Genomic DNA, 61,676 nt, shown 5'->3' on the forward strand with positions numbered 1-61,676 from the left:
AGGGCCAGCCAACGAGAGCGTACAGGTCGCAATGGTGGGTAGTGTATGGGGCTTTGGTGACAAAACGGATTGCACTGTGATAGACTGCATCCAGTTTGTTGAGTAGGGTATTGGAGGCTATTTTGTAAATTACATCGCCAAAGTCGAGGATTGGTAGGATGGTCAGTTTTACAAGGGTATGTTTGGCAGCATGAGTGAAGGATGCTTTGTTGCGAAATAGGAAGCCAATTCTAGATTTAACTTTGGATTGGAGATGTTTGATATGGGTCTGGAAGGAGAGTTTACAGTCTACCCAGACACCTAAGTATTTGTAGTTGTCCACGTATTCTAAGTCAGAGCCGTCCAGAGTAGTGATGTTGGACAGGCGGGTAGGTGCAGGTAGTGATCGGTTGAAGAGCATGCATTTAGTTTTACTTGTATTTAAGAGCAGTTGGAGGCCACGGAAGGAGAGTTGTATGGCATTGAAGCTTGCCTGGAGGGTTGTTAACACAGTGTCCAAAGAAGGGCCGGAAGTATACAGAATGGTGTCGTCTGCGTAGAGGTGGATCAGGATCAGGCAACTGGAGGCTGTATGGGGGAGGAACAGTCAACTGGAGGCTGTATGGGGGAGGAACAGGCAACTGGAGGCTGTATTGGGGGAGGAACAGGCAACTGGAGGCTGTATGGGGGAAGAACAGGCAACTGGAGGCTGTATGGGGGAGGAACAGGCAACTGGAGGCTGTATGGGGGAGGAACAGGCAACTGGAGGCTGTATGGGGAGGAACAGGCAACTGGAGGCCGTATGGGGGAGGAACAGACAACTGGAGGCCGTATGGGGGAGGAACAGGCAACTGGAGGCCGTATGGGGGAGGAACAGGCAACTGGAGGCCGTATGGGGGAGGAACAGACAACTGGAGGCCGTATGGGGGAGGAACAGTCAACTGGAGGCCGTATGGGGGAGGAACAAACAACTGGAGGCCGTATGGGGGAGGAACAGACAACTGGAGGCCGTATGGGGGAGGAACAGGCAACTGGAGGCCGTATGGGGGAGGAACAGACAACTGGAGGCCGTATGGGGGAGGAACAGTCAACTGGAGGCCGTATGGGGGAGGAACAAACAACTGGAGGCCGTATGAGGGAGGAACAGACAACTGGAGGCCGTATGGGGGAGGAACAGTCAACTGGAGGCTGTATGGGGGAGGAACAGACAACTGGAGGCTGTATGGGGGAGAAACAGACAACTGGAGGCTGTATGGGGGAGGAACATACAACTGGAGGCTGTATGGGGGAGGAACAGACAACTGGAGGCTGTATGGGGGAGGAACAGACAGCTGGAGGCTGTATGGGGGAGGAACAGACAACTGGAGGCTGTATGGGGGAGGAACAGACAACTGGAGGCTGTATGGGGGAGGAACAGACAACTGGAGGCTGTATGGGGGAGGAACAGTCAACTGGAGGCTGTATGGGGAGGAACAGGCAACTGGAGGCTGTATGGGGGAGGAACAGGCAACTGGAGGCTGTATGGGGGAGGAACAGTCAACTGGAGGCTGTATGGGGGAGGAACAGGCAACTGGAGGCTGTATTGGGGGAGGAACAGGCAACTGGAGGATGTATGGGGGAAGAACAGGCAACTGGAGGCTGTATGGGGGAGGAACAGGCAACTGGAGGCTGTATGGGGGAGGAACAGGCAACTGGAGGCTGTATGGGGAGGAACAGGCAACTGGAGGCTGTATGGGGAGGAACAGGCAACTGGAGGCTGTATGGGGGAGGAACAAACAACTAGAGGCCGTATGGGGGAGGAACAGGCAACTGGAGGCCGTATGGGGGAGGAACAGACAACTGGAGGCCGTATGGGGGAGGAATAGGCAACTGGAGGCCGTATGGGGGAGGAACAGACAACTGGAGGCCGTATGGGGGAGGAACAGGCAACTGGAGGCCGTATGGGGGAGGAACAGAAAACTGGAGGCCGTATGGGGGAGGAAGAGACAACTGGAGGCCGTATGGGGGAGGAAGAGACAACTGGAGGCCGTATGGGGGAGGAAGAGACAACTGGAGGCCGTATGGGGGAGGAACAGGCAACTGGAGGCCGTATAGGGGGGGAACAGACAACTGGAGGCCGTATGGGGGAGGAACAGACAACTGGAGGCCTGATGGGGGAGGAACAAACAACTGGAGGCTGTATGGGGGAAGAACTGTCAACTGGAGGCTGTATGGGGGAGGATCAGTCAACTGGAGGCTGTATGAGGGAGGAACAGACAACTGGAGGCTGTATGGGGGAGGAACATGCAACTGGAGGCTGTATGGGGGAGGAACAGTCAGCTGGAGGCTGTATGGGGGAGGAACAAGCAACTGGAGGCTGTATGGGGGAGGAACAGGCAACTGGAGGCTGTATGGGGGAGGAACATGCAACTGGAGGCCGTATGGGGGAGGAACAGGCAACTGGAGGCCGTATGGGGGAGGAACAGGCAACTGGAGGCCGTATGGGGGAGGAACAGACAACTGGAGGCCGTATGGGGGAGGAACAGACAACTGGAGGCCGTATGGGGGAGGAACAGGCAACTGGAGGCCGTATGGGGGAGGAACAGGCAACTGGAGGCCGTATAGGGGAGGAACAGACAACTGGAGGCCGTATGGGGGAGGAACAGTCAACTGGAGGCCGTATGGGGGAGGAACAAACAACTGGAGGCCGTATGGGGGAGGAACAGACAACTGGAGGCCGTATGGGGGAGGAACAGGCAACTGGAGGCCATATGGGGGAGGAACAGACAACTGGAGGCCGTATGGGGGAGGAACAGTCAACTGGAGGCCGTATGGGGGAGGAACAAACAACTGGAGGCCGTATGAGGGAGGAACAGACAACTGGAGGCTGTATGGGGGAGGAACAGTCAACTGGAGGCTGTATGGGGGAGGAACAGACAACTGGAGGCTGTATGGGGGAGAAACAGACAACTGGAGGCTGTATGGGGGAGGAACATACAACTGGAGGCTGTATGGGGGAGGAACAGACAACTGGAGGCTGTATGGGGGAGGAACAGACAGCTGGAGGCTGTATGGGGGAGGAACAGACAACTGGAGGCTGTATGGGGGAGGAACAGACAACTGGAGGCTGTATGGGGGAGGAACAGACAACTGGAGGCTGTATGGGGAGGAACAGTCAACTGGAGGCTGTATGGGGAGGAACAGGCAACTGGAGGCTGTATGGGGGAGGAACAGGCAACTGGAGGCTGTATGGGGGAGGAACAGTCAACTGGAGGCTGTATGGGGGAGGAACAGGCAACTGGAGGCTGTATTGGGGGAGGAACAGGCAACTGGAGGCTGTATGGGGGAAGAACAGGCAACTGGAGGCTGTATGGGGGAGGAACAGGCAACTGGAGGCTGTATGGGGGAGGAACAGGCAACTGGAGGCTGTATGGGGAGGAACAGGCAACTGGAGGCTGTATGGGGAGGAACAGGCAACTGGAGGCTGTATGGGGAGGAACAGGCAACTGGAGGCCGTATGGGGGAGGAACAGACAACTGGAGGCCGTATGGGGGAGGAACAGGCAACTGGAGGCCGTATGGGGGAGGAACAGACAACTGGAGGCCGTATGGGGGAGGAACAGGCAACTGGAGGCCGTATGGGGGAGGAACAGAAAACTGGAGGCCGTATGGGGAGGAACAGGCAACTGGAGGCCGTATGGGGAGGAACAGGCAACTGGAGGCGTATGGGGAGGAACAGGCAACTGGAGGCCGTATGGGGGAGGAACAAACAACTGGAGGCCGTATGGGGGAGGAACAGGCAACTGGAGGCCGTATGGGGGAGGAACAGACAACTGGAGGCCGTATGGGAGAGGAACAGACAACTGGAGGCCGTATGGGGGAGGAACAAACAACTGGAGGCCGTATGGGGGAGGAACAGGCAACTGGAGGCCGTATGGGGGAGGAACATGCAACTGGAGGCCGTATGGGGGAGGAACAGGCAACTGGAGGCCGTATGGGGGAGGAACAGGCAACTGGAGGCCGTATGGGGGAGGAACAGACAACTGGAGGCCGTATGGGGGAGGAACAGACAACTGGAGGCCGTATGGGGGAGGAACAGGCAACTCGAGGCCGTATGGGGGAGGAACAGGCAACTGGAGGCCGTATGGGGGAGGAACAGACAACTGGAGGCCGTATGGGGGAGGAACAGTCAACTGGAGGCCGTATGGGGGAGGAACAAACAACTGGAGGCCGTATGGGGGAGGAACAGGCAACTGGAGGCCATATGGGGGAGGAACAGACAACTGGAGGCCGTATGGGGGAGGAACAGTCAACTGGAGGCCGTATGGGGGAGGAACAAACAACTGGAGGCCGTATGAGGGAGGAACAGACAACTGGAGGCTGTATGGGGGAGGAACAGTCAACTGGAGGCTGTATGGGGGAGGAACAGGCAACTGGAGGCCGTATGGGGGAGGAACAGACAACTGGAGGCCGTATGGGGGAGGAACAGTCAACTGGAGGCCGTATGGGGGAGGAACAAACAACTGGAGGCCGTATGGGGGAGGAACAGGCAACTGGAGGCCATATGGGGGAGGAACAGACAACTGGAGGCCGTATGGGGGAGGAACAGTCAACTGGAGGCCGTATGGGGGAGGAACAAACAACTGGAGGCCGTATGAGGGAGGAACAGACAACTGGAGGCTGTATGGGGGAGGAACAGTCAACTGGAGGCTGTATGGGGGAGGAACAGACAACTGGAGGCTGTATGGGGGAGGAACAGACAACTGGAGGCTGTATGGGGGAGGAACAGACAACTGGAGGCTGTATGGGGGAGGAACAGTCAACTGGAGGCTGTATGGGGAGGAACAGGCAACTGGAGGCTGTATGGGGGAGGAACAGGCAACTGGAGGCTGTATGGGGGAGGAACAGTCAACTGGAGGCTGTATGGGGGAGGAACAGGCAACTGGAGGCTGTATTGGGGAGGAACAGGCAACTGGAGGCTGTATGGGGGAGGAACAGACAACTGGAGGCTGTATGGGGGAGGAACAGACAGCTGGAGGCTGTATGGGGGAGGAACAGACAACTGGAGGCTGTATGGGGGAGGAACAGACAACTGGAGGCTGTATGGGGGAGGAACAGACAACTGGAGGCTGTATGGGGGAGGAACAGTCAACTGGAGGCTGTATGGGGAGGAACAGGCAACTGGAGGCTGTATGGGGGAGGAACAGGCAACTGGAGGCTGTATGGGGGAGGAACAGTCAACTGGAGGCTGTATGGGGGAGGAACAGGCAACTGGAGGCTGTATTGGGGGAGGAACAGGCAACTGGAGGCTGTATGGGGGAAGAACAGGCAACTGGAGGCTGTATGGGGGAGGAACAGGCAACTGGAGGCTGTATGGGGGAGGAACAGGCAACTGGAGGCTGTATGGGGTGGAACAGGCAACTGGAGGCTGTATGGGGAGGAACAGGCAACTGGAGGCTGTATGGGGAGGAACAGGCAACTGGAGGCCGTATGGGGGAGGAACAGACAACTGGAGGCCGTATGGGGGAGGAACAGGCAACTGGAGGCCGTATGGGGGAGGAACAGACAACTGGAGGCCGTATGGGGGAGGAACAGGCAACTGGAGGCCGTATGGGGGAGGAACAGAAAACTGGAGGCCGTATGGGAGAGGAAGAGACAACTGGAGGCCGTATGGGGGAGGAAGAGACAACTGGAGGCCGTATGGGGGAGGAACAGGCAACTGGAGGCCGTATGGGGGAGGAACAGACAACTGGAGGCCGTATGGGGGAGGAACAGACAACTGGAGGCCTGATGGGGGAGGAACAAACAACTGGAGGCTGTATGGGGGAGGAACAGACAACTGGAGGCTGTATGGGGGAGGAACAGTCAGCTGGAGGCTGTATGGGGGAAGAACAGTCAGCTGGAGGCTGTATGGGGGAAGAACAGACAGCTGGAGGCTGTATGGGGGAGGTACAGTCAGCTGGAGGCTGTATGGGGGAGGTACAGTCAGCTGGAGGCTGTATGGGGGAAGAACAGACAACTGGAGGCTGTATGGGGGAAGAACAGACAACTTGAGGCTGTATGGGGGAAGAACAGACAACTGGAGGCTGTATGGGGGAGGAACAGACAACTGGAGGCTGTATGGGGGAAGAACTGTCAACTGGAGGCTGTATGGGGGAGGATCAGTCAACTGGAGGCTGTATGGGGGAGGAACAGACAACTGGAGGCTGTATGGGGGAGGAACATGCAACTGGAGGCTGTATGGGGGAGGAACAGTCAGCTGGAGGCTGTATGGGGGAAGAACAGACAACTGGAGGCTGTATGGGGGAGGAACAGTCAGCTGGAGGCTGTATGGGGGAAGAACAGACAACTGGAGGCTGTATGGGGGAAGAACAGACAACTGGAGGCTGTATGGGGGAAGAACAGACAACTGGAGGCTGTATGGGGGAAGAACAGACAACTGGAGGCTGTATGGGGGAAGAACTGTCAACTGGAGGCTGTATGGGGGAGGATCAGTCAACTGGAGGCTGTATGAGGGAGGAACAGACAACTGGAGGCCGTATGGGGGAGGAACATGCAACTGGAGGCCGTATGGGGGAGGAACAGACAACTGGAGGCCGTATGGGGGAGGAACAGGCAACTGGAGGCCGTATGGGGGAGGAACAGACAACTGGAGGCCGTATGGGGGAGGAAAAGTCAACTGGAGGCCGTATGGGGGAGGAACAAACAACTGGAGGCCGTATGGGGGAGGAACAGACAACTGGAGGCCGTATGGGGGAGGAACAGGCAACTGGAGGCCGTATGGGGGAGGAACAGACAACTGGAGGCCGTATGGGGGAGGAACAGTCAACTGGAGGCCGTATGAGGGAGGAGCAGACAACTGGAGGCTGTATGGGGGAGGAACAGTCAACTGGAGGCTGTATGGGGGAGGAACAGACAACTGGAGGCTGTATGGGGGAGAAACAGACAACTGGAGGCTGTATGGGGGAGGAACATACAACTGGAGGCTGTATGGGGGAGGAACAGACAACTGGAGGCTGTATGGGGAGGAACAGTCAGCTGGAGGCTGTATGGGGGAAGAACAGACAGCTGGAGGCTGTATGGGGGAGAAACAGACAACTGGAGGCTGTATGGGGGAGGAACATACAACTGGAGGCTGTATGGGGGAGGAACAGACAGCTGGAGGCTGTATGGGGAGGGAACAGACAACTGGAGGCTGTATGGAGGAGGAACAGACAACTGGAGGCTGTATGGGGGAGGAACAGACAACTGGAGGCTGTATGGGGGAGGAACAGTCAACTGGAAGCTGTATGGGGGAGGAACAGGCAACTGGAGGCTGTATGGGGGAGGAACAGTCAACTGGAGGCTGTATGGGGGAGGAACAGGCAACTGGAGGCTGTATGGGGGAGGAACAGACAACTGGAGGCTGTAAGGGGGAGGAACAGTCAACTGGAGGCTGTATGGGGGAGGAACAGACAACTGGAGGCTGTATGGGGGAGGAACAGTCAGCTGGAAGCTGTATGGGGGAAGAACAGACAGCTGGAGGCTGTATGGGGGAGGTACAGTCAGCTGGAGGCTGTATGGGGGAAGAACAGACAACTGGAGGCTGTATGGGGGAAGAACAGACAACTGGAGGCTGTATGGGGGAGGAACAGTCAACTGGAGGCTGTATGAGGGAGGAACAGACAACTGGAGGCTGTATGGGGGAGGAACAGTCAACTGGAGGCTGTATGGGGGAGGAACAGACAACTGGAGGCTGTATGGGGGAGGAACAGACAACTGGAGGCTGAATGGGGGAGGAACATACAACTGGAGGCTGTATGGGGGAGGAACAGACAACTGGAGGCTGTATGGGGAGGAACAGTCAGCTGGAGGCTGTATGGGGGAAGAACAGTCAACTGGAGGCTGTATGGGGGAGGAACAAACAACTGGAGGCTGTATGGGGGAGGAACAGTCAACTGGAAGCTGTATGGGGGAGGAACAGACAACTGGAGGCTGTATGGGGGAGGAACAAACAACTGGAGGCTGTATGGGGGAGGAACAGTCAACTGGAAGCTGTATGGGGGAGGAACAGACAACTGGAGGCTGTATGGGGGAGGAACAGTCAGCTGGAGGCTGTATGGGGGAGGAACATGCAACTGGAGGCCGTATGGGGGAGGAACAGGCAACTGGAGGCCGTATGGGGGAGGAACAGGCAACTGGAGGCTGTATGGGGGAGGAACAGTCAACTGGAAGCTGTATGGGGGAGGAACAGACAACTGGAGGCTGTATGGGGGAGAAACAGACAACTGGAGGCTGTATGGGGGAGGAACATACAACTGGAGGCTGTATGGGGGAGGAACAGACAACTGGAGGCTGTATGGGGGAGGAACAGACAGCTGGAGGCTGTATGGGGGAGGAACAGACAACTGGAGGCTGTATGGGGGAGGAACAGACAACTGGAGGCTGTATGGGGGAGGAACAGACAACTGGAGGCTGTATGGGGGAGGAACAGTCAACTGGAGGCTGTATGGGGAGGAACAGGCAACTGGAGGCTGTATGGGGGAGGAACAGGCAACTGGAGGCTGTATGGGGGAGGAACAGTCAACTGGAGGCTGTATGGGGGAGGAACAGGCAACTGGAGGCTGTATTGGGGGAGGAACAGGCAACTGGAGGCTGTATGGGGGAAGAACAGGCAACTGGAGGCTGTATGGGGGAGGAACAGGCAACTGGAGGCTGTATGGGGGAGGAACAGGCAACTGGAGGCTGTATGGGGGAGGAACAGGCAACTGGAGGCTGTATGGGGAGGAACAGGCAACTGGAGGCTGTATGGGGAGGAACAGGCAACTGGAGGCTGTATGGGGAGGAACAGGCAACTGGAGGCCGTATGGGGGAGGAACAGACAACTGGAGGCCGTATGGGGGAGGAACAGACAACTGGAGGCCGTATGGGGGAGGAACAGGCAACTGGAGGCCGTATGGGGGAGGAACAGACAACTGGAGGCCGTATGGGGTAGGAACAGGCAACTGGAGGCCGTATGGGGGAGGAACAGAAAACTGGAGGCCGTATGGGGAGGAACAGGCAACTGGAGGCCGTATGGGGAGGAACAGGCAACTGGAGGCCGTATGGGGAGGAACAGGCAACTGGAGGCCGTATGGGGGAGGAACAAACAACTGGAGGCCGTATGGGGGAGGAACAGGCAACTGGAGGCCGTATGGGGGAGGAAGAGACAACTGGAGGCCGTATGGGAGAGGAACAGACAACTGGAGGCCGTATGGGGGAGGAACAAACAACTGGAGGCCGTATGGGGGAGGAACAGGCAACTGGAGGCCGTATGGGGGAGGAACATGCAACTGGAGGCCGTATGGGGGAGGAACAGGCAACTGGAGGCCGTATGGGGGAGGAACAGGCAACTGGAGGCCGTATGGGGGAGGAACAGACAACTGGAGGCCGTATGGGGGAGGAACAGACAACTGGAGGCCGTATGGGGGAGGAACAGGCACCTGGAGGCCGTATGGGGGAGGAACAGGCAACTGGAGGCCGTATGGGGGAGGAACAGACAACTGGAGGCCGTATGGGGGAGGAACAGTCAACTGGAGGCCGTATGGGGGAGGAACAAACAACTGGAGGCCGTATGGGGGAGGAACAGACAACTGGAGGCCGTATGGGGGAGGAACAGACAACTGGAGGCCGTATGGGGGAGGAACAGTCAACTGGAGGCCGTATGGGGGAGGAACAAACAACTGGAGGCCGTATGAGGGAGGAACAGACAACTGGAGGCCGTATGGGGGAGGAACAGTCAACTGGAGGCTGTATGGGGGAGGAACAGACAACTGGAGGCTGTATGGGGGAGAAACAGACAACTGGAGGCTGTATGGGGGAGGAACATACAACTGGAGTCTGTATGGGGGAGGAACAGACAACTGGAGGCTGTATGGGGGAGGAACAGACAGCTGGAGGCTGTATGGGGGAGGAACAGACAACTGGAGGCTGTATGGGGGAGGAACAGACAACTGGAGGCTGTATGGGGGAGGAACAGACAACTGGAGGCTGTATGGGGGAGGAACAGTCAACTGGAGGCTGTATGGGTAGGAACAGGCAACTGGAGGCTGTATGGGGGAGGCACAGGCAACTGGAGGCTGTATGGGGGAGGAACAGTCAACTGGAGGCTGTATGGGGGAGGAACAGGCAACTGGAGGCTGTATTGGGGGAGGAACAGGCAACTGGAGGCTGTATGGGGGAAGAACAGGCAACTGGAGGCTGTATGGGGGAGGAACAGGCAACTGGAGGCTGTATGGGGGAGGAACAGGCAACTGGAGGCTGTATGGGGAGGAACAGGCAACTGGAGGCTGTATGGGGAGGAACAGGCAACTGGAGGCTGTATGGGGAGGAACAGGCAACTGGAGGCCGTATGGGGGAGGAACAGACAACTGGAGGCCGTATGGGGGAGGAACAGGCAACTGGAGGCCGTATGGGGGAGGAACAGACAACTGGAGGCCGTATGGGGGAGGAACAGGCAACTGGAGGCCGTATGGGGGAGGAACAGAAAACTGGAGGCCGTATGGGGGAGGAAGAGACAACTGGAGGCCGTATGGGGGAGGAAGAGACAACTGGAGGCCGTATGGGGGAGGAACAGGCAACTGGAGGCCGTATGGGGGAGGAACAGACAACTGGAGGCCGTATGGGGGAGGAACAGACAACTGGAGGCCGTATGGGGGAGGAACAGACAACTGGAGGCCTGATGGGGGAGGAACAAACAACTGGAGGCTGTATGGGGGAGGAACAGACAACTGGAGGCTGTATGGGGGAGGAACAGTCAGCTGGAGGCTGTATGGGGAAGAACAGTCAGCTGGAGGCTGTATGGGGGAAGAACAGACAGCTGGAGGCTGTATGGGGGAGGTAGAGTCAGCTGGAGGCTGTATGGGGGAGGTACAGTCAGCTGGAGGCTGTATGGGGGAAGAACAGACAACTGGAGGCTGTATGGGGGAAGAACAGACAACTTGAGGCTGTATGGGGGAAGAACAGACAACTGGAGGCTGTATGGGGGAGGAACAGACAACTGGAGGCTGTATGGGGGAAGAACTGTCAACTGGAGGCTGTATGGGGGAGGATCAGTCAACTGGAGGCTGTATGGGGGAGGAACAGACAACTGGAGGCTGTATGGGGGAGGAACATGCAACTGGAGGCTGTATGGGGGAGGAACAGTCAGCTGGAGGCTGTATGGGGGAAGAACAGACAACTGGAGGCTGTATGGGGGAGGAACAGTCAGCTGGAGGCTGTATGGGGGAAGAACAGACAACTGGAGGCCTGATGGGGGAGGAACAAACAACTGGAGGCTGTATGGGGGAGGAACAGACAACTGGAGGCTGTATGGGGGAGGAACAGTCAGCTGGAGGCTGTATGGGGGAAGAACAGTCAGCTGGAGGCTGTATGGGGGAAGAACAGACATTTGGAGGCTGTATGGGGGAGGTAGAGTCAGCTGGAGGCTGTATGGGGGAGGTACAGTCAGCTGGAGGCTGTATGGGGGAAGAACAGACAACTGGAGGCTGTATGGGGGAAGAACAGACAACTTGAGGCTGTATGGGGGAAGAACAGACAACTGGAGGCTGTATGGGGGAGGAACAGACAACTGGAGGCTGTATGGGGGAAGAACTGTCAACTGGAGGCTGTATGGGGGAGGATCAGTCAACTGGAGGCTGTATGGGGGAGGAACAGACAACTGGAGGCTGTATGGGGGAGGAACATGCAACTGGAGGCTGTATGGGGGAGGAACAGTCAGCTGGAGGCTGTATGGGGGAAGAACAGACAACTGGAGGCTGTATGGGGGAGGAACAGTCAGCTGGAGGCTGTATGGGGGAAGAACAGACAACTGGAGGCTGTATGGGGGAAGAACAGACAACTGGAGGCTGTATGGGGGAAGAACAGACAACTGGAGGCTGTATGGGGGAAGAACTGTCAACTGGAGGCTATATGGGGGAGGATCAGTCAACTGGAGGCTGTATGAGGGAGGAACAGACAACTGGAGGCCGTATGGGGGAGGAACATGCAACTGGAGGCCGTATGTGGGAGGAACAGACAACTGGAGGCCGTATGGGGGAGGAACAGACAACTGGAGGCCGTATGGGGGAGGAACAGACAACTGGAGGCCGTATGGGGGAGGAAAAGTCAACTGGAGGCCGTATGGGGGAGGAACAAACAACTGGAGGCCGTATGGGGGAGGAACAGACAACTGGAGGCCGTATGGGGGAGGAACAGGCAACTGGAGGCCGTATGGGGGAGGAACAGACAACTGGAGGCCGTATGGGGGAGGAACAGTCAACTGGAGGCCGTATGAGGGAGGAGCAGACAACTGGAGGCTGTATGGGGGAGGAACAGTCAACTGGAGGCTGTATGGGGGAGGAACAGACAACTGGAGGCTGTATGGGGGAGAAACAGACAACTGGAGGCTGTATGGGGGAGGAACATACAACTGGAGGCTGTATGGGGAGGAACAGACAACTGGAGGCTGTATGGGGAGGAACAGTCAGCTGGAGGCTGTATGGGGGAAGAACAGACAGCTGGAGGCTGTATGGGGGAGAAACAGACAACTGGAGGCTGTATGGGGGAGGAACATACAACTGGAGGCTGTATGGGGGAGGAACAGACAGCTGGAGGCTGTATGGGGAGGAACAGACAACTGGAGGCTGTATGGAGGAGGAACAGACAACTGGAGGCTGTATGGGGGAGGAACAGACAACTGGAGGCTGTATGGGGGAGGAACAGTCAACTGGAGGCTGTATGGGGGAGGAACAGGCAACTGGAGGCTGTATGGGGGAGGAACAGTCAACTGGAGGCTGTATGGGGGAGGAACAGGCAACTGGAGGCTGTATGGGGGAGGAACAGACAACTGGAGGCTGTAAGGGGGAGGAACAGTCAACTGGAGGCTGTATGGGGGAGGAACAGACAACTGGAGGCTGTATGGGGGAGGAACAGTCAGCTGGAAGCTGTATGGGGGAAGAACAGACAGCTGGAGGCTGTATGGGGGAGGTACAGTCAGCTGGAGGCTGTATGGGGGAAGAACAGACAACTGGAGGCTGTATGGGGGAAGAACAGACAACTGGAGGCTGTATGGGGGAGGAACAGTCAACTGGAGGCTGTATGAGGGAGGAACAGACAACTGGAGGCTGTATGGGGGAGGAACAGTCAACTGGAAGCTGTATGGGGGAGGAACAGACAACTGGAGGCTGTATGGGGGAGGAACAGGCAACTGGAGGCTGTATGGGGGAGGAACAGACAACTGGAGGCTGTATGGAGGAGGAACAGACAACTGGAGGCTGTATGGGGGAGGAACAGACAACTGGAGGCTGTATGGGGGAGGAACAGGCAACTGGAGGCTGTATGGGGGAGGAACAGTCAACTGGAGGCTGTATGGGGGAGGAACAGGCAACTGGAGGCTGTATGGGGGAGGAACAGACAACTGGAGGCTGTAAGGGGGAGGAACAGTCAACTGGAGGCTGTATGGGGGAGGAACAGACAACTGGAGGCTGTATGGGGGAGGAACAGTCAGCTGGAAGCTGTATGGGGGAAGAACAGACAGCTGGAGGCTGTATGGGGGAGGTACAGTCAGCTGGAGGCTGTATGGGGGAAGAACAGACAACTGGAGGCTGTATGGGGGAAGAACAGACAACTGGAGGCTGTATGGGGGAAGAACAGACAACTGGAGGCTGTATGGGGGAAGAACAGACAACTGGAGGCTGTATGGGGGAAGAACTGTCAACTGGAGGCTGTATGGGGGAGGATCAGTCAACTGGAGGCTGTATGGGGGAGGATCAGTCAACTGGAGGCTGTATGAAGGAGGAACAGACAACTGGAGGCTGTATGGGGGAGGAACATGCAACTGGAGGCTGTATGGGGGAGGAACAGTCAGCTGGAGGCTGTATGGGGGAAGAACAGACAACTGGAGGCTGTATGGGGGAAGAACAGACAACTGGAGGCTGTATGGGGGAAGAACAGACAACTGGAGGCTGTATGGGGGAGGAACAGACAACTGGAGGCTGTATGGGGGAAGAACTGTCAACTGGAGGCTGTATGGGGGAGGATCAGTCAACTGGAGGCTGTATGAGGGAGGAACAGTCAGCTGGAGGCTGTATGGGGGAAGAACAGACAACTGGAGGCTGTATGGGGGAAGAACAGACAACTGGAGGCTGTATGGGGGAGGAACAGACAACTGGAGGCTGTATGGGGGAAGAACTGTCAACTGGAGGCTGTATGGGGGAGGAACATGCAACTGGAGGCTGTATGGGGGAGGAACAGTCAGCTGGAGGCTGTATGGGGGAAGAACAGACAACTGGAGGCTGTATGGGGGAGGAACAGTCAGCTGGAGGCTGTATGGGGGAAGAACAGACAACTGGAGGCTGTATGGGGGAAGAACAGACAACTGGAGGCTGTATGGGGGAAGAACAGACAACTGGAGGCTGTATGGGGGAAGAACAGACAACTGGAGGCTGTATGGGGGAAGAACTGTCAACTGGAGGCTGTATGGGGGAGGATCAGTCAACTGGAGGCCGTATGAGGGAGGAACAGATAACTGGAGGCCGTATGGGGGAGAAACATGCAACTGGAGGCCGTATGGGGGAGGAACATGCAACTGGAGGCCGTATGGGGGAGGAACAGGCAACTGGAGGCCGTATGGGGGAGGAACAGACAACTGGAGGCCGTATGGGGGAGGAACAGTCAACTGGAGGCCGTATGGGGGAGGAACAAACAACTGGAGGCCGTATGGGGGAGGAACAGACAACTGGAGGCCGTATGGGGGAGGAATAGGCAACTGGAGGCCGTATGGGGGAGGAACAGACAACTGGAGGCCGTATGGGGGAGGAACAGTCAACTGGAGGCCGTATGAGGGAGGAACAGACAACTGGAGGCTGTATGGGGGAGGAACAGTCAACTGGAGGCTGTATGGGGGAGGAACAGACAACTGGAGGCTGTATGGGGGAGAAACAGACAACTGGAGGCTGTATGGGGGAGGAACATACAACTGGAGGCTGTATGGGGGAGGAACAGACAACTGGAGGCTGTATGGGGAGGAACAGTCAGCTGGAGGCTGTATGGGGGAAGAACAGACAGCTGGAGGCTGTATGGGGGAGAAACAGACAACTGGAGGCTGTATGGGGGAGGAACATACAACTGGAGGCTGTATGGGGGAGGAACAGACAGCTGGAGGCTGTATGGGGGAGGAACAGGCAACTGGAGGCTGTATGGGGGAGGAACAGTCAACTGGAGGCTGTATGGGGGAGGAACAGGCAACTGCAGGCTGTATGGGGGAGGAACAGACAACTGGAGGCTGTAAGGGGGAGGAACAGTCAACTGGAGGCTGTATGGGGGAGGAACAGACAACTGGAGGCTGTATGGGGGAGGAACAGTCAGCTGGAAGCTGTATGGGGGAAGAACAGACAGCTGGAGGCTGTATGGGGGAGGTACAGTCAGCTGGAGGCTGTATGGGGGAAGAACAGACAACTGGAGGCTGTATGGGGGAAGAACTGACAACTGGAGGCTGTATGGGGGAGGAACAGTCAACTGGAGGCTGTATGAGGGAGGAACAGACAACTGGAGGCTGTATGGGGGAGGAACAGTCAACTGGAGGCTGTATGGGGGAGGAACAGACAACTGGAGGCTGTATGGGGGAGGAACAGACAACTGGAGGCTGAATGGGGGAGGAACATACAACTGGAGGCTGTATGGGGGAGGAACAGACAACTGGAGGCTGTATGGGGAGGAACAGTCAGCTGGAGGCTGTATGGGGGAAGAACAGTCAACTGGAGGCTGTATGGGGGAGGAACAAACAACTGGAGGCTGTATGGGGGAGGAACAGTCAACTGGAAGCTGTATGGGGGAGGAACAGACAACTGGAGGCTGTATGGGGGAGGAACAAACAACTGGAGGCTGTATGGGGAGGAACAGTCAACTGGAAGCTGTATGGGGGAGGAACAGACAACTGGAGGCTGTATGGGGGAGGAACAGTCAGCTGGAGGCTGTATGGGGGAGGAACAAACAACTGGAGGCTGTATGGGGGAGGAACAGTCAACTGGAGGCCGTATGGGGGAGGAACAGGCAACTGGAGGCTGTATGGGGGAGGAACAGACAACTGGAGGCTGTATGGAGGAGGAACAGACAACTGGAGGCTGTATGGGGGAGGAACAGACAACTGGAGGCTGTATGGGGGAGGAACAGTCAACTGGAGGCTGTATGGGGGAGGAACAGGCAACTGGAGGCTGTATGGGGGAGGAACAGTCAACTGGAGGCTGTATGGGGGAGGAACAGGCAACTGGAGGCTGTATGGGGGAGGAACAGACAACTGGAGGCTGTAAGGGGGAGGAACAGTCAACTGGAGGCTGTATGGGGGAGGAACAGACAACTGGAGGCTGTATGAGGGAGGAACAGACAACTGGAGGCTGTATGGGGGAGGAACAGTCAACTGGAGGCTGTATGAGGGAGGAACAGACAACTGGAGGCTGTATGGGGGAGGAACAGTCAGCTGGAGGCTGTATGGGGGAGGAACAAACAACTGGAGGCCGTATGGGGGAGGAACAGTCAACTGGAGGCCGTATGGGGGAGGAACATGCAACTGGAGGCCGTATGGGGGAGGAACAGTCAACTGGAGGCCGTATGGGGGAGGAACAAACAACTGGAGGCCGTATGGGGGAGGAACAGACAACTGGAGGCCGTATGGGGGAGGAACAGTCAACTGGAAGCTGTATGGGGGAGGAACAGACAACTGGAGGCTGTATGGGGGAGGAACAAACAACTGGAGGCTGTATGGGGGAGGAACAGTCAACTGGAAGCTGTATGGGGGAGGAACAGACAACTGGAGGCTGTATGGGGGAGGAACAGTCAGCTGGAGGCTGTATGGGGGAGGAACAAACAACTGGAGGCTGTATGGGGGAGGAACAGTCAACTGGAGGCCGTATGGGGGAGGAACAGGCAACTGGAGGCCGTATGGGGGAGGAACATGCAACTGGAGGCCGTATGGGGGAGGAACAGTCAACTGGAGGCCGTATGGGGGAGGAACAAACAACTGGAGGCCGTATGGGGGAGGAACAGACAACTGGAGGCCGTATGGGGGAGGAACAGGCAACTGGAGGCCGTATGGGGGAGGAACAGACAACTGGAGGCCGTATGGGGGAGGAACAGTCAACTGGAGGCCGTATGGGGGAGGAACAAACAACTGGAGGCCGTATGGGGGAGGAACAGACAACTGGAGGCCGTATGGGGGAGGAACAGGCAACTGGAGGCCGTATGGGGGAGGAACAGACAACTGGAGGCCGTATGGGGGAGGAACAGTCAACTGGAGGCCGTATGGGGGAGGAACAGTCAACTGGAGGCCGTATGGGGGAGGAACAAACAACTGGAGGCCGTATGAGGGAGGAACAGACAACTGGAGGCTGTATGGGGGAGGAACAGTCAACTGGAGGCTGTATGGGGGAGGAACAGACAACTGGAGGCTGTATGGGGGAGAAACAGACAACTGGAGGCTGTATGGGGGAGGAACATACCACTGGAGGCTGTATGGGGGAGGAACAGGCAACTGGAGGCTGTATGGGGAGGAACAGTCAGCTGGAGGCTGTATGGGGGAAGAACAGACAGCTGGAGGCTGTATGGGGGAGAAACAGACAACTGGAGGCTGTATGGGGGAGGAACATACAACTGGAGGCTGTATGGGGGAGGAACAGACAGCTGGAGGCTGTATGGGGGAGGAACATACAACTGGAGGCTGTATGGAGGAGGAACAGACAACTGGAGGCTGTATGGGGGAGGAACAGTCAACTGGAGGCTGTATGGGGGAGGAACAGTCAACTGGAGGCTGAATGGGGGAGGAACAGGCAACTGGAGGCTGTATGGGGGAGGAACAGTCAACTGGAGGCTGTATGAGGGAGGAACAGACAACTGGAGGCTGTATGGGGGAGGAACAGTCAACTGGAGGCTGTATGGGGGAGGAACAGACAACTGGAGGCTGTATGGGGGAGGAACAGACAACTGGAGGCTGAATGGGGGAGGAACATACAACTGGAGGCTGTATGGGGGAGGAACAGACAACTGGAGGCTGTATGGGGAGGAACAGTCAGCTGGAGGCTGTATGGGGGAAGAACAGACAGCTGGAGGCTGTATGGGGGAGAAACAGACAACTGGAGGCTGTATGGGGGAGGAACATACAACTGGAGGCTGTATGGGGGAGGAACAGACAGCTGGAGGCTGTATGGGGGAGGAACAGACAACTGGAGGCTGTATGGGGGAGGAACAGACAACTGGAGGCTGTATGGGGGAGGAACAGACAACTGGAGGCTGTATGGGGGAGGAACAGGCAACTGGAGGCTGTATTGGGGGAGGAACAGTCAACTGGAGGCTGTATGGGGGAGGAACAGGCAACTGGAGGCTGTATTGGGGGAGGAACAGGCAACTGTAGGCTGTATGGGGGAAGAACAGGCAACTGGAGGCTGTATGGGGGAGGAACAGGCAACTGGAGGCTGTATGGGGGAGGAACAGGCAACTGGAGGCTGTATGGGGGAGGAACAGGCAACTGGAGGCTGTATGGGGGAGGAACAGGCAACTGGAGGCTGTATGGGGAGGAACAGGCAACTGGAGGCTGTATGGGGAGGAACAGGCAACTGGAGGCTGTATGGGGAGGAACAGGCAACTGGAGGCCGTATGGGGAGGAACAGGCAACTGGAGGCCGTATGGGGAGGAACAGGCAACTGGAGGCCGTATGGGGGAGGAACAGACAACTGGAGGCCGTATGGGGGAGGAACAGGCAACTGGAGGCCGTATGGGGGAGGAACAGACAACTGGAGGCCGTATGGGGGAGGAACAGGCAACTGGAGGCCGTATGGGGGAGGAACAGGCAACTGGAGGCCGTATGGGGGAGGAACAGACAACTGGAGGCCGTATGGGGGAGGAACAGGCAACTGGAGGCCGTATGGGGGAGGAAGAGACAACTGGAGGCCGTATGGGGGAGGAAGAGACAACTGGAGGCCGTATGGGGGAGGAACAGGCAACTGGAGGCCGTATGGGGGAGGATCAGACAACTGGAGGCCGTATGGGGGAGGAACAGACAACTGGAGGCCGTATGGGGGAGGAACAAACAACTGGAGGCCGTATGGGGGAGGAACAAACAACTGGAGGCCGTATGGGGGAGGAACAGTCAACTGGAGGCCGTATGGGGGAGGAACAGACAACTGGAGGCTGTATGGGGGAGGAACAGTCAACTGGAAGCTGTATGGGGGAGGAACAGACAACTGGAGGCTGTATGGGGGAGGAACAGTCAGCTGGAGGCTGTATGGGGGAGGAACAAACAACTGGAGGCTGTATGGGGCAGGAACAGACAACTGGAGGCTGTATGGGGCAGGAACAGACAACTGGAGGCTGTATGGGGCAGGAACAGACAACTGGAGGCTGTATGGGGGAAGAACAGACAGCTGGAGGCTGTATGGGGGAGGTACAGTCAGCTGGAGGCTGTATGGGGGAAGAACAGACAACTGAAGGCTGTATGGGGGAAGAACTGTCAACTGGAGGCCGTATGGGGGAGAAACAGACAACTGGAGGCTGTATGGGGGAGGAACATACAACTGGAGGCTGTATGGGGGAGGAACAGACAGCTGGAGGCTGTATGGGGGAGGGACAGACAACTGGAGGCTGTATGGGGAGGAACAGACAACTGGAGGCTGTATGGGGGAGGAACAGACAACTGGAGGCTGTATGGGGGAGGAACATTCAACTGGAGGCTGTATGGGGGAGGAACAGACAACTGGAGGCTGTATGGGGGAGGAACAGTCAACTGGAGGCTGTATGGCGGAGGAACAGGCAACTGGAGGCTGTATGGGGGAGGAACAGGCAACTGGAGGCTGTATGGGGGAGGAATAGGCAACTGGAGGCTGTATGGGGGAGGAACAGGCAACTGGAGGCTGGATGGGGGAGGAACAGGCAACTGGAGGCTGTATGGGGGAGGAACAAACTAATGGAGGCCGTATGGGGGAGGAACAGGCAACTGGAGGCTGTATGGGGGAGGAACAGACAACTGGAGGCCGTATGGGGGAGGAACAGACAACTGGAGGCCGTATGGGGGAGGAACAGACAACTGGAGGCCGTATGGGGGAGGAACAGGCAACTGGAGGCTGTATGGGGAGGAACAGACAACTGGAGGCCGTATGGGGGAGGAACAGGCAACTGGAGGCCGTATGGGGGAGGAACAGGCAACTGGAGGCCGTATGGGGGAGGAACAGTCAACTGGAGGCTGTATGGGGGAGGAACAGACAACTGGAGGCTGTATGGGGGAGGAACAGTCAACTGGAGGCTGTATGGCGGAGGAACAGACAACTGGAGGCTGTATGGGGGAGGACCAGACAACTGGAGGCTGTATGGGGGAGGAACAGACAACTGGAGGCCGTATGGGGGAGGAACAGGCAACTGGAGGCCGTATGGGGGAGGAACAGGCAACTGGAGGCCGTATGGGGGAGGAACAGTCAACTGGAGGCTGTATGGGGGAGGAACAGACAACTGGAGGCTGTATGGGGGAGGAACAGACAACTGGAGGCTGAATGGGGGAGGAACATACAACTGGAGGCTGTATGGGGGAGGAACAGACAACTGGAGGCTGTATGGGGGAGGACCAGACAACTGGAGGCTGTATGGGGGAGGAACAGACAACTGGAGGCTGTATGGGGGAGGAACAGTCAACTGGAGGCTGTATGGGGGAGGAACAGACAACTGGAGGCTGTATGGGGAGGAACAGGCAACTGGAGGCTGTATGGGGGAGGAACAGTCAACTGGAGGCTGTATGGGGGAGGAACAAACAACTGGAGGCTGTATGGGGGAGGAACAGTCAACTGGAAGCTGTATGGGGGAGGAACAGACAACTGGAGGCTGTATGGGGGAGGAACAAACAACTGGAGGCTGTATGGGGGAGGAACAGTCAACTGGAAGCTGTATGGGGGAGGAACAGACAACTGGAGGCTGTATGGGGGAGGAACAGTCAGCTGGAGGCTGTATGGGGGAGGAACAAACAACTGGAGGCTGTATGGGGGAGGAACAGTCAACTGGAGGCCGTATGGGGGAGGAAGAGACAACTGGAGGCCGTATGGGGGAGGAAGAGACAACTGGAGGCCGTATGGTGGAGGAACAGGCAACTGGAGGCCGTATGGGGGAGGAACAGACAACTGGAGGCCGTATGGGGGAGGAACAAACAACTGGAGGCCGTATGGGGGAGGAACAGACAACTGGAGGCCGTATGGGGGAGGAACAAACAACTGGAGGCCGTATGGGGGAGGAACAAACAACTGGAGGCCGTATGGGGGAGGAACAGTCAACTGGAGGCCGTATGGGGGAGGAACAGACAACTGGAGGCTGTATGGGGGAGGAACAGTCAACTGGAGGCTGTATGGGGGAGGAACAAACAACCGGAGGCTGTATGGGGGAGGAACAGTCAACTGGAAGCTGTATGGGGGAGGAACAGACAACTGGAGGCTGTATGGGGGAGGAACAGTCAGCTGGAGGCTGTATGGGGGAGGAACAAACAACTGGAGGCTGTATGGGGCAGGAGCAGACAACTGGAGGCTGTATGGGGCAGGAATAGACAACTGGAGGCTGTATGGGGGAGGAACAGTCAACTGGAGGCTGTATGGGGGAAGAACAGACAGCTGGAGGCTGTATGGGGGAGGTACAGTCAGCTGGAGGCTGTATGGGGGAGAAACAGACAACTGGAGGCTGTATGGGGGAGGAACATACAACTGGAGGCTGTATGGGGGAGGAACAGACAGCTGGAGGCTGTATGGGGGAGGGACAGACAACTGGAGGCTGTATGGGGAGGAACAGACAACTGGAGGCTGTATGGGGGAGGAACAGACAACTGGAGGCTGTATGGGGGAGGAACATTCAACTGGAGGCTGTATGGGGGAGGAACAGGCAACTGGAGGCTGTATGGGGGAGGAACAGTCAACTGGAGGCTGTATGGCGGAGGAACAGGCAACTGGAGGCTGTATGGGGGAGGAACAGGCAACTGGAGGCTGTATGGGGGAGGAACAGGCAACTGGAGGCTGTATGGGGGAGGAACAGGCAACTGGAGGCTGGATGGGGGAGGAACAGGCAACTTGAGGCTGTATGGGGAGGAACAGGCAACTGGAGGCTGTATGGGGGAGGAACAAACTAATGGAGGCTGTATGGGGGAGGAACAGGCAACTGGAGGCTGTATGGGGGAGGAACAGACAACTGGAGGCTGTATGGGGGAGGAACAGTCAACTGGAGGCTGTATGGGGGAGGAACAGTCAGCTGGAGGCTGTATGGGGGAGGAACAGGCAACTGGAGGCTGTATGGGGGAGGAACAGTCAACTGGAGGCTGTATGGGGGAGGAACAAACAACTGGAGGCTGTATGGGGGAGGAACAGTCAACTGGAAGCTGTATGGGGCAGGAACAGTCAACTGGAGGCTGTATGGGGGAGGAACAGACAACTGGAGGCTGTATGGGGGAGAAACAGACAACTGGAGGCTGTATGGGGGAGGAACAGGCAACTGGAGGCTGTATGGGGGAGGAACAGGCAACTGGAGGCTGTATGGGGGAGGAACAGGCAACTGGAGGCTGTATGGGGGAGGAACAGGCAACTGGAGGCTGTATGGGGGAGGAACAGGCAACTGGAGGCTGTATGGGGGAGGAACAGGCAACTGGAGGCTGTATGGGGAGGAACAGGCAACTGGAGGCTGTATGGGGGAGGAACAGGCAACTGGAGGCCGTATGGGGGAGGAACAGACAACTGGAGGCCGTATGGGGGAGGAACAAACAACTGGAGGCCGTATGGGGGAGGAACAGACAACTGGAGGCCGTATGGGGGAGGAACAAACAACTGGAGGCCGTATGGGGGAGGAACAAACAACTGGAGGCCGTATGGGGGAGGAACAGTCAACTGGAGGCCGTATGGGGGAGGAACAGACAACTGGAGGCTGTATGGGGGAGGAACAGTCAACTGGAGGCTGTATGGGGGAGGAACAAACAACCGGAGGCTGTATGGGGGAGGAACAGTCAACTGGAAGCTGTATGGGGGAGGAACAGACAACTGGAGGCTGTATGGGGGAGGAACAGTCAGCTGGAGGCTGTATGGGGGAGGAACAAACAACTGGAGGCTGTATGGGGCAGGAACAGACAACTGGAGGCTGTATGGGGCAGGAATAGACAACTGGAGGCTGTATGGGGGAGGAACAGTCAACTGGAGGCTGTATGGGGGAAGAACAGACAGCTGGAGGCTGTATGGGGGAGGTACAGTCAGCTGGAGGCTGTATGGGGGAGAAACAGACAACTGGAGGCTGTATGGGGGAGGAACATACAACTGGAGGCTGTATGGGGGAGGAACAGACAGCTGGAGGCTGTATGGGGGAGGGACAGACAACTGGAGGCTGTATGGGGAGGAACAGACAACTGGAGGCTGTATGGGGGAGGAACAGGCAACTGGAGGCTGTATGGGGGAGGAACAGTCAACTGGAGGCTGTATGGCGGAGGAACAGGCAACTGGAGGCTGTATGGGGGAGGAACAGGCAACTGGAGGCTGTATGGGGGAGGAACAGGCAACTGGAGGCTGTATGGGGGAGGAACAGGCAACTGGAGGCTGGATGGGGGAGGAACAGGCAACTTGAGGCTGTATGGGGAGGAACAGGCAACTGGAGGCTGTATGGGGGAGGAACAAACTAATGGAGGCTGTATGGGGGAGGAACAGGCAACTGGAAGCTGTATGGGGGAGGAACAGACAACTGGAGGCTGTATGGGGGAGGAACAGTCAGCTGGAGGCTGTATGGGGGAGGAACAGTCAGCTGGAGGCTGTATGGGGGAGGAACAAACAACTGGAGGCTGTATGGGGGAGGAACAGTCAACTGGAGGCTGTATGGGGGAGGAACAGACAGCTGGAGGCTGTATGGGGGAGGGACAGACAACTGGAGGCTGTATGGGGAGGAACAGACAACTGGAGGCTGTATGGGGGAGGAACAGACAACTGGAGGCTGTATGGGGGAGGAACATTCAACTGGAGGCTGTATGGGGGAGGAACAGGCAACTGGAGGCTGTATGGGGGAGGAACAGTCAACTGGAGGCTGTATGGCGGAGGAACAGGCAACTGGAGGCTGTATGGGGGAGGAACAGGCAACTGGAGGCTGGATGGGGGAGGAACAGGCAACTTGAGGCTGTATGGGGAGGAACAGGCAACTGGAGGCTGTATGGGGGAGGAACAAACTAATGGAGGCTGTATGGGGGAGGAACAGGCAACTGGAAGCTGTATGGGGGAGGAACAGACAACTGGAGGCTGTATGGGGGAGGAACAGTCAGCTGGAGGCTGTATGGGGGAGGAACAGTCAGCTGGAGGCTGTATGGGGGAGGAACAAACAACTGGAGGCTGTATGGGGGAGGAACAGTCAACTGGAGGCTGTATGGGGGAGGAACAGTCAACTGGAGGCTGTATGGGGCAGGAACAGTCAACTGGAGGCTGTATGGGGGAGGAACAGACAACTGGAGGCTGTATGGGGGAGAAACAGACAACTGGAGGCTGTATGGGGGAGGAACAGGCAACTGGAGGCTGTATGGGGGAGGAACAGGCAACTGGAGGCTGTATGGGGGAGGAACAGGCAACTGGAGGCTGTATGGGGGAGGAACAGGCAACTGGAGGCTGTATGGGGGAGGAACAGGCAACTGGAGGCTGTATGGGGGAGGAACAGGCAACTGGAGGCTGTATGGGGAGGAACAGGCAACTGGAGGCTGTATGGGGGAGGAACAGGCAACTGGAGGCCGTATGGTGGAGGAACAGACAACTGGAGGCCGTATGGGGGAGGAACAGACAACTGGAGGCCGTATGGGGGAGGAACAGACAACTGGAGGCCGTATGGGGGAGGAACAGGCAACTGGAGGCCGTATGGGGGAGGAACAGACAACTGGAGGCCGTATGGGGGAGGAACAGACAACTGGAGGCCGTATGGGGGAGGAACAGACAACTGGAGGCTGTATGGGGGAGGAACAGGCAACTGGAGGCTGTATGGGGGAGGAACAGACAACTGGAGGCTGTATGGGGGAGGAACAGTCAACTGGAGGCTGTATGGGGGAGGAACAGACAACTGGAGGCTGTATGGGGGAGGAACAAACAACTGGAGGCTGTATGGGGGAGGAACAGACAACTGGAGGCTGTATGGGGGAGGAACAGTCAACTGGAGGCTGTATGGGGGAGGAACAAACAACTGGAGGCTGTATGGGGGAGGAACAGTCAACTGGAGGCTGTATGGGGGAGGAACAGACAACTGGAGGCTGTATGGGGAGGAACAGGCAACTGGAGGCTGTATTGCGAGGAACAGTCAACTGGAGACTGTATGGGGGAGGAACAAACAACTGGAGGCTGTATGGGGGAGGAACAGTCAACTGGAAGCTGTATGGGGGAGGAACAGACAACTGGAGGCTGTATGGGGGAGGAACAGTCAGCTGGAGGCTGTATGGGGGAGGAACAAACAACTGGAGGCTGTATGGGGGAGGAACAGTCAACTGGAGGCTGTATGGGGGAGGAACAGTCAGCTGGAGGCTGTATGGGGGAAGAACAGACACCTGGAGGCTGTATGGGGGAGGTACAGTCAGCTGGAGGCTGTATGGGGGAAGAACAGACAACTGGAGGCTGTATGGGGGAAGAACTGTCAACTGGAGGCTGTATGGGGGAGGAACAGTCAACTGGAGGCTGTATGAGGGAGGAACAGACAACTGGAGTCTGTATGGGGGAGGAACAGTCAACTGGAGGCTGTATGGGGGAGGAACAGACAACTGGAGGCTGTATGGGGGAGGAACAGTCCGCTGGAGGCTGTATGGGGGAGGAACATACAACTGGAGGTTGTATGGGGGAGGAACAGTCAACTGGAGGCTGTATGGGGGAGGTACAGTCAGCTGGAGGCTGTATGGGGGAGAACAGACAACTGGAGGCTGTATGGGGGAGAACAGACAACTGGAGGCTGGATGGGGGAAGAACTGTCAACTGGAGGCTGTATGGGGGAGGAACAGTCAACTGGAGGCTGTATGAGGTAGGAACAGACAACTGGAGGCTGTATGGGGGAAGAACAGGCAACTGGAAGCTGTATGGGGGAGGAACAGACAACTGGAGGCTGTATGGGGGAAGAACAGACTGCTGGAGGCTGTATGGGGGAGGAACAGACAGCTGGAGGCTGTATGGGGGAGGAACAGTCAACTGGAGGCTGTATGGGGGAAGAACAGACAGCTGGAGGCTGTATGGGGGAAGAACAGACAGCTGGAGGCTGTATGGGGGAGGAACAGACAGCTGGAGGCTGTATGGGGGAGGAACAGTCAGCTGGAGGCTGTATGGGGGAGGAACAGACAGCTGGAGGCTGTATGGGGGAGGAACAGACAGCTGGAGGCTGTGTGGGGGAAGAACAGATAACTGGAGGCTGTATGTGGGAGGAACAGCTGTAAAATGATGATTAAAAGCATCACAAATCTGAACTTTTTCAGTGATGACCCAGGACTCTAACACTACTTGATTAGACAGGAAGGAATGACCCAGGACTCTAACACTACTTGATTAGACAGGGAAGTGGAGGAATGACCCAGGACTCTAACACTACTTGATTAGACAGGGAAGTAGAGGAATGACCCAGGACTCTAACACTACTTGATTAGACAGGGAGGAATGACCCACCGCTTCAGTGAATTAACGGTTTTCCAGAATCTAGAGGGATCACTAGCAGTCTGTCATAGCGCTAAGGAAGTAGTTTCATATGACCTGTTTAACAGAGTCTGTCAGCGCTAAGGAAGTGGTTTCATATGACCTGTTTAACTGTCTGTCATAGCACCAAGGAAGTAGTTTCATATGGCCTGTTTAACAGTCTGTCATAGCACTAAGGAAGTAGTTTCATATGGCCTGTTTAACAGTCTGTCATAGTGCTAAGGAAGTAGTTTCATTCAGCCTGTTTAACAGAGTCTGTCATAGCACTAAGGAAGTAGTTTCATTCAGTCTGTTTAACAGAGTCTGTCATAGCACTAAGGAAGTAGTTTCATTCAGTCTGTTTAACAGAGTCTGTCATAGCACTAAGGAAGTAGTTTCATTCAGTCTGTTTAACAGAGTCTGTCATAGCACTAAGGAAGTAGTTTCATTCATCTGTTTAACAGAGTCTGTCATAGCGCTAAAGAAGTAGTTTAATTTGGCTCTGTCTCAGGGGTCTAAGGCTCCGTCTCAGGGGTCTAAGGCTCCGTCTCAGGGGTCTAAGGCTCCGTCTCAGGGGTCTAAGACACTGCATCGCAGTCGGCCGCGACCGGGAGACCCAGGGGGGAGGGTTTGCCCGGCAGGGATGTCCTTGTCCCATCGCACACTAGTGACTCCTGTGGCGGGCCGAGCGCATTGCACGCTGACACTGGTCGCCAGGTGTACGGTGTTTCCTCCGACATATTGGTAAGGCTGGCTTCCGGGTTAAGCGGGCATTGTGTCAAGAAGCAGTGTGGCTTGGTTGTGTCGTGTTTCGGAGGGCGCACGGCTCTCGACCTTCGCCTCTCCCGAGTCCGTACGAGAGTAGCAGCGATGAGACAATTGGATACCACGAAATTGGGGAGAAAAACAGGGTAAAATGATTTTTTGAGCCACAATGGACTTCCTGATTGGATTAAACATTAGTAGAATAGTAGAACTCAGGTAAATGTGCACAACATTACCATTGACATTATAAAATACTGTTGAGGAGCTGGGAGTGAGAAAGGTGAGAGAGATTGAGAGAGAACGGGAGAGAGAGAGGGGGAGATGGAGAGAGAACGGGAGAGAGAACGGGAGAGAGAGAGGGGGAGATGGAGAGAGAACGAGAGAGGGGGAGATGGAGAGAGAATGGGAGAGAGAGCGGGGGAGATGGAGAGAGAACGAGAGAGGGGGAGATGGAGAGAGAACGGGAGAGAGAGAGGGGGAGATGGAGGGAGAACGGGAGAGAGATAGGGGAGATGGAGAGAGAACGGGAGAGAGAGAGAGGGGGAGATGGAGAGAGAACGAGAGAGGGGGAGATGGAGAGAGAACGGGAGAGAGAGAGGGGAGATGGAGAGAGAACAGGAGAGAGAGAGAGGGGGAGATGGAGAGAGAACGGGAGAGGGGGAGATGGAGGGAGAACGGGAGAGAGAGAGGGGGAGATGGAGAGAGAACGGGAGAGAGAGAGGGGGAGATGGAGAGAGAACGGGAGAGAGAGAGGGGGAGATGGAGAGAGAACGGGAGAGAGAGAGGGGGAGATGGAGGGAGAACGGGAGAGAGAGAGGGGGAGATGGAGGGAGAACGGGAGAGAGAGAGGGGGAGATGGAGAGAGAACGGGAGAGAGAGAGGGGGAGATGGAGAGAGAACGGGAGAGAGAGAGGGGGAGATGGAGAGAGAACGGGAGAGAGAGAGGGGGAGATGGAGGGAGAACGGGAGAGAGAGAGGGGGAGATGGAGAGAGAACGGGAGAGAGAGAGGGGGAGATGGAGAGAGAACGGGAGAGAGAGGGGGAGATGGAGAGAGAACGGGAGAGAGAGAGGGGGAGATGGAGAGAGAACGGGAGAGAGAGAGGGGGAGATGGAGAGAGAACGGGAGAGAGAGAGGGGGAGATGGAGAGAGAACGGGAGAGAGAGAGGGAGAGATGGAGAGAGAATGGGAGAGAGATAGGGGGAGATGGAGAGAGAACGGGAGAGAGATAGGGGGAGATGGAGAGAGAACGGGAGAGAGATAGGGGGAGAACGGGAGAGATAGGGGGAGATGGAGAGAGAACGGGAGAGAGATATGGAGAGAGATAGGGGGAGAGAGAGAGAATGGGAGAGAGATAGGGGGAGAGAGAATGGGAGAGAGAGAGGGGGAGATGGAGAGAGAACGGGAGAGAGATAGGTAGAAAGAGAGAGAGAGAGAGGGGGGGAGAACGGAAGAGAGAGAGTGTCTGAGATAATCATCCCTAATCTTTTCCCTCTGGATCTTACCAGCTGTAATTTTTCTGTAATTTTGTCCCTAACCTTACTGTAAGACTAGATGGGAACACATGGGATTCTCACAACTGAGAGGGAGAGAGGAATTGTATGTATTTTTTGTTTAACCTTTATTTAACTAGGCAAGTCAGTGAAGAACAAATTCTTATTTACAATGAAGGCCTAGGAACAGTGGGTTAACTGCCTTGTTCAGGGGCAGAACGCCAGGTTTTTACATTGTCAGCTCGGGGGATTCCATCTAGCAACCTTTCGGTTACAGACCTAACACTCTAACCACTAGGCTTCATAGATATTTAAGTTTATTAGCAACAAGTAAAATAAAATAAAAAAAATTTAAAAATACCCACTTCACTCATAACATTTACTTTCATCAATATTGCCTTGAATCTGTACAGGTTATCAATGTGATCTATAATCACAGCTAACATCGCAAGGGAGTTCAAACATGTATATGGCACAAAGACCGTTCTCTAGGCATTATCACATCCTATTCCAGAAGACGTCTGATGATGGAATCGTTTGGAACTTGATTGACTCCAGAGCTCCCAAAGTATGTTCTCCTCGTCCCAGATCTCCGTGGTCATTGTTCTGCATGACGATTCCATAAGGAGTTGAGACAAGAGAGCACAAACAGCCTGGCACCCAGGCTAGAAGGCACATTACATTACGAGCCAATATAACATCACCCACCCCCCTCTCTCCCCTTATAAAACTGTACTGACCAGCGTACACATCCTTCATGTTTAACATCACTACCACCTCCAAATGCATCATGGGACTATTGCTAAGCAATTAGTTGATCAGTCTTTGATTGGATTGGTCTAGTCTGTCTGTCACGGATCACTCTGCTCGGTCATTGACTGCTCTGGTCTGCCATCTCGGTGTCTGAGCTCAGACTCAGCTCTGCGATGTGGTACAGGGCGAAGTCTGGGGAGAGGCGGGACGACAGCGGTGATTGGCTGACCTGGGCGTCCCTGTCTCGTGATTGGACCATGGCCTGGCGCAGGCAGGAGATCCACTGCTGCTTGTTGAATGAGTCGTTGGCCTGGAGACTGTGAGACTGGGCCTTGGAGCGCCCCCTACTGGACACCCTGAGACAGTTACGTACTGACAGACAGAGAGAGAATGAGGATCAGTAACAGAGTGACACTCAGTAACACCCAGTAACAGTCTGTAACACTCTGTAACAGTCAGTAACAGTCAGTAATAGTCTAACAGTCTGTAACACTCGGCAACACTCGGCAACACTCGGCAACACTCGGCAACACTCGGCAACACTCGGCAACACTCGGCAACACTCGGCAACACTCGGCAACACTCGGCAACACTCGGCAACACTCGGCAACACTCAGCAACGGCAACACTCAGCAACGGCAACACTCAGCAACGGCAACACTCAGCAACGGCAACACTCAGCAACGGCAACACTCAGCAACGGCAACACTCAGCAACGGCAACACTCAGCAACGGCAACACTCAGCAACGGCAACACTCAGCAACGGCAACACTCAGCAACGGCAACACTCAGCAACGGCAACACTCAGCAACGGCAACACTCAGCAACGGCAACACTCAGCAACGGCAACACTCAGCAACGGCAACACTCAGCAACGGCAACACTCAGCAACGGCAACACTCAGCAACGGCAACACTCAGCAACGGCAACACTCAGCAACGGCAACACTCAGCAACGGCAACACTCAGCAACAGCAACACTCAGCAACAGCAACACTCAGCAACAGCAACACTCAGCAACAGCAACACTCAGCAACAGCAACACTCAGCAACAGCAACACTCAGCAACAGCAACACTCAGCAACAGCAACACTCAGCAACAGCAACACTCAGCAACAGCAACACTCAGCAACAGCAACACTCAGCAACAGCAACACTCAGCAACAGCAACACTCAGCAACAGCAACACTCAGCAACAGCAACACTCAGCAACAGCAACACTCAGCAACAGCAACACTCAGCAACAGCAACACTCAGCAACAGTAACACTCAGCAACAGTAACACTCAGCAACAGTAACACTCAGCAACAGTAACACTCAGCAACAGTAACACTCAGCAACAGTAACACTCAGCAACAGTAACACTCAGCAACAGTAACACTCAGCAACAGTAACACTCAGCAACAGTAACACTCAGCAACAGTAACCCTCAGCAACAGTAACACTCAGCAACAGTAACACTCAGCAACAGTAACACTCAGCAACAGTAACACTCAGTAACACTACGTAAAACACAGCAAGTCTGTAAGACTCAGTAAGTCAGTAACAGTAAGTAACAGTCTGCAACAGTCTGCAACAGTCTGCAACAGTCTGCAACAGTCTGCAACAGTCTGCAACAGTCTGCAACAGTCTGCAACAGTCTGCAACAGTCTGCAACAGTCTGCAACACTAGGTAAAACACAGCAACAGTCTGTAAGACTCAGTAAGTCAGTAACAGTAAGCAACAGTCTGCAACAGTCTGCAACAGTCTGCAACAGTCTGCAACAGTCTGCAACAGTCAGTAACACTAGGTAAAACACAGCAACAGTCTGTAAGACTCAGTAAGTCAGTAACAGTCTGCAACAGTCTGCAACAGTCTGCAACAGTCTGCAACAGTCTGCAACAGTCTGCAACAGTCTGCAACAGTCTGCAACAGTCTGCAACAGTCTGCAACACTCAGCAACACTCAGCAACACTCAGCAACACTCAGCAACACTCAGCAACACTCAGCAACACTCAGCAACACTCAGCAACACTCAGCAACAGTCTGTAATACTCAGTAACAGCCAGTAACTGTTTGTAACACTCGGTAACACTCGGTAACACTCGGTAACACTCGGTAACACTCGGTAACACTAGGTAAAACACAGTAACACTCAGTAACACTAGGTAAAACACAGTAACACTCTGCAACACTAGGTAAAACACAGTAACACTCTGCAACACTCGGTAAAACACAGTAACACTCTGCAACACTCGGTAAAACACAGTAACACTCTGTAACACTCTGTAACACTCTGTAACACTCTGTAACAGTCTGTAACACTCAGTAACAGTCTGTAACACTCAGTAACAGTCTGTAACACTCAGTAACAGTCTGTAGCACTCAGTAACACTCAGTAACACTCAGTAACACTAGGTAAAACAGAGCAACAGTCTAAGACTCAGCAACACTCAGCAACAGTAACACTCAGCAACAGTAACACTCAGCAACAGTAACACTCAGCAACAGTAACACTCAGCAACAGTAACTCAGCAACAGTCCGTAACAGTCCGTAACAGTCCGTAACAGTCCGTAACAGTCCGTAACAGTCTGTAACAGTCTGTAACAGTCTGTAACACTCAGTAACACTCAGTAACACTTAGTAACAGTCAGTAACAGTCTAACAGTCTGTAACAGTCTAACAGTCTGTAACAATCTGTAACAATCTGTAACAATCTGTAACAATCTGTAACAGTCTGTAGCACCCAGTAACAGTCAGTAACAGCCAGTAACAGTCAGTAACCGTCAGTAACCGTCAGTAACACCCAGTAACACCCAGTAACACCCAGTAACACACAGTAACAATAACAGTTAGTAACAATCAGTAACACTCAGTAACAGTCAGCAACACTCAGCAACACTCAGCAACACTCAGCAACACTCAGCAACACTCAGCAACACTCAGCAACACTCAGCAACACTCAGCATCACTCAGCATCACTCAGCATCACTCAGCAACACTCAGCAACACTCAGCATCACTCAGCAACACTCAGCAACACTCAGCAACAGTCAGTAACAGTCAGTAACAGTCAGTAACAGTCAGTAACAGGCTGTAATAGTCAGTAAGACTCAGTAACAGTAACACTCAGTAACACTCAGTAACACTCAGTAACACTCAGTAACACTCAGTAACACTTAGTAACACTTAGTAATAGTCAGTAACACTCAGTAACAGTCTGTAACACTCAGTAACACTCAGTAACACTTAGTAACACTTAGTAATAGTCAGTAACACTCAGTAACACTCAGTAACCGTCAGTAACCGTCAGTAACCGTCAGTAACCGTCAGTAACAGTCAGTAACACTCAGTAACACTCAGTAACACTCAGTAACACTCAGTAACACTCAGTAACACTCAGTAACAGTCAGTAACAGTCAGTAACTGTCAGTAACACTCAGTAACACTCAGTAACAGTCAGTAAGTCAGTAACAGTCAGTAACAGTCAGTAACACTCCATACCTTTGTCGTTGCCGCTGGTGAAGGCCCCCCTGAAGGCCCCTCCACCGCCGCCCTCCCCATCAGGTAGGTCTTCTAGGTGGAGTGTGGCGGTGGGGAGGGGCTGGCGGTACACCTGAAAGACCACACCCCCTTCTTTGTCCTCCACCGAGCGGGTCAGAACCAGACACAGCTCAAACAGGAACACATGGAGCTTCTACAGGAGGACGGAAATACAATGCGTTCAGAAAGTATTCAGACCCCTTGACTTTTTACACAATTTGTTACATTACAGCCTTATTCTAAAATTGATGAAATTGTTTTTTTCCCTCCCCATCAATCTACACACAATAACCCATAATGACAAAGCAAAAACTGGTATATAGAAATTGTAGTTTTCACTTTGTCATTATGGGGTATTGTGATGTCATTATGGGGTATTGTGATGTCATTATGGGGTATTGTGATGTCATTATGGGGTATTGTGATGTCCTTATGGGATATTGTGTGTAGATTGCTGAGGAAAACAATTAATTGAATCAAATTTAAATTAAGACTAATGTAACAATGTGGAAAAAGTCAAGGGGTCAGAATACTTTCTGAACGCACTGTGTATAATAGTAACCTCAGAAACAATTGGGGCGGCAGGTAGCCTAGTGGTTAGAGGCAGGTAGCCTAGTGGTTAGAGGAGGCAGGTAGCCTAGTGGTTAGAGGAGGCAGGTAGCCTAGTGGTTAGAGGAGGCAGGTAGCCTAGTGGTTAGAGGCAGGTAGCCTAGTGGTTAGAGGCAGGTAGCCTAGTGGTTAGAGGAGGCAGGTAGTCTAGTGGTTAGAGGAGGCAGGTAGTCTAGTGGTTAGAGGAGGCAGGTAGCCTAGTGGTTAGAGGAGGCAGGTAGCCTAGTGGTTAGAGGAGGCAGGTAGTCTGGTGGTTAGAGGGAGGTAGCCTAGTGGTTAGAGGAGGCAGGTAGTCTAGTGGTTAGAGGAGGCAGGTAGCCTAGTGGTTAGAGGAGGCAGGTAGCCTAGTGGTTAGAGGAGGCAGGTAGCCTAGTGGTTAGAGGAGGCAGGTAGCCTAGTGGTTAGAGGAGGCAGGTAGCCTAGTGGTTAGAGGAGGCAGGTAGTCTGGTGGTTAGAGGGAGGTAGCCTAGTGGTTAGAGGAGGCAGGTAGTCTAGTGGTTAGAGGAGGCAGGTAGCCTAGTGGTTAGAGGAGGCAGGTAGCCTAGTGGTTAGAGGAGGCAGGTAGCCTAGTGGTTAGAGGAGGCAGGTAGCCTAGTGGTTAGAGGAGGCAGGTAGCCTAGTGGTTAGAGCGTTGGGCCAGTAACCTAAAGGTTTCTACATGGAATCCCCCGAGTTGACAACGTAAAAATCTGTCGTTCTGCCCCTGAACAAGGCAGTTTATCCACTGTTCCTAGGTCGCCATTGAAATTAAGAATTTGTTCTTAACTGACTTGCCTGGTTAAATAAAGGTTAAATAAAACAACATTGGCTCCAACCCACCTAACATTTGATTTATTTTCGTAACTGAATTGTTTTAATCAGGGGAACCCGTTGAGACCAGGGTCGTTAATCAGGGGAACCCGTTGAGACCAGGGTCGTTAATCAGGGGAACCCGTTGAGACCAGGGTCGTTAATCAGGGGATCCCGTTGAGACCAGGGTCATTAATCAGGGGATCCCGTTGAGACCAGGGTCGTTGATCAGGGGAACCCGTTGAGACCAGGGTTGTTAATCTGGGGAACCCGTTGAGACCAGGGTCGTTAATCAGGGGAACCCGTTGAGACCAGGGTCGTTAATCTGGGGAACCCGTTGAGACCGGGGTCGTTAATCAGGGGAACCCGTTGAGACCGGGGTCGTTAATCAGGGGATCCCGTTGAGACCAGGGTCATTAATCAGGGGAACCCGTTGAGACCAGGGTCAATAATCTGGGGAACCCGTTGAGGCCAGGGTCGTTGATCAGGGGAACCCGTTGAGACCAGGGACGTTAATCAGGGGAACCCGTTGAGACCAGGGTCGTTAATCAGGGGAACCCGTTGAGACCAGGGTCGTTAATCAGGGGATCCCGTTGAGACCAGGGTCATTAATCAGGGGAACCCGTTGAGACCAGGGTCGTTGATCAGGGGAACCCGTTGAGACCAGGGTCGTTAATCGGGGGAACCCGTTGAGACCAGGGTCGTTGATCAGGGGAACCCGTTGAGACCAGGTCGTTAATCGGGGGAACCCGTTGAGACCAGGGTCGTTGATCAGGGGAACCCGTTGAGACCAGGTCGTTAATCGGGGGAACCCTGATCAGGGGAACCCTGATTAAATACATTTAACATTAGACTCCTTTATTTCCCTTGCAGCTCCAGGGATTCAAGACGCAGAGTTATTTTTATATTAATATACACACAGTCGGAAGTTTACGTACAGTGCCTTGCGAAAGTATTCGGCCCCCTTGAACTTTGCGACCTTTTGCCACATTTCAGGCTTCAAACATAAAGATATAAAACTGTATTTTTTTGTGAAGAATCAACAACAAGTGGGACACAATCATGAAGTGGAACGACATTTATTGGATATTTCAAACTTTTTTAACAAATCAAAAACTGAAAAATTGGGCGTGCAAAATTATTCAGCCCCCTTAAGTTAATACTTTGTAGCGCCACCTTTTGCTGCGATTACAGCTGTAAGTCGCTTGGGGTATGTCTCTATCAGTTTTGCACATCGAGAGACTGACATTTTTTCCCATTCCTCCTTGCAAAACAGCTCGAGCTCAGTGAGGTTGAATGGAGAGCATTTGTGAACAGCAGTTTTCAGTTCTTTCCACAGATTCTCGATTGGATTCAGGTCTGGACTTTGACTTGGCCATTCTAACACCTGGATATGTTTATTTTTGAACCATTCCATTGTAGATTTTGCTTTATGTTTTGGATCAGTGTCTTGTTGGAAGACAAATCTCCGTCCCAGTCTCAGGTCTTTTGCAGACTCCATCAGGTTTTCTTCCAGAATGGTCCTGTATTTTGCTCCATCCATCTTCCCATCAATTTTAACCATCTTCCCTGTCCCTGCTGAAGAAAAGCAGGCCCAAACCATGATGCTGCCACCACCATGTTTGACAGTGGGGATGGTGTGTTCAGAGTGATGAGCTGTGTTGCTTTTACGCCAAACATAACGTTTTGCATTGTTGCCAAAAAGTTCAATTTTGGTTTCATCTGACCAGAGCACCTTCTTCCACATGTTTGGTGTGTCTCCCAGGTGGCTTGTGGCAAACTTTAAACAACACTTTTTATGGATATCTTTAAGAAATGGCTTTCTTCTTGCCACTCTTCCATAAAGGCCAGATTTGTGCACTACACGACTGATTGTTGTCCTATGGACAGAGTCTCCCACCTCAGCTGTAGATCTCTGCAGTTCATCCAGAGTGATCATGGGCCTCTTGGCTGCATCTCTGATCAGTCTTCTCCTTGTATGAGCGGAAAGTTTAGAGGGACGGCCAGGTCTTGGTAGATTTGCAGTGGTCTGATACTCCTTCCATTTCAATATTATCGCTTGCACAGTGCTCCTTGGGATGTTTAAAGCTTGGGAAATCTTTTTGTATCCAAATCCGGCTTTAAACTTCTTCACAACAGTATCTCGGACCTGCCTGGTGTGTTCCTTGTTCTTCATGATGCTCTCTGCGCTTTTAACGGACCTCTGAGACTATCACAGTGCAGGTGCATTTATACGGAGACTTGATTACACACAGGTGGATTGTATTTATCATCATTAGTCATTTAGGTCAACATTGGATCATTCAGAGATCCTCACTGAACTTCTGGAGAGAGTTTGCTGCACTGAAAGTAAAGGGGCTGAATAATTTTGCACGCCCAGTTTTTCAGTTTTTGATTTATTAAAAAAGTTTGAAATATCCAATAAATGTCATTCCACTTCATGATTGTGTCCCACTTGTTGTTGATTCTTCACAAAAAAATACATCTTTATGTTTGAAGCCTGAAATGTGGCAAAAGGTCGCAAAGTTCAAGGGGGCCGAATACTTTTGCAAGGCACTGTACACTTAGGTTGGAGTCATTAAAACCCGTTTTTCAACCACTCCACAAACTCAAACTCAAAGAAATAAAAGCTGAACAAAATCATTCTCTCTACTATTATTCTGACATTTCACATTCTTAAAATAAAGTGGTGATCCTAACTGGCCTAAGACAGGGAATTTTTACTGGGATTGGATTCTAGGAATTGTGAAAACTGAGTTGAAATGTATTTCGCTAAGGTGTATGTAAACTTCCGGCTTCAACTGTGTGTGTATATATATATATATATATATATATATATATATATATATATATATATATATATATATATATATATATATATATATATATTTTTTTTTTTTTTACCCCGTTTCCTCCCCAATTGGTAGTTACAGTCTTGTCTCATCGCTGCAACTTCCGTACGGACTCGGGAGAGGCGAAGGTTGAGAGCCGTGCGTCCTCTGAAACACGACCCAACCAAGCCTCTCTGCTTCTTGACACAATGCCTGCTTAACCCGGAAGCCAGCCACACCAATGTGTCGGAGGAAACACTGTACACCTGGCGACCGTGTCAGCGTGGACTACGCCCGGCCCGCCACAGGAGTAGCTAGTGAGTGATGGGACAAGGACATCCCTGCGGTCCAAACCCTCCCCCTAAGCCGGACGATGACGCCCCATTGGTCTCCCGGTCGCGGCCGGCTGCGACAGAGCCTGGACTCGAACCCAGAATCCCTAGTGGCAGTGTCTTAGACCCCTGCGCCACTCGGGAGGCCCCGGCCACAGGGAGTTCTGCAGGTTATTCCAGAAATGGGGGACATTAAAACTGAAGGCGGATTTACCTAATTCGGTGGAGACCCGAGGAAAGATAGACAGTACCTGTCCCTTGTTGTTCTTCAGCTCTCCGTGGCAGTAGAGGAATCGTGACAGCTGGATCTCAGGGAGCCTTTGGCCCTCCTCCAGGTAAGCCAAGCCCCTCCTATAGAACTGACACTCCGCCTCCCCGGTCTTTCTGTCCACCTCTGATACGATGGACTGGACCAACTCCAACTGGGGGGGGACATTTAAAAATATATATATTTAACATTTATTTAACTAGGAAAGTCAGTTAAGAACAAATTCTTAATTACAATGACGGCCATATCTGATACGATGGACTGGACAAACTGGGGGGGAGTATCAACTAATCAATCAGGCGACCCATCAATCAGCCAATAAATAAATGAATGAAACAACCAGTCAATGTGTGTGTATCCTCACAGCGTCAGGCAGTGTGTCTTCATCGGGGTGATCTGGTGGCGTGCTCTTCAGAATCTCCCGTAGCAACAGCGGGTATTTGACCAATCGGCTGCGAGGGAGGTCCAAGAAGTTCCAGAGGTCCAACTTCCTGCTAAAAGACGACTCCTGGCACAGACGAAGGAATTGCTCCACTCGTTTCTGCTGCTTCTTCATGTCCAACAGGGCCTTAATCAATACAATCAATAAACCTTCAATCAGTGCATCAATTAACCAATCCACCAACTGATTAAGCAAAATAGAATAATACCTAATATGATGACAGTGACAGGTAAAAACTGGCTAGAAACAAACCTTGACAGGAAACACTCACCTTAGCCTCCACCTGGTTACAACAATATGTCACATACGCCTCTAGACAGGGGAACTATAAAAGAGAGAGAGAGAGAGAGAGAGGGAGATTGGGAGAAAGAGAGGGAGGGACAAAGAGAGAGAGGGAGAGATTGGGAGAGAGAAATAGAGCGAGAGAGAGGAGAAATAGAGGCGGAGAGAAATAGGGAGAGAGAAAGAGGGAGAGAGACAGAAGGAGAGAGACAGAGTGGAGAGATAGGGAGAGAGACAGAGGGGACAGTGAAATAAGGAGAAGGGAGAAATAGAGGTAGGGAGAGATACAGAGGGAGGGAGAGATAGGGAGAGAGACATAGGGAGGGAGAGATAGGGAGAGAGACAGAGGGGAGAGGGAAATAAGGAGAAGGGAGAAATAGAGGGAGGGAGAGATGGAGAGGGGAGAAATAGAGGGGGGAGAGACAGAGGGAGAGAGGGATGGAGAGAGAAATAAGGAGAAGGGAGAAATAGAGGGGGGGAGAGACAGAGGGAGGGAGGGAGGGAGGGAGAGAGGGAGGGAGGGAGGGATGAAGACATGGTTCACAAAGTGCATTCCCTTCTCCCTCTTCTCTTTCAGTCCTCAGTTTCCATGGTGACGGTTTCTCACCCAATTGAAGAGTGTTACTCCAACTGCCCCAACAGTCTTTTCTGATCCTCTCAGGCGTTCCAGCCGAGCCAAGAGATCTACAACAAGACCAGAGCAAACAAACACAGAACCATCCAGATAAATACACCTTCAATCTGAATACAGACAGGAAATGAGACCTTAAAGAGGAGGATTGTGGGTTACCTTCGTGGAGAGGTATGAGAGAGTCCAGAGTACCAAAGATCTGCCCTAGTTCACTTTCGGTCATGATGTCCAACTTCAGCATGGGCTCATAGTACACCTGGAACACCACAGAGTTAGTTCCTAGAATACCTGGAACAACACAGAGTTGGTTCCTAGAACACCTGGAACACCACAGAGTTAGTTCCTAGAACACCTGGAACACCACAGAGTTAGTTCCTAGAACACCACAGAGTTAGTTCCTAGAACACCACAGAGTTAGTTCCTGGAACACCACAGAGTTAGTTCCTAGAACACCACAGAGTTAGTTCCTAGAACACATGGAACACCACATAGTTAGTTCCTAGAACACATGGAACATCACAGAGTTAGTTCCTAGTACACCTGGAACACCACAGAGTTAGTTCCTAGAACACCTGGAACACCACAGAGTTGACAGGTACCTTTTTAACCAGACTGAGGTCTTCGATCAGCTGTCTCTCTCCCTCCGTCAACTCATAGATCACCTAGTAGAGGGGAGACACCGAGAGAGAGAGAGAGAGAGAGAGAGAGAGCGAGAAAGAGAGAAAGAGAGAGAGAGAGAGAGAGAGAGAGCGAGAGAGACACAGAGAGAGAGAGAGAGAGAGAGAGAGAGAGCGAGAGAGACACAGAGAGAGAGACAGAGAGAGAGAGCGAGAGAGACATAGAGTTTATTTATTGAGCACTGACTTCTACATGAGAGGGGACACCAGCCTCGTGGGTTACTAGACTGTAGATTCTGTTTAAGCCTCATGGGTTACTAGACTGTAGATTCTGTTTAAGCCTCATGGGTTACTAGACTGTAGATTCTGTTTAAGCCTCATGGGTTACTAGACTGTAGATTCTGTTTAAGCCTCATGGGTTACTAGACTGTAGATTCTGTTTAAGCCTACACAACCATCGTTCACTGAAAACCAAAACACCTCATCACAAAAAAAATGCAAAAACACACACACTTCCACAGAAACAGGCACACAGAGGTACCACAGTTGATCAGTTAGAATTTCTGAAACAGGAAGTTCTACCAGCTCACTTCCTCATTCATCTCACCCGGCAGAGGCCTTTAACAGGAAATGAAACCGCAACTGATGCCCCACCCAGACAGGACACTGTACAGTCTCTACTACCCTGTACCACACCACAGCCCCAGGCCTGGGTTAGATTACTCAGACGTGTTTGTTAGTGTTGTGCTGGAACAAAACATGCACACACTGGCCTGTAGCTCTCCACAACTACCATATGAGACCACTTGACCTGATGCAACGTCATAAACAAGTCTACAACCACATCCCAAGCTCCTAACTGCCTCCCCGAGTGCATCCCAACATTATCTCCCTTCTCCCAAAGTGTTCACTACTTCCTACAAACCTAATAGTGTTCACTACTTCCTACAAACCTAAAGGCATTGGATTGGTGTAGACACGGACTAGTGGATTGGTGTAGACACGGACTAGTGGATTGGTGTAGACACGGACTAGTGGATTGGTGTAGACACGGACTAGTGGATTGGTGTAGACACGGACTAGTGGATTGGTGTAGACACGGACTAGTGGATTGGTGTAGACACGGACTAGTGGATTGGTGTAGACACGGACTAGTGGATTGGTGTAGACACGGACTAGTGGATTGGTGTAGACACGGACTAGTGGATTGGTGTAGACACGGACTAGTGGATTGGTGTAGACACGGACTAGTGGATTGGTGTAGACACGGACTAGTGGATTGGTGTAGACACAGACTAGTGGAATTCTCACCACCTTGTTTCTTAAAGCAGTTTACTTTTGTTTCCTTTCAAAACAGTGAAGGGAAGATAACGAGTGCACACTTTGGGAGGAAGGAGAAATAATTGGAACCCCTGACCTCCAACCCCTGACCCCCAACCCCTGTAAGACTAACCCCTGTAAGACTAACCCCTGACCTCCAACCCCTGACCTCCAACCCCTGACCTCCAACCCCTGACCTCCAACCCCTGACCTCCAACCCCTGACCTCCAACCCCTGTAAGACTAAACCCCTGTAAGACTAAACCCCTGTAAGACTAAACCCCTGTAAGACTAAACCCCTGACCTCTTGTCGTTTGATCTCCTTGGCCGTGAGGTCGTGACTGTCCACTGTGTCACTCCAGCATTGGCTACTGCGTCGCCGCGGGAACGACGAGGCCTTCTGCCGCGAGCGAATAGGAGCAGGGGGCAAAGGTCGTGCCTCTGTCCGGAAACTGATGGACCTCTGAGGGGAGAGAGACACACACACACTAAGAGATGAGACATTCATATTACACATATTTGAATTTAGACATTTAGAATTTAGTTTCCTCAATCTCTGGTGTACCAGAGCAGACTTCCCCAATGCTAGTCTGGAAGGTTGCGCGTGTGTATACTTATGTGTAAGAGAGTGTGTGTGTTTTTTGTTTTTTTTATTTAACCAGGTAGGCTAGTTGAGAACAAGTTCTCATTTACAACTGCGACCTGGCCAAGATAAAGCAAAGCAGTTTGACACATACAACGACACAGAGTTACACATGGAATAAACAAACATACAGTCAATAACACAATAGAAAAAGTCTATATACAGTGAGTGCAAATGTAGTAAAATTAGGGAATAAATAGGCCATAGAGGCGAAATAATTACAAAATGGCATTAACACTGGAGTGATAGATGTGCAGAATATGAATGTACAAGTAGAGATACTGGGGTGCAAAGGAGCACAATAAATAAAATAAATAACAGTATGGGGATGAGGTAGTTGGAGGGGCTATTTACAGATGGGCTGTGTACAGGTACAGTGATTGGTAAGATGCTCTGGCAGCTGATGCTTAAAGTTAGTGAGGGAGATATAAGTCTCCAGCTTCAGTGATTTTTACAATTTGTTCCAGTCATTTGGCAGCAGAGAACTGGAAGGAAAGGCGGCCAAAGGGGGTGTTGGCTTTGGGGATGACCAGTGAGATATACCTGCTGGAGCGCGTGCTACGGGTGGGTGCTGCTATGGTGACCAGTGAGCTGAGATAAGGTGGGGCTTTACCTAGCAAAGACTTAAAGATGACCTGGAGCCAGTGGGTTTGGCGAAGAATATGAAGCGAGGGCCAGCCAATGAGAGCATACAGGCCGCAGTGGTGGGTAGTATATGGGGCTTTGGTGACAAAACGGATGGCACTGTGATAGACTGCATCCAATTTTTTGAGCAGCGTGTTGGAGGCTATTTTGTAAATGACATCGCCAAAGTCAAGGATCGGTAGGATAGTCAGTTTTACAAGGATATGTTTGGCAGCATGAGTGAAGGATGCTTTGTTGCGAAATAGGAAGCCAATTCTAGATTTAATTTTGGATTGGAGATGTTTATTGTGAGTCTGGAAGGAGAGTTTACAGTCTAACCAGACACCTAGGTATTTGTAGTTGTCCACATATTCTAAGTCAGAACCGTCCAGAGTAGTGATGCTAGTCGGGCGGGAGGGTGTGGGCAGCGATCGATTGAAGAGCAAACTAAATGTTTTACTTGCATTTAAGAGCAGTTGGAGGCCACGGAAGGAGAGTGGCATTGAAGCTCGTCTGGAGGTTAGTTAACACAGTGTCCAAAGAAGGGCCAGAAGTATACAGAACAGTGTCGTCTGCGTAGAGGTGGATCAGAGAATCACCAGCAGCAAGAGCGACATCATTGATGTATACAGAGAAAAGAGTCGGCCTGAGAATTGAACCCTGTGTTACCCCCAAAGAGACTGACAGATGTCCGGACAACAGGCCCTCCGATTTGACACACTGAACTCTATCTGAGAAGTAGTTGGTGAACCAGCCCAGGCAGTCATTTGAGAAACCAAGGCTGTTGAGTCTGTTGATAAGAATGTGGAGATTGACAGAGTCGAAAGCCTTGGCCAGGTCGATGAATACAGCTGCACAGTATTGTCTCTTATCGATGATATTGTTTAGGACCTTGAGCGTGGCTGAGGTGCACCCATGACCAGCTTTGAAACCAGATTGCATAGCGGAGAAGGTACGGTGAGATTCGAAATGGTCGGTGATTGGTTTGTTAACTTGGCTTTTGAAGACCTTAGAAAGGCAGGGTATGATAGATATAGGTCTGTAGCAGTTTGGATCTAGAGTGTCTCCCCCTTTGAAGAGGGGGATGACCGTGACAGCTTTCTAATCTTTAGGGATCTCAGACGATACAAAAGAGAGGTTGAACATGCTAGTAATAGGGGTTGCAACAATTTCGGCTGATCATTTTAGAAAGAGAGGGTCCAGATTGTCTAGCCCAGCTGATTTGTAGGGGTCCAGATTTTGCAGCTCTTTCAGAATATCAGCTATCTGGATTTGGGTGAAGGAGAAATGGGGGAGGCTTAGGCAAGTTGCTGTGGGGGGTACAGGGCTGTTGACTGGGGTAGGGGTAGCCAGGTGGAAAGCATGGCCAGCCGTAGAAAAATGCTTATTGAAATTCTCAATTATCGCGGATTTATCGGTGGTGACAGTGTTTCCTAGCTTCAGTGCAGTGGGCAGCTGCAAAGTCCATGGACTTTACTTTAATTTGTGCTACAGGACGCAAATTTCTGTTTCAAAAAGCTAGCCTTTGCTTCCCTAACTGCCTGTGTATATTGGTTCCTAACTTTCCTGAAAAGTTGCATATCACGGGGGCTATTTGATGCTAATGCAGAACGCCACAGGATGTTTTTGTGCTGGTCAAGGGCAGTCAGGTCCGGAGTGAACCAAGGGCTGTATCTGTTCCTGGTTCTACATTTCTGAATGGAGCATGCTTATTTAAGATGGTGAGGAAAGCACTTTTAAAGAATAACCAGGCATCCTCTACTTACGGAATGAGGTCAATATCCTTCCAGGATACCCGGGCCAGGTCGATTAGAAAGGCCTGCTCGCTGATGTGTTTTAGGGAGCGTTTGACAGTGATGAGGGGTGGTCGTTTGACCGCAGACCCATTATGGATGCAGGAAATGAGGCAATGATCGCTGAGATCCTGGTTGAAGACAGCAGAGGTATATTTGGAGGGCAGGTTGGTCAGGACGATATCTATGAGGGTGGCCATGTTTACAGATTTGGGGTTGTACCTGGTAGGTTCATTGATCATTTGTGTGTGATTGAGGGCATCAAGCTTAGATTGTAGGATGGCCGGGATGTGACGCATGTCCCAGTTTAGGTCGCCTAACAGCACGAGCTCTGAAGATAGATGGGGGGCAATCAATTCACATATGGTGTCCGTGGCACAGCTGGGGGCAGAAGGTGGTTTATAGCAAGCGGAAACGTTGAGAGACTTGTTTCTAGAAAGGTGGATTTTAAAAGTAGAAGATCAAATTGTTTGAGCACAGACCTGGAGAGTAAGACAGCCTGCAGAGTTCTATCTCTGCAGTAGATTGCAACTCCGCCCCCTTTGGCAGTTCTATCTTGTCGGAAAATGTTATAGTTAGGGATGGAAATTTTTGTTGGTCTTCCTAAGCCAGGATTCAGACACGGCTAGGACATCCGGATTGGCAGAATGTGCTAAAGCAGAATAAAACAAACTTAGGGAGGAGGCTTCTAATGTTAACATGCAGGAAACCAAGGCTATTACGGTTACAGAAGTCATCAAAAGATAGCGCCTGGGGAATGGGAGTGGAACTAGGAACTGCAGGGCCTGTATTAACCTCTACATCACCAGAGGAACAGAGGAGGAGTAGGATAAGGGTACGGTTAAAGGCTTTAAGAACTGGTCATCTAGTGCGTTTGGAACAGAGAGTAAAAGGAGGTTTCACAGTAGAATAGATTTGAGGCATAATGTACAGACAAAGGTAAGGTAGGATGTGAATACAGTGGAGGTAAACCTAGGCATTGAGTGATGATGAGAGAGATATTGTCTCTAGAAACATCATTGAAACCAGGCGTTGTCATCGCATGTGTGGGTGGTGGAACTAATAGGTTGGATAAGGTATAATGAGCAGAGCTAGAGGCTCTACAGTGAAATAAGCCAATAAACACTAACCAGAACAGCAATGGACAAGGCATATTGACATGAGGGAGAGGCATGCGTAGCCAAGTGATCATAGGGTCCAATGAGTCGCTGGACGGGCTGGAGACACGGCGATTCAGACAGCTAGCGGGCCGGGGATATCAGGCTAGCAGATAGGCCTTAGAAGGACGTCGCGACTGAAGAAGTCTGTTGTAGCCCCCTCATGCGGTTACGTCGGCAGACCAGTCGTCATGGATCAGCAGGGCTCTGTGTAGTAAAAGGGTCCAGGCCAATTGGTAAAACAGGTATAGTGGCCAAAGACTTTGTCTGATGGGCCTCTTCAGCTAACAGTTTGATATGCTCTAGAAAGCTAGTGGGCCGCGGCTAGCAGGCTAGCAGATGGACATTCAGGGGATGTCGCGACGGAGGAGCCAGCTGAAAACCCCCCCCGGGCGATTTACGTCGGTAGTCCAGTCGGCGGGGCTCCATGTCGACAGTACATGGGGTCCAGGAAAATTGGCAAAATAGGTATTGTAGCCCAAGGAGTGGTTGATGGACCTCTTTCGCTAGCCGGGAGATGGGCCAAGCAAAGGCTAGCTCCAGGCTAATTGGTTCTTGCTTCAGGACAGAGACGTTAGCCAGGAGAGGCCACTCTAATAGCAGCTTGCTAGCTGCGTAGATCCAGGTGATAAGGTTCAGAGCCTGCCGTAGGAATCCGGAGATATGGAGAAAAAAAAAATACGTCTGATTTGCTCTGGTTTGAATCGCACTGTGCAGACTGGCAAGAGTTGTCCGGGCTAAAGGTTAGCTGATGACCACTAGCAGTAGCTAGTTAGCTGGCTAGCTTCTGTTGAGGGTTCCGGTTCTGAGGTAAAGAAAATAGCAGATCCATACCACATTGGGTGAGGCGGATTGCAGGAGAGTATGTTGAATTTGAGGTTAAGAAAAATATTTTAAAAGGTATGTGAAGAAAAAAAGATATAAACATGGGACACGACAAGACGAAGACAAAAGACGTCTGACTGCTACGCCATCTTGGATTCAGCCATTGTATTCATGTGCTCTCTGTGCGTTTGTGTTCTCTCTGTGTGTGTGTGTATTCGCGTGTGTGTTCTCTCTGTGTGTGTGCGTGTGTGTTCTCTGTGTGTGTGCATGTGTTCTCTGTGTGTGTGTGTGTGTGTGTGTGCGTTCTCTCTCTGTGTGAGTGTGTGCGTGCGTGTTCTCTCTGTCTGTGTGTGTGTGTGTGTGTGTGTGTGTGTGTGTGCGCGTGCGTGTTCTCTCTGTGCGTGCGTGTTCTCTCTGTGCGTGCGTGTTCTCTCTGTGCGTGCGTGTTCTCTCTGTGCGTGCGTGTTCTCTCTGTGCGTGCGTGTTCTCTCTGTGCGTGCGTGTGTTCTCTCTGTGCGTGCGTGTGTTCTCTCTGTGCGTGCGTGTGTTCTCTCTGTGCGTGCGTGTGTTCTCTCTGTGCGTGCGTGTGTTCTCTCTGTGCGTGCGTGTGTTCTCTCTGTGCGTGCGTGTGTTCTCTCTGTGCGTGCGTGTGTGTTCTCTCTGTGCGTGCGTGTGTGTTCTCTCTGTGCGTGCGTGTGTGTTCTCTCTGTGCGTGCGTGTGTGTTCTCTCTGTGCGTGTGTGTTCTCTCTGTGCGTGTGTGTTCTCTCTGTGCGTGTGTGTTCTCTCTGTGCGTGTGTGTTCTCTCTGTGCGTGTGTGTTCTCTCTGTGCGTGTGTGTTCTCTCTGTGCGTGTGTGTTCTCTCTGTGCGTGTGTGTTCTCTCTGTGCGTGTGTGTTCTCTCTGTGCGTGTGTGTTCTCTCTGTGTGTGTGTGTGTTACCGTTATGCTCTTTCCCAGGCGTTTCAGGGCAGGTGTTTTGACTGGGGTGATGATGCCTGTGACTCCTCCCCCTTTACCCACCGGCTTAACCCTTTTATTACTGGGCTCCTGCAGATACACGGAACATACAGTACCTCAGAGACATGGAACATACAGTACCTCAGAGACGTGGAACATACAGTACCTCAGAGACACGGAACATACAGTACCTCAGAGACACGGAACATACAGTACCTCAGAGACACGGAACATACAGTACCTCAGAGACACGGAACATACAGTACCTCAGAGACACGGAACATACAGTACCTCAGAGACACGGAACATACAGTACCTCAGAGACACGGAACATACAGTACCTCAGAGACACGGAACATACAGTACCTCAGAGACGTGGAACATACAGTACCTCAGAGACGTGGAACATACAGTACCTCAGAGACACGGAACATACAGTACCTCAGAGACACGGAACATACAGTACCTCAGAGACACGGAACATACAGTACCTCAGAGACACGGAACATACAGTACCTCAGAGACACGGAACATACAGTACCTCAGAGACACGGAACATACAGTACCTCAGAGACACGGAACATACAGTACTTCAGAGACATGGAACATACAGTACCTCAGAGACATGGAACATACAGTACCTCAGAGACATGGAACATACAGTACCTCAGAGACATGGAACATACAGTACCTCAGAGACACGGAACATACAGTACTTCAGAGACATGGAACATACAGTACCTCAGAGACACGGAACATACAGTACTTCAGAGACACGGAACATACAGTACCTCAGAGACATGGAACATACAGTACCTCAGAGACACGGAACATACAGTACCTCAGAGACGTGGAACATACAGTACTTCAGAGACGTTGAACATACAGTACCTCAGAGACATGGAACATCCCCTTAGTCGTTAGACTACACCTCCCCATGGTTGACGTCATCCCCCTAGCCGTTAGACTACACCTCCCCATGGTTGACGTCATCCCCCTAGCCGTTAGACTACACCTCCCCACGGTTGACATCATCCCCTTAGCCGCTACACTACACCTCCCCATGGTTGACATCATCCCCTTAGCCGTTAGACTACACCTCCCCATGGTTGACATCATCCCCCTTAGCCATTAGACTACACCTCCCCATGGTTGACATCATCCCCCTTAGCCATTAGACTACACCTCCCCATGGTTGACATCATCCCCCTTAGCCATTAGACTACACCTCCCCATGGTTGACATCATCCCCTTAGCCGTTAGACTACACCTACACCTCCCCATGGTTGACGTCATCCCCATTAGACTACACCTCCCCATGGTTGACGTCATCCCCCTAGCCGTTAGACTACACCTCCACATGGTTGACATCATCCCCTTAGCCGTTAGACTACACCTCCCCATGGTTGACGTCATCCCCCTTAGCCATTAGACTACACCTCCCCATGGTTGACATCATCCCCTTAGCCGTTAGACTACACCTACACCTCCCCATGGTTGACGTCATCCCCATTAGACTACACCTCCCCATGGTTGACGTCATCCCCCTAGCCCTTGGACTACACCTCCACATGGTTGACATCATCCCCTTAGCCGTTAGACTACACCTCCCCATGGTTGACGTCATCCCCCTTAGCCATTAGACTACACCTCCCCACGGTTGACATCATCCCCTTAGCCGTTAGACTACACCTCCCCATGGTTGACGTCATCCCCCTTAGCCATTAGACTACACCTCCCCATGGTTGACATCATCCCCTTAGCCGTTAGACTACACCTCCCCATGGTTGACGTCATCCCCCTTAGCCATTAGACTACACCTCCCTATGGTTGACATCATCCCCCCTTAGTCGTTAGACTACACCTCCCCACGGTTGACGTCATCCCCCTTAGCCGTTAGACTACACCTACACCTCCCCATGGTTGACGTCATCCCCCCTTAGTCGTTAGACTACACCTCCCCATGGTTGACGTCATCCCCCCTTAGTCGTTAGACTACACCTCCCCACGGTTGACGTCATCCCCCTTAGTCGTTAGACTACACCTCCCCACGGTTGACGTCATCCCGTTAGACTACACCTCCCCATGGTTGACGTCATCCCGTTAGACTACACCTCCCCATGGTTGACGTCATCCCGTTAGACTACACCTCCCCACGGTTGACGTCATCCCCCCTTAGCAGTTAGACTACACCTACACATGGTTGACGTCATCCCCCTAGCCGTTAGACTACACCTCCCCATGGTTGACGTCATACCCCTAGCCATTAGACTACACCTCCCCATGGTTGACATCATCCCCCTTAGTCGTTAGACTACACCTCCCCATGGTTGACGTCATCCCCTAGCCGTTAGACTACACCTCCCTATGGTTGACACGTCATACAGCACACACACCTCAGAGTCCTTCATCAGGTCTGACGTCATATCGTCATCATCCTCATCATCCTCGTCATCCTGCCAGAAATAACCAATCACAGAAGAGAATGAAGTCAGTCAAAATCAAAGTTTACTGGTCACGTACACATGCAGCAAGATGGTTAAACCAGAAAATAGATATAAATAAATTAAGAAATATCAGAACGAGCAAAGTCAGATACCAGAATATAATTATATACATATATATAATATCAATCAATCAATGAGATAGAGGGAGATAGAGACAGAAAGAGGAGAGATGGCGAGAGAGAGATGGCCTAGGGACAGAGACAGAAGATATTGTTGCAGGCTCAGTTCCTGTTTCCTGTGCGAGTCTCTAGAAGAGGAAGAGGAGTCGAGTCAAATCTGAAATGGCTGCCGGTAACACTTAGTTACCACGTCTACTACAGCTGCTAGTGACTGAAACACAATCTATTTAATATTAGTGACTGGACTATTCACATATTTTACTATTAAAAGTTATTTTAAAATTTTTAAAAATGCAACACTAGTGTGTCTAGACTGAGAAATGTGGTGTGTGTGTGTGTGTGTGTGTGTGTGTGTGTGTGTGTGTGTGTGTGTGTGTGTGTGTGAGCACCATAATGAAAACATAATCCTGTCCGTTCAGCTATCGGCGATGAGGAGAGGAAAACACATTTCAGTAGAGACAGAGATGAACAGAGTGTTCAGTGTTTCTGTCTCAACAGCCTGTTCTGCTGAGGTTTCTGTCTCTGTTCGAGTCTGTGGCTGCCGAGGCGACGCTCAGTTTCCGCTACAACAGACAGAGAGCGAGAAAGAGATTGATGAAGAGAAGGAGAGAGAGAAACAGCGAGAGGAAAAGAGAGAGCCGGGAAGTGTATAACAGAGATAGAGAGCAAGATGTAGATAGGTTTCTGAGGCGGCATATCACTCACTCTGTCCTCTGTGATTCTGACGATGGTCTCAGAACCTGGATCCTGTGTGTGTGTGTGTGTGTGTGTGTGTGTGTGTGTGTGTGTGTGTGTGTGTGTGTGTGTGTGTGTGTGTGTGTGTGTGTGTGTGTCATATCACTCACTCTGTCCTCTGTGATTCTGACGATGGTCTCAGAACCTGGATCCTGCTTCCTCTTTTTCTACACAGACACAAACTAACTTAGTGATAGACAGAGACCAATCAGGGGTTCTCAGTGGTTAGTATATCAATATCAAATCATTTCTGATAACTATGAAGTACCTGACTGTGATAAATAACAATGAAGTACCTGACTGTGATAACTATGAAGTAACTGACTGTGATAACTATGAAGTACCTGACTGTGATAACTATGAAGTACCTGACTGATAACTATGAAGTACCTGACTGAGATAACTATGAAGTAACTGACTGTGATAAATAACTATGAAGTACCTGACTGTGATAAATAACTATGAAGTACCTGACTGTGATAAATAACTATGAAGTACCTGACTGTGATAGATAACTATGAAGTACCTGACTGTGATAAATAACTATGAAGTACCTGACTGTGATAACTATGAAGTACCTGACTGTGATAACTATGAAGTACCTGACTGTGATAACTATGAAGTACCTGACTGTGATAACTATGAAGTACCTGACTGTGATAAATAACTATGAAGTAACTGACTGTGATAAATAACTATGAAGTACCTGACTGTGATAAATAACTATGAAGTACCTGACTGTGATAACTATGAAGTACCTGACTGTGATAAATAACTATGAAGTACCTGACTGTGATAAATAACTATGAAGTACCTGACTGTGATAAATAACTATGAAGTACCTGACTGTGATAAATAACTATGAAGTACCTGACTGTGATAAATAACTATGAAGTACCTGACTGTGATAAATAACTATGAAGTACCTGACTGTGATAAATAACTATGAAGTACCTGACTGTGATAAATAACTATGAAGTACCTGACTGTGATAAATAACTATGAAGTACCTGACTGTGATAAATAACTATGAAGTACCTGACTGTGATAAATAACTATGAAGTACCTGACTGTGATAACTATGAAGTACCTGACTGTGATAACTATGAAGTACCTGACTGTGATAACTAACTATGAAGTACCTGACTGTGATAAATAACTATGAAGTACCTGACTGTGATAACTATGAAGCAACTGACTGTGATAAATAACTATGAAGTACCTGACTGTGATAAATAACTATGAAGTACCTGACTGTGATAACTATGAAGTACCTGACTGTGATAACTATGAAGTACCTGACTGTGATAACTATGAAGTACCTGACTGTGATAACTATGAAGTACCTGACTGTGATAACTATGAAGTACCTGACTGTGATAACTATGAAGTACCTGACTGTGATAAATAACTATGAAGTACCTGACTGTGATAACTATGAAGTACCTGACTGTGATTGTTTTCAATTAAAATGGTAAAAAATAAACCAAAAATAGCATCATAGCACAAATGACCACTGGAATGAATATTACTAACAGCAGATGAAAGAACTTTTGGCCAAGGGATCCGTGGAATAAGATTACAGTGTATAATACAATATAATTAACCTGCTATTTCTGTTCTTAACCCTGGGCAACATGGGTATGGGAGCCTCACAGGGATAGTGGTATCCACAGTACTTTTTTTAATAACGTAAATGTACTGTTCTTTAAGCTTTAAAACTTCTTTAAAAGTTCTCTGCCGCGTGGCAAAATGTGTAGAAATTGCAGGATATTTAGCTTCAAAAGCTGCAACAACAAATCTCTCTCTGCCCCATGACAAAAAAATTGTGTGGATTTAGCAGGAAATGAGTTTGAAAAGCGCTAATTGTTCTTTCCGACGCCAAGAGGAAAGCCTTCTAAAAGGTATTTCTCCTTGTAGACTATTTATTACTATACTTGGTTCTGATTATGATGGGGGGGGGGGGGGGGGGGGGGGGTCCCCCTGATGAATGTCCTGCTCACATTAGAGGTAAGCAACAACGATAAACTTACTCCTGCATGGTCTGGTGGGCTGGTGGAGTGGGTAACCCTTTGTATATCAGACCTACAAAACACATCAAACAGACACAGAAAGACAAGAGGCAGAATGATGTTAAACGTGTACGTCATTGTTAATATGGTCATTAGAGCAGAAGACAGAAAGCGCAGTGAGAAGCAAAACCAGGAAACTACCTACACCTTTAGACGAACCCCAGGCCTCGTCCCAATACTAATAACAGGCAGCCCTCCTCCAGGGCCTCGTCCCAATACTAATAACATGCAGCCCTCCTCCAGGGCCCCGTCCCAATACTAATAACATGCAGCCCTCCTCCAGGGCCCCGTCCCAATACTAATAACATGCAGCCCTCCTCCAGGGCCTCGTCCCAATACTAATAACATGCAGCCCTCCTCCAGGGCCCCGTCCCAATACTAATAACAGGCAGCCCTCCTCCAGGGCCTCGTCCCAATACTAATAACATGCAGCCCTCCTCCAGGGCCCCGTCCCAATACTAATAACATGCAGCCCTCCTCCAGGGCCTCGTCCCAATACTAATAACATGCAGCCCTCCTCCAGGGCCCCGTCCCAATACTAATAACATGCAGCCCTCCTCCAGGGCCTCGTCCCAATACTACTAACATGCAGCCCTCCTCCAGGGCCCCGTCCCAATACTACTAACATGCAGCCCTCCTCCAGGGCACCGTCCCAATACTAATAACATGCAGCCCTCCTCCAGGGCCTCGTCCCAATACTACTAACATGCAGCCCTCCTCCAGGGCCTCGTCCCAACACTAATAACATGCAGCCCTCCTCCAGGGCCCCGTCCCAATACTACTAACATGCAGCCCTCCTCCAGGGCCCCGTCCCAATACTAATAACATGCAGCCCTCCTCCAGGGCCTCGTCCCAATACTACTAACATGCAGCCCTCCTCCAGGGCCCCGTCCCAATACTAATAACATGCAGCCCTCCTCCAGGGCCTCGTCCCAATACTACTAACATGCAGCCCTCCTCCAGGGCCCCGTCCCAATACTACTAACATGCAGCCCTCCTCCAGGGCCTCGTCCCAATACTACTAACATGCAGCCCTCCTCCAGGGCCTCGTCCCAACACTACTAACATGCAGCCCTCCTCCAGGGCCCCGTCCCAATACTAATAACATGCAGCCCTCCTCCAGGGCCTCGTCCCAATACTACTAACATGCAGCCCTCCTCCAGGGCCCCGTCCCAATACTACTAACATGCAGCCCTCCTCCAGGGCCCCGTCCCAATACTAATAACATGCAGCCCTCCTCCAGGGCCTCGTCCCAATACTACTAACATGCAGCCCTCCTCCAGGGCCTCGTCCCAACACTAATAACATGCAGCCGTCCTCCAGGGCCTCGTCCCAATACTACTAACATGCAGCCCTCCTCTCACTTCTTCCTTGTTGTATCTCTAATAGACTCTGACATGAAAAAGTAAATGTGTCTGGTCCATCTTCAATAGTCAGTAAGACCAAGGAAGTAGGATAGGCATTTGAGATATTGGAACAAGGTCCATTTTAATAACCCCAGCAGGCAAAACCTCGTAACAATGCTATGTATGACATTGAGTAGGGTGAGAGAGGAAAGAGAGAGCTCAGTGAGGGGAAACAAGAGAACATACCAGGAAGTCCGAGTGTAGCCTTCAGTCTCATCTCTCTCCATCATCCCTCGCTTTCTCTCTCATCAAAGCATTGTCTCCAACACACAGACCATCCTCCCAAGACACTCTAAAACACAAGTTAAAACAACAACTGGATCCTAACCTCAGTCCTCTCCTGCTTCCAATACGCTCACCTGTCGCTCATCTATTCTGGTTCTTCCCAGAGACGGCGAGAGAGAGAGAGAGAGAGAGAACAGACTCCTCCCTTCCTCCCCCTCTCTTCCCCTTGCTCTCTCGTACCAAAACCACATCCTCTGACAGAACATCTTCATGTATCCGCTGTGTTCGGTTTCTAACACGAGGCTCAGACAACTGAACCCTGTTAACGCTACTGACTCACACTGTACAGATGACTGGTCAATGAAATGCATCAGAAATACCGATCCTAGAAGCCATGACAGTGTTGTCAGATACAGGAAGTGAGCCAGTTGGCCTAGTTCACGACCTGATAAAGGCTTTGACAACATGAACAAAGCAGCATCATATTGGTTCCCCTAGCCTGGTTAGAGGTCAGTATGTGCCAAACAGAAGGGGAGGGACCTAGCTAAATACGGCCAACAATAAACGCTCGTTACTACAGTATGCACTTATGATTACAACCCTGCTGCTCTAAAGCAGAGAGTGATGAGCAGGTACAATCCTGCTGCTCTTAACCAGAGTGTTGAGCAGGTACAATCCTGCTGCTCTTAACCAGAGTGTTGAGCAGGTACAATCCTGCTGCTCTAAACCAGAGTGTTGAGCAGGTACAATCCTGCTGCTCTTAACCAGAGTGTTGAGCAGGTAAAATCCTGCTACTCTAAACCAGAGTGTTGAGCAGGTACAATCCTGCTACTCTAAACCAGAGTGTTGAGCAGGTACAATCCTGCTGCTCTAAACCACAGAGTGTTGAGCAGGTACAATCCTGCTGCTCTAAACCACAGAGTGTTGAGCAGGTACAAAACTGGAACAGATTTGAAACGTTGAGATACATATGCTGAGTTGACACAGGCAGCCCCATTCTGATCTTTTATCCACTATCTGACAGATCAGATTAGCTTTTTTTTGTTGCAAAAGATCAGAATTGAGCTGCCTGTGTAAACGCAGCCAAAGTAGACACGTTACTAATAAAGTTGACCATTTGCTCCTCTGTCATAATACATTTCACAAGGACTTGGCCAAAGCAGAAACAAACCCAAAAGAAACCAGGTTATGGTTCCCTCTCTGTAAATAGCATAATGACAATCAAAATGACTTTGGGTTTTCTAAAAAAGCTGCACTGTACAACTACCCCTGGGTGACTTGTCACATTACACTCCCACCCGATGGGTGACTTATCATCACATTACACCACCACCCCATGAGTGACTCGTCACATTACATAACTAGCCCTGGGTGAACCATTAAAACCCTACATCACTAGCCCTGGGTGAACAATTAAAACCCTACATCACTAGCCCTGGGTGAACCATTAATACCCTACATCACTAGCCCTCGGTGGACCGTTAATACCCTACGTCACTAGCCCTGGGTGGACAATTAAAACCCTACATCACTAGCCCTGGGTGGACCATTAATACCCTACATCACAAGCCCTGGGTGAACCATTAATACCCTACATCACTAGCCCTCGGTGGACCGTTAATACCCTACATCACTAGCCCTGGGTGGACAATTAAAACCCTACATCACTAGCCCTGGGTGGACCATTAAAACCCTACATCACAAGCCCTGGGTGGACCATTAAAACCCTACATCACTAGCCCTGGGTAAACCATTAAAACCCTACATCACTAGCCTTGGGTGGACCATTAAAACCCTACATCACTAGCCCTGGGTGAACAATTAAAACCCTACATCACTAGCCTTGGGTGGACCATTAAAACCCTACATCACTAGCCCTGGGTGAACAATTAAAACCCTACATCACTAGCCCTGGGTGGACCATTAAAACCCTACATCACTAGCCCTGGGTGGACCATTAAAACCCTACATCACTAGCCCAGGGTGGACCATTAAAACCCTACATCACTAGCCCTGGGTGGACCATTAAAACCCTACATCACTAGCCCTGGGTGGACCATTAAAACCCTACATCACTAGCCCTCGGTGGACCATTAATACAGATCACTAGCCCTGGGTGAACCATTAATACCCTACATCACTAGCTCTGGGTGGAACATTAATACAGATTACTAGCCCTGGGTGGACCATTAAAACCCTAAATCACTAGCTCTGGAAGAACAATTAAAACCCTACATCACTAGCCCTGGGTGAACCATTAATACCCTACATCACTAGGCCTGGGTGGACCATTAATACAGATCACTAGCCTTGGGTCGACCATTAATACCGTACATAACTAGCCCTGGGTGAACCATTAATACCCTAGGACACTAGCCCTGGGTGGACCATTAATACCCTACATCACTAGCCCTGGGTGAACCATTAATACCCTACATCACTAGCCCTGTGTGGACCACTAATACCCTACATCACTAGCCCTGGGTGAACCATTAAAACCCTACATCACTAGCCCTGTGTGGACCACTAATACCCTACATCACTAGCCCTGGGTGAACCATTAAAACCCTACATCACTAGCCCTGGGTGAACCATTAAAACCCTACATCACTAGCCCTGGGTGAACCATTAATACCCTACATCACTAGCCCTCGGTGGACCGTTAGTACCCTACATCACTAGCCCTGGGTGGACAATTAAAACCCTACATCACTAGCCCTGGGTGGACCATTAATACCCTACATAACAAGCCCTGGGTGGACCATTAATACCCTACATCACTAGCCCTGGGTGGACCATTAATACACATCACTAGTCCTGGGTGAACCATTAATACACATCACTAGCCCTGGGTGAACCATTAAAACCCTACATCACTAGCCTTGGGTGGACCATTAAAACCCTACATCACTAGCCCTGGGTGAACAATTAAAACCCTACATCACTAGCCTTGGGTGGACCATTAAAACCCTACATCACTAGCCCTGGGTGAACAATTAAAACCCTACATCACTAGCCTTGGGTGGACCATTAATACCCTACATCACTAGCCCTGGGTGAACCATTAAAACCCTACATCACTAGCCCTGGGTGGACCATTAAAACCCTACATCACTAGCCCTGGGTGGACCATTAAAACCCTACATCACTAGCCCTGGGTGGACCATTAAAACCCTACATCACTAGCCCTGGGTGGACAATTAATACACATCACTAGCCCTGGGTGAACCATTAATACCCTACATCACTAGCCCTGGGTGAACCATTAATACCCTACATCACTAGCCCTGTGTGGACCACTAATACCCTACATCACTAGCCCTGGGTGAACCATTAAAACCCTACATCACTAGCCCTGAGTGGACCACTAATACCCTACATCACTAGCCCTAGGTAAACCATTAAAACCCTACATCACTAGCCCTGGGTGGACCATTAAAACCCTACATCACTAGCCCTCGGTGGACCATTAATACAGATCACTAGCCATTGGGTGAACCATTAATACCCTACATCACTAGCCCAGGGTGGACCATTAATACCCTTCATAACTAGCCCTGGGTGAACCAATTAACCCCTACATCACTATCCCTGGGTGAACCATAAATACCCTACATCACTAGCCCTGGGTGAACCATTAATACCCTACATCACTAGCCCTGGGTGAACCATTAATACCCTACATCACTAGCCCTGGGTGAACCATTAATAACCTACATCACTAGCCCTAGGTGAACCATTAATACCCTACATCACTAGCCCTGGGTGAACCATTAATACACATAACTAGCCATTGGGTGGACCATGAATACCCTACATCACTAGCCCTGGGTGAACCATTAATACACATAACTAGCCATTGGGTAAACCATTAATACCCTACATCACTAGCCATTGGATGAACCATGAAAACCCTAAATAACTAGCTCTGGGTGAATAATTAACACCCTTAATCACTAACCCTTGGTGGACCACTAATACCCTACATCACTAGCCCTTGGTGGACCATTAATACCCTACATCACTAGCCCTGGGTGGACCATTAAAACCCTACATCACTAGCCCTGGGTGGACCATTAAAACCCTACATCACGAGCCCTGGGTGAACCATTAATACCCTACATCACAAGCCCTCGGTGGACCATTAATACTCTACATCACAAGCCCTGGGTGGACCATTAATACAGATCACTAGCCCTGGGTGAACCATTAATACCCTACATCACAAGCCCTCGGTGGACCATTAATACCCTACATCACAAGCCCTCGGTGGACCGTTAATACTCTACATCACTAGCCCTGGGTGGACCATTAATACAGATCACTAGCCCTGGGTGAACCATTAATACCCTACATCACTAGCCCTGGGTGGACCATTAATACTCTACATCACTAGCCCTGGGTGGACCATTAATACAGATCACTAGCCCTGGGTGGACCATTAATACCCTACATCACTAGCCCTGGGTGGACCATTAATACAGATCACTAGCCCTGGGATGACCATTAAAACCCTACATCACTAGCACTGGGTGGACCATTAAAACCCTACATCACTAGCCCTGGGTGGACCATTAAAACCCTACATCACTAGCCCTGGGTGGACCACTACTACCCTACATCACTAGCCCTGGGTGGACCATTAATACAGATCACTAGCCCTGGGTGGACCATTAAAACCCTACATCACTAGCCCTGGGTGGACCATTAAAACCCTACATCACTAGCCCTGGGTGGACCATTAAAACCCTACATCACTAGCCCTCGGTGGACCATTAATACAGATCACTAGCCATTGGGTGAACCATTAATACCCTACATCACTAGCCCAGGGTGGACCATTAATACCCTTCATAACTAGCCCTGGGTGAACCAATTAACCCCTACATCACTATCCCTGGGTGAACCATAAATACCCTACATCACTAGCCCTGGGTGAACCATTAATACCCTACATCACTAGCCCTGGGTGAACCATTAATAACCTACATCACTAGCCCTAGGTGAACCATTATTACCCTACATCACTAGCCCTGGGTGAACCATGAATACACATAACTAGCCATTGGGTGGACCATGAATACCCTACATCACTAGCCCTGGGTGAACCATTAATACACATAACTAGCCATTGGGTAAACCATTAATACCCTATATCACTAGCCATTGGGTGAACCATGAAAACCCTAAATCACTAGCTCTGGGTGAATAATTAACACCCTTAATCACTAACCCTGGGTGGACCAGTAATACCCTACATCACTAGCCCTTGGTGGACCATTAATACCCTACATCACTAGCCCTGGGTGGACCATTAAAACCCTACATCATTAGCCCTGGGTGGACCATTAAAAACCTACATCACGAGCCCTGGGTGAACCATTAATACCCTACATCACAAGCCCTGGGTGGACCATTAATACAGATCACTAGCCCTGGGTGAACCATTAATACCCTACATCACAAGCCCTCGGTGGACCATTAATACCCTACATCAGAAGCCCTCGGTGGACCATTAATACTCTACATCACTAGCCCTGGGTGGACCATTAATACAGATCACTAGCCCTGGGTGAACCATTAATACCCTACATCACTAGCCCTGGGTGGACCATTAATACTCTACATCACTAGCCCTGGGTGGACCATTAATACAGATCACTAGCCCTGGGTGGACCATTAATAACCTACATCACTAGCCCTGGGTGGACCATTAATACTCTACATCACTAGCCCTGGGTGGACCATTAATACAGATCACTAGCCCTGGGTGGACCATTAAAACCCTACATCACTAGCCCTGGGTGGACCATTAAAACCCTACATCACTAGCCCTGGGTGGACCATTAAAACCCTACATCACTAGCCCTGGGTGGACCATTAAAACCCTACATCACTAGCCCTGGGTGGACCATTAATACCCTACATCACTAGCCCTGGGTGGACCATTAATACAGATCACTAGCCTTGGGTCGACCATTAATACCCTACATCACTAGCCCTGGGTGAACCAATTAACCCCTACATAACTAGCCCTGGGTGGACCATTAAAACCCTACATCACTAGCCCTGGGTGGACCATTATAACCCTACATCACTAGCCCTCGGTGGACCATTAATACAGATCACTAGCCCTGGGTGAACCATTAATACCCTACATCACTAGCTCTGGGTGGAACATTAATACAGATCACTAGCCCTGGGTGGACCATTAAAACCCTAAATCACTAGCTCTGGATGAACAATTAAAACCCTACATCACTAGCCCTGGGTGAACCATTAATACCCTACATAACTAGCCCTGGGTGGACCATTAATACAGATCACTAGCCTTGGGTCGACCATTAATACCCTACATCACTAGCCCTGGGTGAACCATTAATACCCTAGGACACTAGCCCTGTGTGGACCACTAATACCCTACAACACTAGCCCTGGGTGAACCATTAAAACCCTACATCACTAGCCCTGTGTGGACCACTAATACCCTACATCACTAGCCCTGGGTGAACCATTAAAACCCTACATCACTAGCCCTGGGTGAACCATTAAAACCCTACATCACTAGCCCTGGGTGAACCATTAATACCCTACATCACTAGCCCTCGGTGGACCGTTAATACCCTACATCACTAGCCCTGGGTGAACAATTAAAACCCTACATCACTAGCCTTGGGTGGACCATTAAAACCCTACATCACTAGCCCTGGGTGAACAATTAAAACCCTACATCACTAGCCTTGGGTGGACCATTAATACCCTACATCACTAGCCCTGGGTGAACCATTAAAACCCTACATCACTAGCCCTGGGTGGACCATTAAAACCCTACATCACTAGCCCTGGGTGGACCATTAAAACCCTACATCACTAGCCCTGGGTGGACCATTAAAACCCTACATCACTAGCCCTGGGTGAACAATTAAAACCCTACATCACTAGCCTTGGGTGGACCATTAATACCCTACATCACTAGCCCTGGGTGAACCATTAAAACCCTACATCACTAGCCCTGGGTGGACCATTAAAACCCTACATCACTAGCCCTGGGTGGACCATTAAAACCCTACATCACTAGCCCTGGGTGGACAACTAATACACATCACTAGCCCTGGGTGAACCATTAATACTCTACATCACTAGCCCTGGGTGAACCATTAATAATATACATCACTAGCCCTGGGTGGACCGTTAAAACCCTACATCACTAGCCCTGGGTGAACCATTAATACCCTACATCACTAGCCCTGGGTGAACCATTAAAACCCTACATCACTAGCCCTGGGTGGACCATTAAAACCCTACATCACTAGCCCTGGGTGGACCATTAATACAGATCACTAGCCCTGGGTGAACCAT

At 51.5% G+C, this 61,676-nt stretch overlaps 1 protein-coding gene across 3 annotated transcripts; it reads right to left on the reverse strand.

Annotated features, from left to right (window-relative positions):
• Positions 1 to 29,159: 29,159 nt before the first annotated feature.
• On the reverse strand, positions 29,160 to 54,822 carry arhgef3l (Rho guanine nucleotide exchange factor (GEF) 3, like). 3 transcript variants are annotated; one of them, XM_036973632.2, is made up of 14 exons: positions 54,279 to 54,822; positions 52,648 to 52,699; positions 50,725 to 50,781; positions 49,650 to 49,709; positions 47,236 to 47,343; positions 41,560 to 41,718; positions 39,919 to 39,981; positions 39,479 to 39,575; positions 39,296 to 39,372; positions 38,678 to 38,731; positions 38,329 to 38,532; positions 37,948 to 38,118; positions 33,097 to 33,289; positions 29,160 to 29,984 (listed from the first exon to the last, which is right to left on the reverse strand). In XM_036973632.2, exons 1-14 carry the CDS (start codon positions 54,320 to 54,322, stop codon positions 29,731 to 29,733), a joined length of 1,593 nt encoding a protein of 530 aa, XP_036829527.2. In that variant the 5' UTR covers positions 54,323 to 54,822; the 3' UTR covers positions 29,160 to 29,730. The 3 variants fall into 3 exon arrangements, with proteins under 3 accessions (XP_036829527.2, XP_090041711.1, XP_036829528.2); XM_090185585.1 differs by having other exon boundaries at positions 50,585 to 50,781; positions 54,279 to 54,469; XM_036973633.2 differs by lacking the exon at positions 50,725 to 50,781 and having other exon boundaries at positions 54,279 to 54,564.
• Positions 54,823 to 61,676: the final 6,854 nt, after the last annotated feature.

Source organism: Oncorhynchus mykiss, chromosome 9 (assembly GCF_057628025.1).
Source record: "Oncorhynchus mykiss isolate SJ-2025 chromosome 9, ASM5762802v1, whole genome shotgun sequence".
Lineage (NCBI taxonomy): Eukaryota > Metazoa > Chordata > Actinopteri > Salmoniformes > Salmonidae > Oncorhynchus > Oncorhynchus mykiss.

What these genes read in the sequence shown, in the direction of transcription:
- arhgef3l (XM_036973632.2), bottom strand. Translation starts at nt 54,322, where the DNA reads ATGATGGAGAGAGATGAGACTGAAGGCTACACTCGGACTTCCTG. An exon ending in GCCTGGGAAAGAGCATAACG is followed by an intron (nt 41,719 to 47,235) that starts GTAACACACACA and finishes CTCTCCCCTCAG; the next exon opens with AGGTCCATCAGTTTCCGGAC. An exon ending in CACCAGCGGCAACGACAAAG is followed by an intron (nt 29,985 to 33,096) that starts GTATGGAGTGTT and finishes TCTGTCTGTCAG; the next exon opens with TACGTAACTGTCTCAGGGTG.